The 71,522-nt window shown below is 45.1% G+C and overlaps 1 protein-coding gene and 2 long non-coding RNA genes across 3 annotated transcripts; 1 reads left to right on the forward strand and 2 right to left on the reverse strand.

Annotated features, from left to right (window-relative positions):
* Nucleotides 1-31,405: 31,405 nt before the first annotated feature.
* On the reverse strand, nt 31,406-33,030 carry LOC121141986. Its single transcript, XR_005878989.1, has 2 exons — nt 32,055-33,030; nt 31,406-31,750 (listed from the first exon to the last, which is right to left on the reverse strand). It is a non-coding gene; the product is annotated as an uncharacterized LOC121141986 (long non-coding RNA).
* A 177-nt stretch (nt 33,031-33,207) lies between these two features.
* Nucleotides 33,208-46,901, reverse strand: LOC121141985. The gene is made up of 6 exons (XR_005878988.1): nt 46,813-46,901; nt 41,176-41,289; nt 39,378-39,468; nt 39,132-39,245; nt 34,940-35,339; nt 33,208-33,495 (listed from the first exon to the last, which is right to left on the reverse strand). It is a non-coding gene; the product is annotated as an uncharacterized LOC121141985 (long non-coding RNA).
* On the forward strand, nt 35,033-47,080 carry Bcl6 (BCL6 transcription repressor). The gene is made up of 8 exons (XM_005071603.4): nt 35,033-35,193; nt 37,035-37,256; nt 38,728-39,702; nt 40,255-40,439; nt 41,768-41,935; nt 43,412-43,542; nt 43,646-43,783; nt 45,876-47,080. Exons 1-8 carry the CDS (start codon nt 35,033-35,035, stop codon nt 46,017-46,019), a joined length of 2,124 nt encoding a protein of 707 aa, XP_005071660.1. The 3' UTR covers nt 46,020-47,080.
* The last annotated feature ends 24,442 nt before the right edge of the window (nt 47,081-71,522 follow it).

A 71,522-nucleotide genomic window follows, 5' to 3' on the forward strand; every position in this document is an offset into this window, starting at 1 on the left:
TTTTCCAGAGGGGCCAGAATGTGAAATACCTTGTCCATAGATATTAGTTACAAACACTGAATATAGTATATACTTTTTTAATTTGGAATGTTTTTAATCTACACCAAGAATAAGTCTCTAGATTCTACAGTTGGCCTAAGTACTAAGGGACAGGGTTATTTTTTAAATGTAGATTGAAGATTCATTAGCCTGCTATTACTTTCCTGAGACCCAAAACAAACTCTTGCAAACCCAAACTAGACCTTTTGACATTCCTTGGTTATTATTTGTTGTATCTGAGTGACTAGCTGTTCTAACTTGACTACTAAGAAGGCTTTCTGGGATCCATGTGCAGTCATGATATTTCTGTTGTGGCTCAGGGAGTTACCATAGGCATGTTCATCTCTCTTGCTAGTGACAGTGACAAGAGCTGACGTACACAGTAATCACACTTCCCTGGCACAGATCATCACTTGAAAAACTGTTCAGCATGCTACTGTGGTCACTCCAGGGTAAGCCGAAACAGTTTGGCTTAGTGTGCCTGCCTGTGGGAGAAATTTCCACTTCTTATCAATTAAGGCTGTGATAAAGGCCTGTTTTCCCATCTTTTCCTCCGTTGATCATTATCTGCATCATAAATTAACCATGAGTGGAATCTTAGAAAGACTGATGTATAGTTGGATACACTTAGCTAGGAGTGTGAAGTTCCAGGTTATTTCCAGGGCCCTGTGGTCTTGGACAAATGGCTTAGCTTTGCAGTCCATAGTCCCCAACTATGGAAACTGGACTACACAGTCTGGCACTGGATTGATGCTCTCTGTTTCATCTGCTTCCTCTTCCTCAACTATAACTTTATATTTGTAGCGTGCCAATATATTATCTTGAACTTCATTTGTTAAAATTCATTTTATTTTGAATTATATGTGTATGTGCATCTGTGTATAGAAATTAGCATATGTGACCACAAGTGCCTGTGGGGTGTAAGAAAGGGCATCTGGTCTCCTGACGCTGGGGTCACAGGTGGCTGTGAGCTTTCACGGGTTGGTGCTGGGAACTGAACTCAGGTTCTCTGCAAGAGAGGTGCTCACTCTAAGTGAGCCATCGCTCCTCTCCCATGTTGAACTTTTTCAAGGCAAGAAATCCTAGAAAAACTAAGAAGTTAATGAACAATAGATATGAATAGTTTGTTTTCTAAATAGCTATTCAATGTTTAAAATTAGAAAATAAGTAAGCAGAATTAAAAATTACACTTCTTATTGTCTCATCATTCAAAGAATTCCACTATGAACATTTTAGTGAGTTTATTTTCAGTGTTTTACATATGCATGTACTAAACACATGTACAATATATGCATGTATATTTACGTGCCATATATAATGAATATATGTATTTACTATTTTTTCCACTGGTATTCCAAAGGACATTTCAGGACTTGCTGCTGTGTGTCTGTGACCTTGTATCACTTATAGAAGATCTAATTCCCATAATAACTTCTTAATCCTGTATCATTTATTGTGGCTCCACTTTCCCGCTTGAATTCCAACTGATACAGGGATGAGTTTTAAAGCATTAGGACACTTTATTACAAAATAGCTCGAATTTTTAAAAATAAAGTCCTCCATTTCCCTACTATATTTAACATTTACCGCACATATATTGTGCATTTCAGAGGCCATGCTAAGTGATTTATAGGTATAACCTTACTTAATCCTACTCCCTGGAGGGAAGTATATCGTTGTCCTCATTTACGGATGAGGAAACCGGGGTTTAGGCAAGTTGGTTGAGCCAAAGCCAGTAGCTAATGAGTGTCAAAATCATGATTCAAAGGCAGGCAGTTTGCTTCCAAAGTCCACACCATGGATTCAAAGTTAAACCATGCACTAACACACCGATTTCAAGGGTCCTAAACTACTTGGGCACTGGCAGGGCTTAAAGAGCTTGCTTGTACTGTGGTTGTGCTGATGCTCTCAAACTCAGTCGTTGAGAGCGGCATCAGCTGTGGTAGAAGGAGGTCATGAAGTCAGACAGGCCTGGGGACCCATCATGTTATCCATGTGACCTTGAGTGTCCTAGTCGCTATCCTATTGCTGTGAATAGTCACCGGGATGAAGACAACTTATAAAAGAAGGCATTTCATTAGAGGATTGTTTACAGTTTCAGAGGCTTAGGCTATGATCATTATGGTGAAGAGCATGACAGCAGGCAGGTAGGCATGGCCCTGGAGCAGTAGCTGAGAGTTTATATCCTGCTGATCTGTAGGCAGGAGGATCAGAGAGAAACTGGGCCTGGCATGGGCTTTTAAAACTTCCAAAACCCACACCCAGTGACAACCTCCTCTGGCAGAGCTACACCTCCCAATCCTTCCCAAACAGTCCACCAACTGGAAACTGAATACTCAAACATATGAGCCTATGGGGCCATCCTTATTCAGATCACCACACTATGCATGGCACTTTCTCGTCTAAGCATCAGACCTTACTGATGAGGGTTGTGGTGTCAACTGAAAAGGGAATGTGTGGAAATATTGGGCATGTTTCCTATAGAATAATAAATTCAAGTAGTTTAACTGACTGTCAATTTGATCAGAAAAGTCCCAACGGAACCCTGGTCTTCAGCCTTGGATGGAACACAGTTGTTATGAGATTTTGAACAAGATCATGCAGGACTAGGCCCTCATCTTTTTGGACCATCACCTTGTTGACCTAGAGCAGTGGCTCTCAATCTGTGGGTCAAGACCCTTTTGGGAGGGAGCATCAAATGACCTTTTTACAGGTGTCACATATTAGATATCCCACATATCAGATATTTATATTATGACTCATAACAATAGCATTTATATTTGAGTTAGGTGCTATGTCATGGACAGGATCAGAGTAAGAGAGATTCTGGACAGGGTTGCTCAGGAGAGAGGGACCCAAAACAGAGCCCCAGAGCAGGGGTGAGGGCACTGGGTAAGAAAGACTGGATCCACTGACCTTCCACCTTCAATATTTACCTTCCTAATATTATTTCTCCCAGAATATTGTTGCCTTTCATTTGTAAGTGATGAAACCCCATGGTTGCTGGTATTACAGAAATCTCACAGGGGGACTCAGAGTCAGGGACCTGAATTTAGAACTAGGACCGTGATCTAACGACTAACCTCTCTGACCTTCAGCTGGCACATCTACCAGAGCGGCAGTGGCTTACAACTCTCGAGGGACTGTTGTGAAGTTCAGATGAGGTGAATAACGGAAGGTATTCCACTCTCTAGGAGCTGGGCCGTTGCAGCGATTGGTGGAATGTCTGAGAGTGTAGATTCATAGTTACTCCACTCATCTCATTTGCCTCAGTGGTGAGGGAAGCGGGAGGGGAGACCCAGACCTGTGGCTCGTCAGGGGATCCTTCATCTGGCTTCCAGATGGAAAAGTAATGTAAGGGCCCCGGGCAGGGATAGAAGACACGCCTTCCCAAGGATGTGGCCAGTGTCCTAATAAGGTGCTATTTCTTCCCTACACACCCGGGATCACTTCTCCTTTCATCTTTACAGACACGCTCGTATTAGATATTGGTACCTCCTTCTTTAGAGACCAACAGACTCAAGCTCAGAAAGGTTGTTTAACTTACCCACGGTCACACAGCTAATAGTGTCAGTCTCAGGGGGAAAACAATCTTCATCTCTGTAGCCTGCATCCTTTTCATGAAGCAGACCCTTCAGACACCTTAATGCCAATGACTAAGCACTGATGGTGCTGTGTTAAGCAGCCTAAATGTGGAAAAGCAAAAAAAAAAAAAAAAAAAAAAAAAAAGCACATACATTTAAAGTGGGAGCCAAAGCAGGCAACAGACTGAAGGTGAGAAACAGGGCCGAGGTGCACCCAAACATGCAACCAGGCCCTATCCAGGCCTGGTGCTGTAGATATTTTATCCAGCTGTACATGATGACATTTTTGTTTTTGTTTTAAACCATCAGGTATTTGGCATTTATTTTTAGTGAGAGCAAATAAAAAAATACATAGCTGGGAGTGATGCCCTCTGGTCTTTCTATACACCAGGTTTCCTTTTCAAATCAGTGGAATGAAAATAAGAGCTTTGGGATGATGGCCTGGCGCTCAACAGGACTTAGCAATGGTCACGAAGTATACTCATGGGTCTGTGTGTGCATACAGAGTAGCATGGCACAGTTTGGGTAAATATGCAAGTTCACTTAGATGGGCGATGGATGTACAGATAGATGAACGGAGACGATCTGTACACACACACCTAACCCGTAAATGTCTATGCAATGCTGAGGGATCCCATATTAAAATTAATGTGCAAGAAAATCCGTGGAGCACCTCCTGTGTGCCGTAACAGGAAGTGGGAGGCAGAGTAAATGGCCTCAGAAGACCGTAAGAAACAAACGCACATAGGCAGTTTTAGGCTATCTTTTCTGTCGTTAAGTAACACTTGCACTTGGAGGCAAAGAAGGACAATGGCTTTCCTTCCATGTGACTCACGCACTAGAGAAGGTTAGAGATAAGGAAGACTGGGTCACTGGGTACACTGAACCATTTCAGATTTCACAGTTGAGCCACACAGAGGAAAGTTACACCGTGATGCGTAAACAGACTCAAATAATTAAAACAAACACTCCTTCCTGGGTCACCACTGTTTTCAGGAGGTACTATGGGAAGTGCAAGAAAGAGGCCTTTGCAGGGAAATAGAAACTTTGCTGAGACCCAGGGATGTAGTTCAGTGGTATACACAAATCCCAAGCTTCAATGCCCCCCCCAAAAAAAGGAAGGAAAAGAAAAATCAGAAAGAAAGGAAGCCACCTCCCTTGCCATCTCCCTCTCACCTGCTTATTGTCCCTCTAACGGGAGGGTAATTCCCCGGGCTACTAATTTATAAAATGTAGGTACGTGCTTCCTGTGGCTCTCGTTGGAATAAAATGAGCCACGACATTATGAAGGCCTAGCAAAGGAGTCCCCAGTCCAAGTGTTCTCAGTGTCCCATCTCCCTCTCTAAGGTTCTATGTGCCTTCACACAGGGGCAAGGCACACTCTGTGCTCTCCCTTCTCACCTACCATCCTCATGTGATCTAGAAGGTTCCATTTGATGGTTCTTTCTAGCCCAACCCCCTTTAAACAGAAGGCTGAGATAATGGTAGCATAAGAAAGTCCACTCTGCATTAATGCTTACAAGATAACCACTGTGCCTTGCTACCCTAAGTCCTCAAAACATTACCTACATGGTAGCCGTTTCTTTCCCCTTCTACAAAGGAGCAAACCAAAGCATTAGCCTAAGAAAGAAATAATGCTGTCTAGCATGTAGGGGAGACTCTTAGGGAGACGAGACAACAATTAGGAATGGGGTCTTTCACCAGAAAGATCTATAGTCTTGATAAATCATATGTAAATTGTTCAGATTTTTGCCAAGAGACTTCTTGCACCCAAGAATTTAGCTAAATTTCTTATTGTCTTTTATAAATGTTGCCTTTCTGGGCTGAGATCACAACTCTCCTAAGAGCTGTGATAGAATCTGGAAGACAAAAGAACAAAACACAAAGTCCTCTGAACCAGGATCCCTGACTGGACATGCACAAACAAATCTGATGGTGCTTGGGAGCCCAGCCCTTCCGTGCTGCCAGAAGCTGTCAAGCTGGCTGTGAATTTCGTTCACTGCTTTATCTTTCTTTTAGCACATGACTTGCTCTCCACTGGTTTCATGATACAGCGGGTCCTATTCCCTGGACCCTGATTGTATCACCTCCCTGAAGGGTCTTAAACTGTGCCCTATGATATGGCACTTACTGAACTGTACCTGATGTGATCATCAGTGCTGTACAGGGTTTTGTCATGATTTCAGTAATAGACTGAGCCTGGAGTATTACTGGCTGCCTTGTTCCTAGCCACTTCCACACAGACACAAAGCCTAGTTTCAACTAATTCTACTAATGGAATTAAATTTTTTTGAAAACACTAAAGCCAGGTTTCATATTTAAATATTGACTTTCACCACACAGGAAAGGGCGGCCAAATGTAAGAGGGACCGGAAGATTCTGGCAAAGATATTAATTGGGATTTTCCATTGTCAGAAAAGCTACCTAATGAATTCACAGGTGATGCTCTGGCTTCTTAGGGTTCCATGGTCCTTAGGGACAAAAAATCTGAGCAGAGCCTGAAAGTGAATACTAGCATAGCACAGTGAGAACCACAAGGTTCCTGGAAAGGAATCAGACTTGAACTGTTTCCCTTTGAGAGGCAAGGACTCTCACCACCCAGGGAGACCATAGAGATGCAATTAGTACACGGTCTCTTCACACTCCTCCCCTGGACCTGCATTTTGAATTTCTGCACTTCACTTATAAGGGTCTAGAGTAAGAATGAAGTGCAGGCTGCAGATTTCAGGAATTCAAGTCCCAGCTCCAAGGGACAGAGGCTAAGCCTTTGACCTCTGTATACATGGTCAGTGAACATTAAATAGTTGTTGATAGAAGGTTTGAAACTATATACACATGGATTTGCCTACCCATGTTGGATAGCAGTCAATAGCAATCTTCATAACATAACTATATATTTTTAAATATTTTTTGAGATTATAATAGAATTACATTATTTTCTCCTTCCCTTTTCTACCTCCAAACTTCCCATAGACCTCCCACCTTGTTCTCTTTCAAATTCATGTATCCCTTTTTATTAATTGTTGTATATACATACATGTGTATACATATATATTCCTAAATACAACTTGCTCAGTCTGTATAATTTTGTTTTCATTACTGACGAATTGATATTGGATAACCAACTTATGTGCTCTTTGCTGGAGCAGACTTTTTCTCCTGCATTCCTTAGCTGTCTGGAGTTCTTTGCCAGGCCTCCTGGGCTTTCCTCAATCCACTTTGGAGTGTTTGTCTATTGTTGTTCTTGTTCAGCTCATGTTTAGGCAGTCATGTTGGTGAGACTCTATGGGTGTAACTTCTAACATTCCTAAGAGTCACAATCTTACAGCAAACTCCTGCCCCTTACAATCTTTCTGTCTCCTCTTCTGAAATGTTCCCTGAGCCTTAGGTGTGGGAGTCGTTTTGGAGATGTGTCCATTGAAACAGGGCTCCAAAATTTTGAATTTTCACTGGTTGTGGTTTCTGTAATGTTGTCCATCTGTTGGAAAGAGAAACGTTTCTTTGATGAGAGGTGAGGACTACACTTTTCTGTTGGCCAAAGAACCAATACTTGGAATGACAGGGATTATAGTGGTTTAGTAAAACAGTGATTGTAAGTTCTCTTCCAATCACCATGGCTTCACCAACCCAAAATAGTTGGCTAGGTTTCTACTACCAAGCATGATTTCCCTCTTATTGAGTGGGTCTTAAGCCCAATTAGAAAGCTGTTGGTTACTGCCAAGTTGTCTGTGCCAATACTGTACCTTTAGGGTTGTTGTGACAAGCTAGTTGTTGTGCCATAGCAGAACTATATTTTAAAGACTAAACAACTTCACAACCATGTGTACTCAAACTGAAACATAGTATACTCACAGTAAATGTGTTTACATGAAAAATGGAAAGAGAAATGAAGATGTTACAAAAAATTAATATAAGTTCCTATTCATCAGTTACCTCTCATTCAAAACATGTATTGGATGGGTAAATTGTTTAACCTACATGAAAGGTCTAGATTAAGGCTCTAAAGAGAAGAAAATAAAAAGGTTTTAATCATCACATACTTGGATTCACACTGTAGCTCAGACTGACCTAAAATTCACTATACTCTAGGGCAGCATTAAACTCATGACATCTCTTCCCAGCCTTCTGAAGGCTGGTATTGCAAGAGTGAGCTACTACTTTAGGCTTAGTTCTTTTTTGTTGATTTTGTTTTAAACTTGTCTGGTACAAAAATCAATTCTTTCTCCTACTATTAAGTTGATGAATTCCAAATTTGTGTCTCCAAACTGGCATCATTTTTAAATTCAGGTCTTGAATATTCAATTGCCTCCCTTAAAACATCAACCTTAGAGGTATCTTAAAAATATCACGGTCAAAACTGAGTTTGAATAATTTTTTCCTAATAGATTATTTTTGCCCTGTTTCTGAGTGAATAGAAACAGTCATCCAGCTGCCCAGTCAAACACTTTTGAGATTTATTATTGTTAGCTCTCCTTCTTTCTCCAACTACCCCAGCTCAGTCTGATCTGTTCTTAAATCCTGTTAATTCTCACTTGAAATTGTGCATTCCATATCTTTTTGTGTTTCACCATCTACAAGGCTAATTCCTTAGTCTGTGTTAGTTCATCTCCCACCAGGAATCCTTGTTAAAAATTCTCTTCAGGTCCCTTTCTTCTATTAAACAGTTGGAATGATGAGCTGGTTAGTTTTGTTTCTTTGTCAACTTATCACAAGATGGGATCATTTGGGAAGATGGAACATCAGCTTAAAAAAAAGTCCATAAAATGGGCCTCCAGACAAGCCTGTGTAATTTTATTGATTAATGATTGATGTGTGAGAGCTCATCCCACTGATGTTGGTGACACCTTTGGATGAGTTGTTCTGGGTAGTACAAGAAAGCAGGCTGAGAAAGACAGGATGAGCAAGCCAGTAAAGCAGCATCCCTCCATGGTCTCTGCAGCAGTTCCTGCCTCCAGGTTCCTGCCTTGTCTTCCCCTGATGATGTAAGCTGTAAATCAAATAAAGACCCTCCCAAGTTGCTTTTGATCATGGTGTTTATCACAGTAATAGTAAGCAAATTAATTTTCTTAAAACAAAAGTCCATTTGCTATCATCTTGTTAAAAACCTTACATGATATCTTTATGCATTTGGAATAACCTGTCCTAACCATGGTCTGTGAAGACCATTATGATCTACCTCCTGACTCTCTCCCTAGCTCACTTTCTACCATGCCTTTCAGCTGTTTGAACATACCATGGATTTACTCTCTGTAATGTTCCACTCCTATTTCCTTGGCCCAAACATGTTCTCTCTCACTTACAGCCTGGCTAACACAGCCTCCTCTTTTAAATCTCATATTAAAGTTTACTTAACAGATACCCCTGTATACCTGGGTAAATTGTGGCCTTCCCTAGTTTCATTGTTCTACTTATCTCCTGTATCTCAATTGTCACAATTTTGACAGGGCACTCAATTTGTGGATGCTTATCTCCTCATGCAGAGCATGAGATCCTTCAGGGATGAGTCTGTGGGTTTTGTATTTGTGAACTCTAGCTTAGAATTCGGTGTATACTATGTGCACAGTTCATAATTAACTTTTGTGGTTTTGACTCTTGTGGCTGCGTATTTAGTTAAGTCCTGAAGATATGTCTATGTGGTGAATCCCATGCTGAAAAAGCACAACCAAGTGGGTGATCAACTGAGGAAACATGGTGGAATATAAACAGTGTGCCCACATGTATCTGTTCTAAACTCCACAGATCTTACAGTACTCTGTTCTCTTCTTGGACAAACTCAGTTTCCCAGCTTCCAGTGTTGAGAAGGGCATACCTTGTTATGGTAGTTCCTTGACTTTGCTCCCCCTAGACATAGGTTTATTTGAGGTAGGAAAAGGGATCCAACATGTATGGCTGGGTGAAAGGTGTTGGGAATGGGATGACTGGAAAGAGGAAAAATTGAACCATAGCGGACAATGACTGTCCTTGTCCAATACGGCCATTGTCCAGGATCCTAATTTTTGTCCTGGTGCACCCATTTTCAGTTTTTAGGCCACATAGGCCAACATTCCTGGACCTTTACCTCTAGGAATCAAAAAATAAGTGCTCTACTAATCACGGACTTGGTGCTGTCCAAACTGGCAAGTACAGGCAGGTAGGCAGGTTCCAAATTGTAGGAGTTCTCACCTATGCTATAGCCTGCCACCTTCCCCCTTTGGAAGTACTGTGGATACAGACTTGTGTGGTTCCCTGGATTTTCTGTTCCATTTAAGTACTCACTGTAGACTGTACACAGTGAGGGAAGTGGCATGGTGGCACACACCTTTAATCTCAGAACTTGAGAGGGAGAGGAAGAAGGTTAGGTCTTCAAGATCAGCCTAGGCTACATGGTGAGTTTGGGGTCAGTCTTTTTTTTCTCAAGACAGTGTTTCTCTATAGCTTTGGAGTTTATCTGGAACTCAATTTGAAGACAAGGCCGGCCTCAAACTCACAGAGATCCACCTGTCTCTGCCTCCTGAGTACTAGGATTAAAGGTGTGTGCCACCACCACTGCCCGGCAAGATTAGGGTCAATATTTAAGGAAGAGAAATAGAGAGAGAGAGAGGGAAAAGAAAGGATTTTAAATTTAGTAATTTATTTATTTGGTTTTATTTTGTATGGGTATGGTATATGTATGTATGTTCATGTGAGTATATGCACATGATATGGTTATGTGTGCAGGTGCATCACATACATGTGAAAGGCAGAGATTGATCATTGAGTATCTTCCTTGATCTTCTGTTGACTCTTCTCTAACAGGTCTTTTGAGTCATGGTCTCACCCTGAACCCAGAGTTCATCAATTGGGTTCTAGAGATCTGCCTGTCCTTACTCATCCACCCCCACTGGGGTTACAGATGAACTCCAAAGTGACTGGGTGTTGAGCATCTGAATTCTAGTCTTTACGTTTGTGTCATCAAGTATTTCATTCAGTGAGCCACCTCTCTGACCTCCAAGATGAACTTTTAAAAAGTGTGTGTGTGTGTGTGTGTGTGTGTGTGTGTGTGTGTGTGTGTGTGTTGTGGGGTTATGTGTGCATCTGCATGGGAATATGTGTGCATACACATGATATGGAAACCAGAAGTCAACAACAAGGTGTCTTGTTTGAATATTCTCCATCTTATGTTGTGAGACAGGGTCTGTCATTGAACCCAGTGCTCGACAATCAGCCAGCAGCATCCGAGAATGTGCCTGCCTCTACCTGCCTTCCTTTCTGTCCTCCCATGTACACTAGATTCATACCATTATGCCAGGATTTTCACATGGCTCCTGGGGATCCAAACTCAGATCTTCACACTTAAGCATCAGGCACTTTACTCATCTTTATCCATCTCTCCAGCCTCACAGATAGTTTTTTTAATGTTTTCTTTAATGTAATATACATAGGTGTTTTGCCTGCATGTATGTCTGGGTGAGGATGTTTAGTCCTCTGGAACTGGAGACAGCTGTGAGCTGCCACATGGGTGCTGGAATTGAACCTCCATCCTCTGGTAGAGTAGTCAGTGTTCTTAGCTGCTGAGTCATCGCTCCAGAAGCAATATGGGTTTTCTGAGTAGTTATTCTTTTGACTTTACACTATAGCTGATGTCAAAAATCCATTGTTTTATTTGCTTGATCATCGCCTTCTTCTGTTGGTGGGTTGACTCTCCCTCCAATACCAATGCTGGTATTTTCCTTAACCCCCATGATAATCCTCTTTTATTTACTGTAATGTCCTGGGGATGGCTCTGTATTTGCTGCAGAGATGAAAGGGATAGATTCAGAGATTCTCTCATGGAATAGAGTTAGACCAGAGTTCTTTCCATCATTTAGGGTTTTAAGGTAGATAGATATCCTACTTTGCCATTTTGATAACTCACTCATCACTTCTATTGCTTGAAAATGTTGCAAACAGCTACCTTGTTGACCTTAAAACACAGGCTTAGTCAGCTGGAAATTCACTGTACATTTTTCTAAGGGTAAAGTCAGCTGAAAACAACGGCTGTTTTCCTATTTGGGTATAGAAGAGGCGTGGGGAGGAGTTAAAGTAAAAGGGGGAGGGAGAAAGGGGAAGGAGGTAACAGAAACAAGGATCTAATACTGGATTTCAGTTCCCACTACAGGAAAATGGTTCACTTCCAATTCTGCATTTCAAGAACAAAAAGACTTTCTGAAGATCGTTTTAATTTTTCTTTGGATCAGTGTTTATCTTTAGCAGAAATGTATGTCTTCCAGTATTTAAAGGCTTAAAGCATTTGAGGAAGTGAAATCATCATATTTAAGGGTGGTTACAAAGTCAAGACAGGGCACTTGAAATACAGTTTTTCTAGAAATAATGTGCATCTCAGAGTGTGTTATCAAATAAAGGGATGCCTTCCTAGGACTGGGGCAGGTTATCACCTAGTTAGTCATCCACAAACCACTCTGAACTATCGTCACCTTTTCCTGTGTCACCCTGAATCCTCATGAGGTCTCCCTTCATAGAGAGGACCACTTTAGAGAACAGGAAACTGAGATCCAGAGAACTCAGTTAACTGTGGAGCTTTGAACTATAACCTGGGTCCTCAGGCTTCACACTGAATTCTCATTCTTCCTTCTTCAACTTAGCCAACATTTCTAAGTGAGCCTTGTCTGTCAGACATCTGAGAAAACAAAAATGAGGCACCCCTGACCCTGATTTTATACCTCAAGACTGAGATCAAGGCTATGGGTGCAGAGTGCATGGTTCTGGGGGAATTCCTGGGGACTGGTGTGGAAATTTCTGTGCATGAGATTGGAAAGAAGATAGAGAACCCAAAGGGCTTCGTTGTTTCTTGTATTAAGCATCACTTCCTCGATTCTCAACATACCTTCTTAAATTATGGCCTTTATCGAAACATCATTAGCCATTTTCTGTTAATTATTTTGCTGAAATTTTAGTGTCAGTGTTTATTAATGGCAAGATTAGTCTCAACAATTTGATGTTTAAACACTGACAGCTGCTGGACTTTGGATTAATTATAAAATCTCATCCGGGCATCATGTATGTGTCATTGTATCTTTGCAGTCTGGATTGGGAAGGCCACCCAATGGCCCCATGTGTTAAAGACTGGATTCCATCCCATTAGGAGGTGAAAAACTCTAAGAGGTAGATCTCCTAGGAGGGCTTCAGTTCGTCAGGGGTGTAACCTCTGTATTTCAGCTTGCCAGTCTTGAAGTGAATTCACCATTTTCTTCCATCATGATAAGCTGCCTTGCCACAGAGCCCAAATAACAGACTCAACAAACCAGTCTAAGACTTCTAAAACCTGGACAGAATAAATGTTTTTCTCTCAATGTTATTGCATCAGTATTTGTTATAGGAACAGGACGTTGATTACTATAATATCCTATTTATTTTTGCCTGGCCACAGAAAACAAAAAGTCACAGCTCCTGGATCATGGGTCCAACCTGAGGCAGGCTGGGTCTTGATGACGGCAAAGCTGTGAAAACCCATCTTGTTGCAGGGTTGGCACCTGGAGATCACACCTACAGTTTATGACCCAACGTTCTGGAATGCCTACAGAGTTGAGGTGAACTTGACCTTGGATGAATAGACATTCTGGTGCCCAGATTCAGCTGTAAGCAATGCTGGATTCTAGAATCCTGGATGTGGATGCTACTTGAAGTTCTGTGCAATGGAACAACATGAAGCTGGGAGATCTTCGTTTATGGTAGAACGGAATAGAATCTGAACATGTAGCTCAGAGTAACAGACTTTTGAAGAAGCTAAGACAGGGCTCTACTCTCCTTAGGGTAATGGACACTCTTGGCTGTGCTAGTATGGACTAAAAGCTGAGCAAAAATGGTGATGATGGTGGAGAAAGCTGAGGCTGTGAGCATCTTTAGTGGAGCGTTAGAACTTTCCACAGGGTATGTAGAGGTGACTGGGTTATACTCAGTGAGCCAGTGCCTCACCCCGATATCAGGGGACAGCGTCTGAGAGGTCATACTTGTACTGGGCACCGAATCAGGACATTTGGGGGCAAATCTTAGTACAGTTACCCAAAACACGTCTCAACACCTTTCTGGATCTTTACATCTTCAGTTGATGGTGAACACCTGTGGTCAGAATCCCACACTTTATTCATTCAGCACAGTGTCTACCTCACAAAAGGTTAATAGAATGCGTGAGCTTGAACATGGAAGTACATGTGTGAATTCAATGTGTGAATTGAATGAATGAAAAAGTAAGGAATCACGTCTGTCTTTTAAGAGAGGCGAGTCTTATGAGAACCATGATCCTAGCTCTCACTACCTAGATACTGATGTGTATCCCTGTACCCTTCTTTGAAAACCAGTGACTCTGTAATCCCTAAAGTTCTTAACAGCTCTGTGATTCTCTGGTGATAACATAGTGAAATAGTTTATCTCTATTGTTTTTCAACATTTGCTAGCCAAACATGCTATCAGGAATCAAAATAAACCACCTTTTGACCCAAGAGGGTCTTGGGGATTTAGCTGCCAGGATAACACAGAACCCAGGAAACCCTTTGACATTTCCAAATGCCATGGAGCACTAACAAACAAGATACCCACACCATCGAGGGGGTGGGAAACAGAGCGGAGATCTGCAGATTCATTCTCTCTTTGCAGTCAATGCCCATAGAAAAGATTGTCAGGGAAGCCAGTATCTTCAGAGTCAAGGGCCCTCTCCCCAGTAGTGCACAGACCACTCTCATGTTCATTGTGAGCCTCACAGATGTGAGTGACTGCAACTTGATATCACCTATTCAACCTGGGAATCGAGCAACTCACTGTCTGCTTCACTTGGGGTTTTCCATGTTAGGTGTGAAGGGGAGAGACAGGTGATAGACATACATTTTCAAAGTCAAAGAATAGAGGGGAATAATAGTTTATCCATAATCCCACTGACCTAAAGCAGCTGCTATACATGTTTATATCTAGTCTACTTCCTATAAATATTTATAAATATAGTTGTAAATGTATTACATGGACCTATAACCGGTATATGTGTATGTATCCAGCTTCGTTCTTTTACCATTTGTATTTGTTTGCTTTGGGACAAGTCTCTCCATGTCATTCTGGCTAGCCTGGAGTTCATTGTGTAGATTAGGTTGGCTGGACTCAACAAAGATCCATCTGCCTCTGCCTCTCAAAGAGTGCTGGGATTAAAGGCAGGGCCCACCACACCCAGCCCCATGTATATTTTTCAATCTCAACCTTTCAGCCTAAGGATTTTGTGACTTACTTAACCATTGTGTACCTAATACCCTTCCTACCAATCCAGTCATGAGATTAAGTTTAAAGTTTTTATATTTGATACAGTGCTAACAGATATATATTCATTCAAAGATTTTGCTTTGCTGCATGTTCAACTATACCTAAAGCATGGATTCCTAGAAGTAGAGCACTGGGTCAAAGGGCATGACTGTGTTTATGATTGTTGACACATGGGACCAGATAGGTTTCTGGGAAAGTCATGTTAGTCACAGTAGGGCTCAGTCTCACAACTTTTCTCCAAGAATTATTTGAATGTTCTATATACAATGAATGTAAGAGTTGGTTCAAAAACTCCATAAGTAGTTGACATAGTCGATGTGGAAAAAGCTAAAGGAGAGAAGGAAAAAGACACTCAGCTTGAATAAGCTTTAGAACTAGAAGTCACTGATACTGACAAACAGCTGGAAATTAATGGGACATTTTAAGCCATTATACATACCGATGTTGCAGTAATTGTTGGTTTACTAAAGTAGACACTATGGCTAAATAACTGACTCAGTGTAGATCTTATGGAACATAGCCACATAAACTTGCTAAGTGGTCTTTGTAAACTATGTCCCTTTCTGGATTTCCCTAAACATAGAACTTGTGAGTAAAAAGATGAGACTAGAATGGGGGGAAGGATATGCTCAAAGAATATAGTATAGTTGTATGAAAAACGCCTTATATAGCTCAACTAAATCACAAAGATTAAGCTAGAGGCTTTGCCCGTTTAGACTATGAGGTTGAGTGAGGTTAATGAAGGGAAGCTCGTGGCTGGCGGTTCAGTCCATGACTCATCTATACATTCAGAGTTACAACTCTGATGACCACTAGAGTTACTGAATAACACCAGACACTCTGGAAAGATGTTGAGGGCTCCCACAACTTCAGTAACGAAGCCCTAGGTTCTGTGTGTCCCATATGGGTTGATGACAGGTTTACTGAGAGTTTTGTTTCCATGGAGAGTTTCCATAGAGAAATGCTAAGCATGTGGATTGATGAAAAGGCTCGGGTCATCTGCTCCTATAGCTACATTTGGCCTTGGCTGTCTCCCTAGTGTTCTCATGGCTCTTTATCTGGATGGTGGCACACAAAAGCTGTGTTGTTTTCAGTTTAGAAGCTAGGAGAATAAACAGAAAAAACTGGGTAGATGGTTGATGGCTCAAGTCACCCTGGGAGCTGAGGCAGGAGGATCATGAGGCCAGCCTGGGTTACATGGTGAAATCCTGCCTCAAAGAACCAAATGAATGAATGAATAAATATATATTACAAACAATAAATAAACGCCGTCTTGACTCTACTTTGCATGATAATAAGAACCTATCTGAATCTAATAGAGGTCTAGGTCATTAGTTGGAGGTTTCTAACACTGAAAAAAATCACATATATTATATTTTGAATTATTGGCTTTATTTCTAAGAATAATTTTGCGTTGACAGAAAAGTGAGGACATGTTCCAGAGAGTGAACCTGTACCTAGTTTCCCCTGCTATTGGTAGTTTCTAAACAACACAATCTGTGCTATCATTGATTCAGTCTTGCTTAAGTTTCTCTTACGGGTTTTCCTACCCAGTGATCCCATCCAGGTTGCTCCCCTATGTGGCTGCCATGTTGCTTAGGCTGCTCTTGGCTATGACAAAGAAATCAGTCCCTCTGATTTCCCTTGTTTCAGATGCCCCTGAGGTTTTGAGGTTGCTGGGCAAACGTTTTGTAGGACGCCCCTACTAGTATGTTTGGTGGTTTTCTTATGATTAGCTATAGCCTATGGAAAAAAGATCACAAAACTCCACTTTATCATATCTAGGAAGGGAACATAATACCAATATGATTTATTTTTGTTGGCAGTGCTCTTGCTCACCAGGCTGAGATGGGATTTGCCAGACTTCTTCATTTTAACTCTCCATTACTCAGTTTTATATACTATATCGTTGGGAAAAGGTTCTATGAAATCCATACTTTGAGAGTAGGGGCTTATGGGCCAGCAAGATAACAGGTAGATAAAGGTGTTTGATAACAGGCCCCATGATTTTTTGATCACCAGACCCCAAAGGTAGAAAGAGAAAACTGACACTAGCAAGGTCTCTCTCTCTCTCTCTCTCTCTCTCTCTCTCTCTCACACACACACACACACACACGTATACACATACACACAAAAATGAATGGATGAGTAAGTAAATAAATGTCTATAAAGGGTTAGGATTCATGCTTCCCCTATATAAATTATTTGGATTTTTGAATATTTGTCTTTTCTCTTCCTCTTATTAATTTATAGAAATAGTTTATTTATATCACATGGACTTTGTGGATGCTTATCCCATATTTTGGATAATAATCTGAAATAGTGTTCTATTTCTTTGTCCAGATTTGTCCATCTTTGGTACAGGAGCTCTGCACTGGGGTCCTGTGTATCCTGCTAAGTCTCATGACTGTAGATTTGCTTTCAGAATTATGTACTTCGTGTACTCCATGGTGTTTCATTTTTATTTAGTCAATTTCCTGTCCTGGGTCTAAATGCAGCCCTTTCTCCAAGGAACCTTCTTTCTTGCTTTCTTGTTATTAAGATATATTACGCTGTTGGGCAGTGGTGGTGCACACCTTTAATCCCAACACTCAGGAGGCAGAGGCAGGAGGATCGCTAAGTTTGAGGCCAGCCTGGTCTGCAGAGGACAGCCAGGATGGCCAAGGCTACATAGAGAACCCCTGACTAGAATATTAGACACTAAGGTTTGAGCACTTGGTATGCAGGCTGCTGGCCGTTGCTTCAAGGCCAAATACATTTCAAACCTTTACATTTTAAGTACCCACCTACACAGGGTTAGGATGCCTTTTTGTAAGATGCCACAGACTTTTTTGGAGTAGCAAAATCACAGTTCCCTGTAACTCTGTGGCCCTGACCATAAGACCTGCATCTTATGGCCTTCTCTGTCTTGTGAGCACACCACTAACAGTATGCCACTAATACTGATGTGTAAAATAGCTTTTGCACAGGACCACCCACCCTATTGCTGCTTTCTCTAATGAACAATGCAGTGAACATAGTGAGTTAGGGCCTGGGAATGAGCTTTGCAGTCAACTCTGTGGCAGTGTACATGGTGAATGCATTCTGTCTAAGCCTCAACTTCTAGTTAAAATAAGATCAGTTACGCTGGCCTGAGGAACGGGAAGGAATCTTGCACCTTTAGCACAATTCTCAGTAGTGTTAGGTTGAAGGAATGTAATTGGCTCACACACAGGTCCAGGTTTCATGTAGTCCAAGTGGTGGAAGGTTGGTAGGGCAAGCAGTGCTAACGACTTGAGGGAACTGTATTGTTCTGTGATGATGACAGGACAAGGCCATAGATGATTTGGACGATCAGGTCTAATAGACTTCAGGCCTTTCTTTCCAAAGACCAGGGAATGAAAGCGTGTGTAGGAAATAATAATAGAAAGGAGGTGCCATTCCTTTCCAGCTTGGTCGGGCACGTCCTGGAAGCGGCTTGCCTGCCTGCTGGCTTGCCCATGCCACCTTCCCTGTGTCAGGAAATATTTCCCATATTCACAAGAAGCCCGGTGGCTTAAAGACTACCCGGCTTACAACTGTCCTTCCGTTTCTATCACTGACGGGGACACTTCTCCGGAAGAAAAAATAACTAAATAAGAAAGGGGAAAAAAGAAAAAGAAAGGAAACCCTGCACGGCAGAAAAGCATCTAGTGCCTGCTATTTCTGACCATGAGTGAGGGCGAGCAAGGGCACGGGGCCTCAGAACCTGCGTCGTGAAACCCTTAGCGCTGGAAACCTTCACTTGGCTTTTGGCTTTTGGACTCAGCACAGTCGGAGACTTTGGTCAACAACTGGTTAAAAATTGATAAGGTGACTATTTGAGGACGGCCTTCCTTTACTCGGAAGCTTACATTTTAACCTCTTGCTCCACCTCAGACACAGACACCCAACAGACCTTTCCATCCCCCGATTCTAAATCGGCGTAAAGGGATGTCTAGATACAGAGCCATGGAAATGGAAGCCTGCAGCTCACTGGGCTACTGTCCCTTCACATGGGCGAGGAAACCGAGCCCTCACAGTGGCTCTGCCCCTTGCCTGGTGAAAAGTTCCAGGCAGGACTGTAATTAGAAACCTAGAGTTTGGCGGCCAGCCCAGGCTTTTCTTCTCCCTCAGTCTGTGTACCTCAGAGCCAGGTTTGTGCTCTTTGTGTGTGCACAGACTACACGGACACTGGCATGTAGGGCACATGTACCCAGACTCGGCAGTCTGACCTCAGGGGACACAGTTTAATGACTTGAATTTCAGGCAGCTGAAAAAGTTTCTGCGGGCGGAGGCAGAAATAAACAAGAAAAGCCACTGTGGAGATGTGAATGGAAAAGTACCAGCCCTCCCTCCCTCCGCACATTTCTTCCCCTCTCCAGCTTTCCCTGCCACCAAGCAAGCTTCAGATAGGCTTGTGCGTGGTCAGGTGTACAGAGGGCGGTATGGGAAGGAAGAAAAAAAAAAAAGGCAGGCACAACACGTAAATCAAGTTTTTCCACTCCTAGCCTCTGGTAGTAGTGAGAGCAGCAGCCTGGTAGGCAGGCTAGCCACTCTGGGTTTACAAATACTCCAGGCCCTTCCTCCCCACATCCCTCTCACTTGACAGTCCAGTTTCCGCTTTTCCTCATGCTAAGGTTTCATAGGAAGTGAAAACCTTGCTACTCAAAACCGTGATCGAATGCAAAACACCAAATGATTGCGTGTTCCCATCCCCAGAACTTCTCTATTTTAAAATCCAGATATTCATGGCCGTCTAAATAAGCAAGGAAAACACGGACAATCAGTACTGTGATGGAAAACTTCTTAAGTCAGGCTGGAAAGATTTGCTAAAGAGCTAAAGAGCAGCAGACAATGACGGTGACAAAGAAGAGAAGAAGAAGAAGGAGAAGGAGAAGGAGAAGGAGAAGGAGGAGAAGAAGAAGAAGAAGAAGAAGAAGAAGAAGAAGAAGAAGAAGAAGAAGAAGAAGAAGAAGAAGAAGAAGAAGAAATGAGCGAATGAACCTGCTTTGAGCAGGAGAAGAGAATGAAATTCTGCTGCAGCCTCTCCAGAAGGTGGTAGCTGGGAATCTAGGTCTGTCTGTCTTCTTAATAGCTCTACATTTTTGCTCAATTTCCTCCTCTTCCCTCAATCTCCCTGACCCAACTATTCTTTAAAATACACAAAAGCCTTCTCCTGTGTCTAAGGATAATATACAAAGGTGCTTTCATTAGGTTGGTTTTTAGTTAGTTTGTTTAGTTTGTTTTTCAGGGATGAGTTCTCATATAGCACAGGCTGGCCTCCAATGTGCTATGCAGCCAAGGATGGCCTTGAACAACTAATCCTTTCCCCTCCACCTTCCCAAGTGCCGGAATTACAGGTATTGCCTGGCTTGCTTATAGTAGTTCTAAATGAGGGGTCTGAAATAGAATAAAGAGGCAGACTTTAACAAACATCTCCTTGGACTCTTCAAAAGCAGTGTCAAGTTCTACAGCCCAGGCTGTGCACATAACCAAACCCAAATGACCAAACAAACTCCCATAAGCACGATCTGGAGTTGGTTCTCAGAACCTGCTACAGTTGACAGGGGGCCTAATGAGTCTTACTTTCCTCCATTCTGCAAGAAACAGGATGACAGGGTGTATGTACACCCCCAAGCCCAGACTGTCCGGTCAGTCTGGGCTTCAGCAATGACACGGGGCCATCAAATCACACAGACTTGTTTTCAGTTGAGACTCTAGGTTAGCAATACCCCTTCATTGGGCCAGTCTAGCCTTGGGGAAGAAGGACCAGAGGAGTGATTATCTGCAAGGCTCCTGCTCCTTCTAAAATCTACAATCCTGTGGTAGGACAGATCTATGGAGGTCCCAGAAGCTCCTGACAGGCAGGAAAGTTTTGTGAAGGGAACTGTGTGTGAAATGTGTTCCATCCTTTAAACACATGTAATATTAATACCGGGATATTTTATTTTGTAATAAAGTTTATATTTACCCAGCAGCTGTGCTCAGGGACCCATTCCTATGCCGAGTCCATGGGTCGGCATGGAAGCTGGCCCGGCCCTCTATTCTGCGTATTAGCAACCAGGAAGCATTAAATCATGGCATTAGTTGATACAGAGTTCTCAAGTTTGCAGACATAATTCTTAGAACCCTGGGCATAGAATCACTCATGTGGGCTTCATAAGGATAATTTAAAAGAATCTGAATATATTCGACTTTTTTTTTTTCAAGCCCAATAATAGCACTGTAGAATTCAGGGAACCCACATAGCTGGAAGTGATGGGGAAAGACCAATAATGAGAGAAGGAAGGACATTCAGGAAGAGGATAAATTGGTATAAAACTTGATAAAGTTACTTTCCCAGGAACTGAGGAAACTGAAAGGCAAGCGCACAATTTTCCTCAACATTCAGTAGAGAGAAAAGAAGGTCCGCAAAAAGCAGGCACCTCCTTCCGTTCTGGACAATTTCTTCCAACATCAACTCTTTGATGGGCGGGGGGGGGGGGGGGGGGGGTGAGGAGGATAAAAAAACAACAAAACCCCAGCAGGGTAATTCTGACTCTGGCACTCGGTCCCCGGGTGATGGGCTAATTATCTGTAAGCAGGCCTGGTGGGCTCTTGCTCCGGAAACTCTTGAGAGAATCAAAGCGGACTTGAGGTTTGAGAAGGGTAAATTCCTTCCCAGCCCCCACTCTGGCTGGCTCCACCGCCTGAGGCAGCACATTTCCCTTTGCTCTGCAGCGCCCCCATGGGGCTAAGCGTGGAGTGGCAAAGGGAACCCAAGCTGAACAAGATGTGAGAGTCCTTAAGGCTTAGAGGTAGGAGTCAGGGGATGAGGCACACGGCCACTTTGACGAGAAAAATAATCAAAAAATAAATAAACAAAAGTAATTCTATTTATAGGCACAACGATACAGCAAAACCATACAGTTCCTGTTGCAAAGCTGCAGGAATTGAGAAACCCGGAGTATTTACTGCTCAGAAAAGGTAGACAGCTTGCTACACAAAGAAAATCACTTCAGCAAAATTGGGATGTCATTCTGGTCCAATAGGATTTATTTAGTACTCGAAAATGAGAGGGAATGGGGACTCTAAATACAAAACCCCAAAGCAGCTACCCTGCTACCCTGCTACCCAGCAGCGTGGACCCCTTTGACAAAGTCGTGTGTCTTGGAAGTAAAATGTTCATTTCCACAACAGTGGTAGGATTAGGCCTATGTATATTCCTCAAAAATCCTCCCTAAGACAAGCTTTTCCACCCGGATTGCAGTAATCCATCTGCCAATACGTGTTAAGATAATTCAGATTTCTCAGGGACAGACCACGGATTTTGTAAATTCCAAGCCCTGTGGAAAACAATCGGCTCCCTTGGACTCTCGGTTCTAAAACCTGTGACACGACCTTTTGAGGTGGTGGGATTGCTCTAACAACAGCATAGCTGAAACTTCTTATAGGACCTTTCAGGGGACAGGGATCCCCCAAACCCAAACAATCAGAAGTGTCAGAGCTCTGTTCACAAGCCCTATGATTAAGCCCACGTTTGGGGTTGTGGTGCCCAGATATGGATAAGGCCCACGTTTGGGGCTGTGGTGCCCAGATATTCATTAGAAATTAATATGTGAAGACATTCTGCAGAGCCTTTCAGAACCCATCCGTGATTTAGTGAGCCACTTGAAGCACTTTCACAGCTAAAGCCCAGAACAGCCTGACCTTTGAAAGCCTCTTTTGCTCCAAACACTTTGGGTTAATTCTTAAAGAATCCGAATATTATTTTTCCCTCACACCCTTGGTCCATGAGACAGACATAAAAGAAACAAGAGTCTCCCTCATTCAGCGATGAGTAGGAGGGCAAAAAGCCCCAACCAACATTTAAAGAGGGAAACCGGCAGCTATGAACAAACAAACCAGGGTCCACAGTAAAAAGATTCTGCCCTGCATTCGCCTTCTAAAATAAAGAAAGAAATAAGGGAAAGAAAGACTGCCCCCTCCTCCTCTCAGCTCCAGAGCCTCCAGAGCTGAGAGGACCAGGCTGCGTGCAGAGAGCCTAGTTGTAGCACAGCTTGTTCTCAATACGCTCAGTATCTGTGATCCTGGCAGCCAGGCCTTTAGAATTCCCTCAGGCTGATCCCTTCAACACATACTGAAGAGATTTTTTTCCCCCAACGACCTTGAAAAGAACCGGGGGGATGGGGGTGGGGAGGGGGTAGGAAAAGTATGTTCAACACCTTAAGAAAAAGCAAAACACAAACATGTATTTGGCTTCAGAGAATTTTGTAGCAGACAAGCAAACACATACCCCCACACACATTTCTAAGATCAAGAAATTTCCTAAGAGTCAACAGTAACAGAAAGAGTAAACCCACCACTTGCTGTCCTGGAAAGAAACAAACCAAACCAAATCCTTTTACACGTCTCTTTCAAGTGCAGGAAAGCCTCCCTTCAGTAAAAGTCCGAGAGGAAAAGGAAACTGCACACGGGCAGCGTGTGTGTGTGTGTGTGTGTGTGTGTGTGTGTGTGTGTGTGTGTGTGTGTGTGTGTTGGGGGGAGTGGAGGCTGAGGTTGTCATATGTGGCCAAAAAATTTAAGCTTCTGTCAATGGTATTAAGGGTTGAAATAATGCATATTTTAAATGCCTGAGCGATTCAAAAGGTAAAGAAAAGAACACAGAGACAAGAAAACCAACGGATGACGATTCCTACGATTTACATAACACCACAAACTTGCAAAAGGCAAAAATCAGAAGCAAAAAACCCTCTAAATCATCAAAGTACAACAAAAAAGCAATCCCAAACCACCACCCCAAAAGGAAAATAAAAAACCCACAGCCCCCCACACAACACTTTGTCCCAAATAAAAAGAAAACAAATGAACCCACCGAAGACTGCTTGGCAAATATTTTTCTCGTGGTGCCTACTATTCTAGCTGGAAGAGCTGTGGCATTTATTGTTTTCTCTCTCACTCGCCTCTCTAAACCTGTCTCCTAACACACTTGTTCCAACGGCTCAAATCTCTCGCTCCCTTTTGTGTGTTTAGCTCGAGGAGCCGACTTTATGGGTAGAAGAGGAAGAATTACCCCCCAGACCCCGGGAAAGCGAAGCGCACTCCCCCTCTTATGTCACCGAATAGCAAATTAGTTCTCAGAATTCCAGAGGCCGAGCTTTGCTACAGCGAAGACGGCGACGTCACGGAGGAGGAGCCCACGTGACGGCGGCGGAGCGGGCCGTTCCATCGGCGGCCGGGGGCAGGGAGGGTCGCCCACTAGTCGCGCTCGGCCGTCGCGGGACCCTCGGTGTTCCTGGCGGCAGTGCCGCGGGGAGCTCGACCGAAACCGCATGGTGGTCAGCGGCGTGGCCCCGAGGCCGTGTGCGGGCCAGGAGGGCGCCGCGGCCCTCGCCGCTGTCACAGAGTCCTCCCCTGCTGCGGAGCAGTGGTAAAGCCCGCAGCTCAAATTCCGAGAATTGAGCTCTGTTGATTCTTAGAACTGGGGTTCTTAGAAGTGGTGATGCAAGAAGTTTCTAGGAAAGGCCGGACACCAGGTGATTATTGCTGTTGCTGCCGCCGCCGCTGCCGCTGCCGCCGCCGCCGCTGTTGCCGCTGGTGCCGCTGCCGCCGCCGCTGCTCATGATCATGATTTTACCTTTTAATTCTTTTTTTTTCCGCTTTTGCCAAATGCTTTGGCTCCAAGTTTCCTATGTGTATCTATTGATATAAATGTATCTATTTATTGATTCTAGCTGTCAGGTGTTAAAATAAATGCCGAAGATCAGCCCCACGTCTCTCCCACTGTAGGATCTAGCTTTACGCATACGTATTCTTCTTTTTTTGCTGTCTTGGAGCGCCTCGGCCGCCTCGGGGAGGCTGTGCCGCCCTGCCCGGTGTTGTTTCGGTGTTTGGAGACGCTGGGGCGCGGGGCGGCGGGCGCTGGGCTGCGCGGCCTGGGAGGGCGGACCGCGGCGGCCCCGCCGGCTTCGCGCGGCTTGGCTTGCTTTCTCTGCTCGCTTGCAAACTGCCTTCCCCGCCGCTGCCTCCCTCCCCGCTCAGTTCTCCCGGTGCCCGCGTTGGCGGCCGGCCACCGGCCCCGGCCCCGCACAGTCCCTTGCCTTGCAGCCGAGCCGGGAGTCGGCATGGGGGGAATGCAAGCCAACTCCTCGGCTGGTTGTTTTATTTTCCCTTTTCTTTTTGGTCATAAAGCCAGATGAAGTAGCGTGTCTGCAGTTTCCTTTGAGAGCCGTGATCTTCCCAAGGAGAGACAAGAGTGTTTTGGGGAGGCTTCGCTTGCACGGAGGGGAGGGGGGGCGGGGATGTTGAATACTTTGAAAATTATTCTTTCTTGGTCGTGAGTCGAGGCAGTCGGGAACCCGGGTGCGCTCGGTCTGCCCTGTCCGAGGAAGGAGGCTTGAAGGCGGGACAGGGATTTTGGGGAGGTGGGCGGGAGAGGGGTGCGCGGCTTTTTTTTTTGCACCTGCGGCGCTTTCAGCGTGCGGGACCCGGGGGATCTTGGCCAGCCAGCCCAGAGCTCCGGGGAGGTGGCGGGATTTCTGGCGGCCGCGGTGTTTGTATTTTGGGTGCTGCGTGACTCTGTTGGCTCCAGCGGTAGTTCCTCTCCCTTTCCTAAATTTAATTTCATTTTTCCCCGTTGGTGCAAGCTGTGTAAAAGGCAGTTATGGGCCTGAGTATAGCGGATTCCAGGCTTCAGATTCCCAGGGTCCTTCTTTTGGGCGAAGGAATTAAAAAAGAGTCCCAGCCCGCGTTCCCGATGTGGAAGACTGGGGAGGGAAGAAGGGCACCGTGGGACTCTTGCCAGGGGACCCCGGACGGGAGGAGCGGGTGCGAAAGGGAGATCTTTGTGAGTGATTTTGCAAAATCAGATTGCGAGGTTGGTTGGATTTGCAACCTGTGGCTCTCCTCGAGGGAGTAGGAATGGGGAAAAGCGGCGGCGGCGGCCCGGAGCCGGAGTGGGTTGGGAGTTGGAACCTAGGAATCGGCTGCCTGGGGGGCAGCGGGAGCTAGAGGCCAACCCTGCCGGAAACAGTGAACGTTAAATGTCTTGAGAACTGTGGGTTGCGTTGCCTTTATAATACCGTGTTATTTTAACCCTGGCGAAAATGGAACTAGTGTTGCAAAAATGAGTTTTAAAACTCCTCCATGAAAAAGAAAACACCACCAACCAACATTTTTTTTAAAGAGTAAAATAAATAACCTCTGTGTTGTACTCTTTCCTGTAGAGATTTAGTTTTGGTGCTAGGTATAGTGAGAAATTACCTCAAACCCGGTGCTGGACCTCTGGAGCTGTTACAAGCAGTAGAGACAAGCATCGCACCCCACCCCCTTAAAAAAAGTGATTTTATCTTTGTCTTTTTCCCCCCTCCAGACATTGTATAGTTCCTAGGAGGAAAATGTTGCTATGCCAGTGGATTACTATCCACCAAAAAGAAAGAAAGGAAGAAAGAAAGAAAGGAGAGAGGGGGAGGGGGCAAGAGAGAGGGATCCTCGGAAAGGACTGTTTAGAAATACAGTTTGTGGCTCTGAGCTATGCCGCTGGCTTCCTCTGCAGTTCGCTGGTTTCCCTTTTTCTTTGCGAGGTGTTGTGTGTGGTTTTAATAAATAGCTTGAAAATAGGGGAGGGGGCAGTCTGACCCATCCGGAGACAGGAATCTATTTTGCTCACTGTTTACTATCAAGAGAGAGCCTTTGGCACTTGAGCAGGACCTCGTAAATTTGCAGCCCAAGTTGAAGTTCATCTGGCCCCGGTCCACACGCTGTTCCTGGAGGTAGCAAACATGAGCTCAAAAGAGTGAGGTGAAATCATATTCTTCTTTATTTCCCGATTTTAATAAAAAGGAAAGATATCTGTCCCCAGGGGAAGAGGAAATGGAGAGAAAACACCAGGAGATGGGCATTTCTCTTGCTAAAATGACTGCAGTTGAGTTCTGGGGCCAAAATAGAAACCTGTACATGGACAACTCACCCCCACCCCCCTGTTTATAAATAGAAGTTTCCAGTATCCTATTTGGAAGAACTTCTTTTCTAATACTTTCAGGCGTTGGGTGATTTTAGGGGTCTGTTTGGTACTGACAATAAGGCTGGATGCTGTTCACGACAAGTCAGTGAGTGGAGGGGAGAGACAGCCAGGGAAAGCGGGTATTCTCTAATTACCCTGTTCCTCTCCTCAGTTCTGAAGGGCTTACAGCAGTATTTTCTTGAAAAGACCAATTTATTCTGGGCTTGGTGGTCAGGAATGGCATCCTAGATTTCTAAGTTGTCGTTTAGTGAGCCCCGAGGAGGAGTTCCAGTTATGGGTTGAGTAAATGCCATGACTAGATGTCAAAATCCTTCCTTCCCTCTGTCCCCTGCTGGGGATATCCCACTCTGTTGTGAAAAAAAAAACAAAAAACAAAAAACAAAAACTTAAGTTTCAGGGGAGGCGGTGCGACAGCGCCACCCCTTGGTGGGCGAAACTACTGTTAAAAGCCAACTATTTGAAAAATAATTGTGAAATGACAGTAATTAGGCATGTGGTCCCAACTCCCTCTGAGAGATTTTTCAAAAAATCTGAGAGATGAAACCTTTAAAATAAACAATTAGTTAATCTCTTAACTAGGATAGAAGAAACACGTTGTTTTCCAAACGAGCACAGAGTCATAATAGGCGATGTCCTTCTCATAACTTAAGGGACACCTTGCAGGGGTGGAGGTCGGAGTGTGACTTCTCTAGGCTGATGTAGCTGTTTTCCTCTTGGGACTTGGCTGCTCGGGGTACCTGGGGTCGGCTGAAGGAATGCTGTGGTGTGAGAAACCGTGGGGCGGAAAGTGCTGCAGTGTCCCCGGGGGCTGTGGTGGCGTGTGTCTCGGTGGTGGGAGCTCCGTGGACCGCAGGTAGCAGCGGTAGGCTGGGCTGCAGCCATGTGGGAGGCAAAGCCGTGGGGCGCGTGCCGGTTGCCTCCACTGCGCAACAAGTGGGGCCTCAGCGTCGCGCAAGGGCTCTGCACAGAGGCCCTGCTGGCCGGCTTCCCTTCGCTCCTTCCGACCCTCCCTGCTTCCCATTGCCAGACCAGTAGCATCCCCGAACATACTCGGTTCGGTTCCCCTTCCCTGCTTTGCTCAGTGGGTCAAGGTCTTAACTCCGGTTCCCCCATCCTGCTTATTCCCAACCTTTGCCTCGCGCTCTCTCTGTCTTTCTCGGTCTCTCTCGCTCTCCCTCCCTCTCCCTATCTTCTTTGCAAGAATTTCTCTAATACTTTAAGGTGTCGTTCTTTTTGAAAGCGAGCGTAGCCAATTTTGAGGAGGGGAGGTAGGGAACAAATAACCAAATAATACCCCCGAAAGCAGCTCCCGAAACGGTTCGGTGTTAGCTAAAGGCACGAGCACCGGAAGTACGGAGTTACATCTGCTCAACTAAATGTTTTTCGACTTCAGTTTTGGAAGCACCCACCCCCGCCCCCGCCCCAAGATTCAGACAAGAAAGAAAAAAGCCTCTGGTGAGGGGTACTGTGTGTGGAAGGCTATGCTAGCAGGGTGATTCTTGAACGGACTTAGTCTGCCACCTAGTGGTAGGTTGCGGTCTAGACGCCTGCTCGGAGTGGTGGTCTGACCCTGGTCAGATGCCAGGACTGACGGGGACAGCATTCTCCAATGCGGATGGCATTTGACTTCCAGAGTTTTGACAGGACAGATGAAAGCCATATGCTCACGCCGTCCACATCCACAATCGCTCAGCCTTAAATATCCATCTCAACTCAGGAGCGGTCCTGCGTTTGAGGACCTCTGTGGCCTCTCCACAGAGAAAGTTGGTAGCAGAAAGATGATACCCGAAACTCTTGGGAGCTTTAGGATTTAAACCTCGTCATTGCTGTTGTGGAATTAGGCCGAACAGTAAGTTTCTGAATTCCAAAGAATTCATCAAAGGAATTTATCCCAGTTCATGGGGGACAGTTTAACCTTAGGTCACTTGAGTTGCCAGAGCACATTGGAAACCGTTCCCTGCCGATCTTTAGCGTACGGTTTTTGACAATAGACGTGGAGAGATTACAGAGGTGCGGAGGGGTGGTGGGGCGTCTCTAATCTGTAACGCATGCTTGTACTGAGTTGGGTGGCCGGGGACTACTTAATGTAGTTTGGGGATATGCACCAGCTGTCTGCAAGCTTGACCTCCGGACTCTCTCTTTCCATCCGTTTATCTTTCAATTAGTGGCCTGGGTAGAAAGCAGGTGTGCGTGTGTGTGTGTGTGTGTGTGTGTGTGTGTGTGTGTGTGTGAGAGAGAGAGAGAGAGAGAGAGAGAGACAGAGAGACAGAGACAGAGACAGAGACACATAGACAGAGAGATGGAGTTTGTGAATAAATAGAGCACTATTCTTTGAGAATTTGTGCCTCATCTCTAGAGTAAAGTTTTTTCTCAAAGCTCTTAAGTGAGATGGTGCGCTTGCATTGACGCGCGGGCGCCCTCTAGCGGCGGCCTGCGTCCTCACCGCTGAGACACAGCTGTCTTCCCCCGCCCGGGCCGGGTGGAATCCAGTTCATCCTCTATCACTGCGGGAGTTGTCCCGGGCCGCCGCGCGGAGAAATGCGCCTCTGTTCGGGTTGGAAACGAATCTGGGGACGTGTCTGAAGCGCGGTCAAGTTTGACTCATCGCTTTCCAAGGACAGTTAGTGCCTTCCATCTTCATTAACGTGAATAAAGACCTTGGCTGACTTCTGTCTAGATCGAATTTTAAAAGGCATTGTTTGCTTGGGGAGATCATGCGTCTCTCTCCCGCCCCACAGTCCTCCCCCCCCTCCACCCTACCCCAAGGCCGATCCCAGTCCAGTCAGGATTGGAGAAGAGATCTCTACTGAAGGACATGGTTTGCTGGCATTGTCTGCAGGCTTCTGAAGGCTGTCTCAGCCAGGCTCTCAGGGAGCTCCGTCTCTTCAGATCTTGATAAAACACATCCCTTTATTTTATTATTTCCTCGAAGTTTGCGGTCTTACAAGAGTTCTGTTACAGGACATGTAACAGAAATGAAAAGTCAGGACAGAAAGTCTTCTGGTTAGCTCATGCAGCTGAGGAGGCCGTCGCACGAGCAACATCTCTTCTGATTTTTAGTGTCACCGCCACCCAGAGGCAAGAAGAGCACCAACATTGCGCTTCCCTGACTCCAGAACAGAAGCGACACTTTGAGTCTACCCATTGTCGCCAGAACAGGGTGACTAGACCTGAGCGCCCTGTTAGGAAAGAGCTCTCCTGCTGGAGCCCAGAGGCAGGTTTCAACGCGCCAGCCCCCAACCCCCACCCTGCCTTAGTCAAACTCCTTTAGGATCGTCTTTAGATTCTTCGGCGAGCTATTGGAGTTATTAGATTACCAATAATCTAACAACTGCCCTGGATAGAGAGGAGTGGAAAGGCGTTCTCCAAATCCAGACGCTGGCCAAACTAGGTCAATGCGAAGGAGGGGCGGGGCGAGCAGCCCGCTGTAGTTTCGAGCCTTGATGGACGGCTCTCTCTAGCGTCAGGCCGAGGTAAATGCACCATTGTGATGGCACTCCTCGGATAGTCACTGCTGTCCCAAATAAAATTCCCTTTGTCGCCCTTAGCCGAGGGCGAAGGACGAGGAAAACTCAAAACAGGCCCTTAAGACCAGAGAGAGCCCAACTTGGGGTGCGAGCCTGGCCCCGCCTCCGCCACCGAAAGGCTGTGCGGTGCAGAGGTGCAACCCGCTACTTGAAGGACTGTGACCGAGGTTGTGCAGATTCCGCCCCGAAGAAGCAAGGCGACCTAGAGCACTTAGTGGGTGGCCACGGGGGCGGGGGTGGTCCATTCCTGGGAAGGCGAGGCGACGCTGCCGTGTATCAGAGTTGGCACTACAGTCTCTACGGTTTCAGGAAAATAAAATTCTGAAATCCCAGAGCCTGTCTGGCTTCAGTCTGGTAGTTCTTGCTCTAAAGAGGCTGGGCGGAAACCTCCCCTTTCTTGCCAACGTAGGCGGAAGGGGTTTCAGCTCAGTTTTCTTTCTGGGTTAGTTTTCTCCCCATTCGGCCAGCTCTCGAAGGGTGGGGACCCTTAGTCCCAGGGACTCCATCTTTTTGACCTTGGCTTCTTACCTACACTTTCCCTTCTAAAGCAGGGTAAGAGGTAGCAAACAAGAAGACCAAAAGAAACCCCAAGAAATAACATCAAAACCCTAAGACAAAAAACAACAAAACAAAAGCAAACAAACACCAGCTGAGTCCGTTGCTAGTTGCCAGAATGGGGCAAATTGGAAATCATGAAGCGAGGCTCAGACTGTCTCCAGACTCTTGGGCTCCACACTGCGTCTTTTAGCTTTCTGGGGACAGGGATGGGGACCAGGTGGACTCGGGCCTGGAAGCCGGAACCCGTGTGGACGCGGGATTTAGGGGAAAGGGTGCTCTGTCCCCCGGCCAGCGCTACGCAGCCAGCAAACTCGGACTGGGCTGTCGAGCCGCGGCTTCCTGGAAAGTTACTTCTCCTTGGAGCCGCGCTGGGCAGGAGTGTTCTATGAAATCCTCAGAGCTGAGGTCGACTACGTTCCGGGAATGAGAGGGCTGTGCCATTCCCCTCGTGGCCCCCTGCTTTGACAGAGTAACAGGAAAAAAAAAAAAAAAGAAAGAAAGAAAAAAGACGCGCACAATGCTAGCTACCGACGTGCACGAAAATATTTATTTGAATGTAACCAAATTAAGGGTCGTTACAGTCCTACCACCCGGCCCTGGCCGCACCTTCCCGGGCTTCGAAGTGGATGGGCAGCGGTGCCACCCGATCGCCAGGGGGTGGGCGGTCCCAGGAAGACAGGTACAGCTAGGTGCGGTGAGCGTGTCTGCGCAGGCTTGCCAGGTGGCGGGGCTGGGGTTTGTGTCCTTGCGTGTGAGCAGGCGAGTGAGGCTGCCTAGTGCCACCCCTGCCCAGAAGGGAAGAGAAAGGAGTACTTGGAGCTCTCTCTCTCTCTCTCTCTCTCTCTCTCTCTCTCTCTCTCTCTCTCTCTCTCTCTCTCTCTCTCTCTCTCTCTCTCTCTCTCTCTCTCTCTCTCTCTCTCTCTCTCTCTCCTTTTCTCCCCAGTTCTTTGCCTGCTTTTTTCCTCTCTCCTCTCCCCCCTTTCTCCTCTTCCCCCTTTCTCCTCCCACTGCAAGCTCCTTAGTGAACCACTTTATTGAATGCACACTAGGAAAGTGCCCAGGGAGGGAAAGGATCAAGGTGGGGATTACTTCAGCTGGATCTAGTTGTGACTCGGTTCCCCTTGCTGGCCTGATTCTCCTTGGTGTTGTTTGCATAGAACATTGCTGGACAATGGTTTTGAGTTTGGGGCAGGCACTTGTTCTTCGAGCCTCAGTTTCCTTCCTAGTGAAGGAAAGATAAGGTACAATGGTTTGTGGGAAAGGCCTGAGTGATTTGTAAAACAAACAAGCTGAATGCTGGGCCAGTGTCTGGAGGGTGGCTGGAGGGCGGCGGCGTTCGGCTGCTGCGTTAGCCCCTACCTTGGGGAGTTGTGATGAGACCTGCTGAGAACAGCTGACTTCCAGAGACTTGCATCTGTGTTGAGGAGAGACTCCATGGAGCACGGGCTACTCTTGTGCTTTGTAGAAGGAGACAGGCTGAAAGTAAAAAGCCCAAGGCCAGCCTGACAGCGGACACAGCAGGGCTGCCTTTTTTGTTTGCTTCGGTAGGTCCTCTCATCTGGAGTGAGTCATTGCCACTTGTCATGGTGAAATGGCAAATCTGGGCTTCCTGCGGTTCCAAAAGTCTGTGACTGGAATCCACAAGTGAGCTGGTGGTTGATGCTCAGCCCACGTATTCCAGCAGGGTTTGTGGATCTCTTCCATGGGGGAGCAGGAGAAAGTTAGTAAATAAACTTCACGTGTCCGCAGCATCTATTTCCAAAAGAGGCAGTTCGTTGAACTTGGATGAGGATCAAGTGGAATCTGTGTACTCTTTTGGAGTTAGGATGGGTTCAGGAAGAAATGGGTTCTTTTGCCTTTGTCTCTCTTCCCCCATTGCCTACCCCAGACCCACTCACTCACACGCACATATTAACCTTGAAGCCGATGAGAATGCTGGCAGGCACTTGGTACCACAGAGAAATATGAGTGGCTCCGGGCCCCAGGAAACCTACATTTAGAGCACTCCTTTGGTCAGACTCAGCTCTTCGGAATGGGGCAGAGCATGTGTGGGGAAAGGAGCGTAAAACCGAGAGGTTCACCCACCTCAGTGTGCTGCTGCCCTGCGTGCTCTCTAGCACGTAGGCTGACTTGGAAAGAGGACAGGAATCTGAGCCAGAAGACCTAGGGCCAGGCCATCAACTATCTACGTGGCCCAACATGACCTCGCTGGCCTTAGGCTCCTTCACCCGGAAAGCCGCTCTGGAGGGCCGTGCTATTTGAATGGGAGAACAGAGTTCCAATAGATGATCGCTCTGCTTTGCCCATGTCGGATCAGAAAGGAGAGGCTTGCACCTATGCTCGCCATGATTTTTGTGGGATCGCCATGATTTTTGAGTTAGAGAAACCAATTGAGAGAGAGTACATGCTTCATTAGATCTCTTTAAGGCTCCCTGGCCAGTTCTTGGCTAAACCACACAGTTAAATCTTTCAGCGGTCAGGAGAAGCCCGAACTTGGAAGCTATGGTCAGTCCTCTGTCTAGTTTTAGACCTGGAAGCAGAGGGAGGGGAAACTTTGAAAAAGAGGGCAAAGATACTGAAGGAATGCACAAACACAATGTCTCCGGTTTTATTCTGTAGTCTCGGTATTCGCTCTTAAGTGTTCCAGAGAGTCAGGAGACACTGCCTGGCTGTTTGTGCTCAATAAGTCATTTGAACCCTGGGTCTCAGTTTCATCACCAGTGAAATAAGGATAAAGATATTGGCCCTATCAGCCTTGTGGAATCATTCTAAGACTTGAAAGATAATATTTTTAGCAAGGGTTTGAATAGCATCCAGTGTTTTTAGGTCCCTGAAGAATCATTGTCATTAATAATCATTGAAAGAACTACTTTTTTTTGTTTCCCATTAACTCAAATGGCCTTTTGAGATATATATATATATATATATATACATATATATATATATACTGTGAAAGGAAATGAATGTATAGAGGTATATGTAATTAATGTATGCAGTGGTATTCCCAGCACTAAGGATAAGGCATTGTTACCAAATGGCTTTGAGTGCCTGTTGTTTCTATAAGCACAGAGATGGAATATGTTTGCTAGCTTGTGGGAAAACCGCACCAGCTGGCAGGCTGCAGCTATCAAAGCAAAGCTAACTATGTGTGTCCTAAAATAAGACCGGAGTGGACAATCTTACACTCATTTAGTCAATCTCTGTTTGCTCTCTTCTTTGCAGTTTTAAAGCAAAATTTTGGACTGTGAAGCAAGGCATTGGGTGAGTAAATCGAATTATATGCTATAAGATTTTTAGATGAATTATTTCCCCCGAACGGTTTTTCTAAAGCTTGCCACCTTTCACTCAGTGAGCAAAGGATAATGAATTCTCTCCATACAGATCTCAGTCATCACCCCTCTGCCCCTGTACCAAGAGACTTAATGGCATTATTCATTCATCTCCTCATTCGTTCTCAGTTCAGGCTAACCGGGTCACCTACTCTGCCACTGTGCTAGTGTTAAGTATTCACACTCCTGAACAAAACAACTCACAATCCCAGAGCATGGAGTGGATAATGAAATGATATACCGATAAAAATAGCCGCACCTTTTTTTAAAAAAAAAGAACCTATTATGGTCTAGGCACATATTTCTAATTTTAAATACCACATAGGTATTGCTGTTCCTATTTTGGAGAACCAAAGCCCAGAAACAGTACCGGCACGCTCCAAGTCACAGAGCTGGTGACAGGCAAGGCGAGCTGGGTAACTCTCCAAGAGTGGTTTTCTCCATTGCAACATACTTGCTGCCTCTCAATGCTTGGCAGAGTCTTTAGTATGTGGGAAAAACACTTAACAAACAGTCCTTCCCTTCCCCTTTCCCCTAAAGAGCTTTCTACCCTAGCTTTTCTTGTCCCCAGTTGATAGCTATGAATAGTAATGTCCAGAGATGGGCTATGAATTGTCCATTAGACGACTGAGTTGCATTCTGTACCTTAACACACTAAGCCATCTGTTTGGTACTCTTGGTAAGCAGGGGGTTCTTGGGGACTAATAGGAGTTTAACTTCTGTTCAGACGAAGACAACATGGCCTCGCCGGCTGACAGCTGTATCCAGTTCACCCGCCATGCCAGTGATGTTCTTCTTAATCTTAATCGCCTCCGGAGTCGGGACATCTTGACTGACGTTGTCATTGTGGTTAGCCGTGAGCAGTTCAGAGCCCATAAGACAGTGCTCATGGCCTGCAGGTGAGTGGTCTTCGAGTGAGGGGTGACTGTATGAAGGGGGAGCTAGGGTTGGCAGCCGGTGAGATGAATATGTTGGCTGTTCCCTGTGTCTGAGACGACAGTCCCTTAGTTTACGGATCTCAGCACATGGCCTGGTGCTTTGGAATCTAGGGAAACAATTGAAGGAATATCATTAGAAAATAGTTTCTGTTTTGAAGGCGTAGTGAGTGAAGAAATGTACACTCAAAGACACGATGTGTCTGAGGTCAGCAGGGAGGCACACGCTGGTTAACTAAAAGAAATTCAGTTAACCAGTATGAGGATGAAAAGCAAAGGGACTTTCTAGTTTAACCAAGCTTTTGCCCATTTATGCCATAACTGTACTTTATTTAAAAATTTATTTTTTGAAACACGGTTTAATATGGAGCTAGCTTTGAACACATTACCTAGCTAATTTAATATGGAGCTAGCTTTGAACACATTACCTAGCTAAAGCTGGCCTTGAAATTCTGATTCTCTCACCCCAAGTGCTGGAATTATAGGTATGAACCACTACGCCAAGATTACAGTACTTCATTTATACTGTAACTATACGCCATGGTTTAAGCATAGAGTAAGCCAGCTAATTCTTCATATTTTCCTGAATTTCAAGTTTCCCAGGTGACATCATATTAAGTCGTTTCTAAGCTTTTCTACCAACTGTGTGTCGTGGATGGACTCTGTCTCCATTTTGTAGGTGATGAAAGCAAGGCACAGGTCTATGTAGTGATGCGTGGCTCTGTATTGCAATTAGAGAACATAGCCAGTGTCTAATAATAGCACTTAAATAATAGCCAGTGTCTAATAATAGCACTTAAAAATAATGTGAAGGGCTGGCTGGTGAGACGACTCAGTGGGTAAAGGCACCTGCTGCCAAGCCTGATGACCTGAATTCAACCCCAGGGGGACCAAGTGGTGGAAGGAGACGAGTGACTCTCACACATTGTCCTCAGACCTTCACTCTGTGGCCACGGCGCGCGCACACACACACACACTAAATAAAAATTAAAATACAAAGATCAGAATTTATATAGATATAAAATAATAGCTAGTGTTTAGTACTTACTGTGTGTCAAGCATCAGTGTATACCACTAACATTTTTGATTCTTGCCACAACCCTATCAAGCACACACGATGCTCTCCTTACTTGACAGATTAGCAAACCAAGGTACAGATAAGTTAAAGATATTAGGCAAGGTTGAAGAGTTGCTTATTGGGAAGGGATGTCTGACTCATTTCTGGTAGCCCACCCAGAAAGAGTAGAGTTGAGATGACAATCTAGTCTAGAATCCTAGTTTTAACTATAGACAACATGACCTGAAGGCATGGCTTGGGGTTTGACTGGAATCTCCTAGGAATAACTGACATTCTCATAATCCTTGGGTTTTGAGAAAGCTGGTGGAATATGGATATATCATTATTTGTTACCCATCCCTAACTAGCTCCTTATGCAATAGACTTTTAAAATGAGGGTATTGTGGTAAAGCAAGGAAAATACTTGTATGCAACATACTGTAAGAATAGTGACTGCTGGTGATGGCTAAGTTAGACAAAGGGAAAGCAGTGCTGTAATTCTGAGACTATCTCCCACTCTGCTATCTCGATTTCCCCATTTGTAAAGGTGGAATGGTGGTACGTGTCTTGCAGGATTAGGGAGAACATAGGTTTTGCGTGAGCATGGAAAGTGCTCAAAAAATTCCTGGCATCTGCTAGGCTTTCCACAAGAAGTAAGTGCCATGGAGCTCAGGGACCTGTGCTCTGGGAAGGCAAGACCCACAGATGCTCTGTGACCACTGCACTGGCCCCTCTGCTTGTTTTGCAGTGGCCTGTTCTACAGCATCTTCACTGACCAGCTGAAATGCAACCTTAATGTAATCAACCTGGATCCTGAGATCAACCCTGAGGGGTTTTGCATCCTCTTGGACTTCATGTACACATCTAGGCTCAACCTACGGGAAGGCAACATCATGGCTGTTATGGCTACAGCCATGTACCTGCAGATGGAGCATGTTGTGGACACATGCAGGAAGTTCATCAAGGCCAGGTGAGCTGCCTCCCGGTAAAAGGTGTGGATACAGAAAGGGTAGTTCCAGATCAGCAATCATGCTTGTTATGACAGCCTCTGGGACACATCACACCCACCTTTCTACAATGATCGCGCATGTCTACCTTTTATTCATGTACTCTAGGCAGATGTCATTCCTTGCAGCAGCCCAGATGTGTATGCTGTGGGTACTCCCGCCCCCCACCTCTGCCCCATTTTCTTTTAGTCTCTTTCCTTCCACTCACCCTGTCTTTCCCACGAAGGTTTTTCTGACTTCCTCAGCTTATCTGTGTTTGCCAGTCAGCGTTTTGCTTTTCCTTTTGACCTTCTCTTAACATCTGAATGCATATGCTAGTTCTCCTTTGGATTCCTATTATAACTATTTATACATATACCTTAGTTCCCTACCGGAGCATTGGCCGCTTGAGTTTACCCGGCTGCATTGAGCTCACTTGGTCTCACCCTTACCCAAGGGGTAAGAGACATGAACATCACCAGCGAGCAAGGATCCTGAGAGCCTTGACAAATGGAGGAGCGATTTGAAGCTAAACCGCTCCGGATCACGATTCGGCAGCTTTGGGGAAGCCGCCTTTTCTCTTCACAGAAGGGGTTTCCAGTCTGCTTCTGACCACTTCTAAGCATAAGAGCTCATGTTCTCAGAGCCATACCATCTACCTTGGGTAGTTGGAAAGTCCCTCTTTATGGCCTCTTAAAATCTGGGTCCAGTAGCCCTCAGTTTCTAGCTCTGTTAGTGGAGATTGTGTTGAGCTGCCCTACTTTTTTCACCCACATAAGTGCCTTTAAGTATTTGCAGCCAGTGTTTTTGTCTCCAGTGGGTGATAATGGCGGCGAGTTCATCATTGGCGTCATTTGGGAGTACTTTATTACAGGCCAGGCCTTGCGCTCCGAATGGCTAAGCAACTTGCTCCAGGTCAGAGCTGGGTTTGCAAAGCAGGCTAGGCTGCTCTGGAACCAGGGCTTTTGTACCGGTCACTGCCTCCGTGAACTTCCCAGCAAGTCTGTTGAGCATATGGTCTTTTAGTTGACATGCTCTGAATATATAGCACCATCATTGCAAACATTCTTCCCTCCTTGTTTCCATGTGTATAAAGTGCCTGCTTTTCCTTGCATGATTTTGCTTGACCAACTTATCTCATTGCTTGAAATGAGATAAGGACTTTAAAAGCTTTGTGTCACCCATAACATTCTAAATCATATGTGCCTCTGGTTTACAAGGTCATGCCCAGTCAGACACAGAGTATATGAGTAGCTCATCTTCCTCGGTTTCCCCAACTATAGCCCATATTGCTAGACTTGTGAGTATAAATGCCCTATAATTGTGTTACCCTACCCCAGAGTCACATCTCCCGTGTCTAGCTGACTCAAGCATAGATATGGTTATATAACAGTGTCAATGGAAGGTCACCTGTTTAACAGTTCTAATTTTGGGTCTTTTTTAAAATCCCCACAGTGAAGCAGAAATGGTCTCTGCACTTAAACCACCCCGAGAAGAGTTCCTGAACAGCCGGATGCTGATGCCCCACGACATCATGGCCTATAGAGGTCGTGAGGTTGTAGAGAACAACCTGCCGCTGAGAAATACTCCTGCGTGTGAGAGCAGAGCCTTTGCCCCTAGCCTGTACAGTGGCCTGTCAACACCACCGGCCTCATATCCTATGTACAGCCATCTCCCACTCAGTAGCTTCCTTTTCGCTGATGAGGAGCCGCGAGATGCCCATGCCCGCATGCCTGTGGCCAACCCTTTTCCCAAGGAACGGACCCTCTCCTGTGACAGTGCCAGGCCAGTCCCCAGTGAGTACAGCAGGCCAGCCATGGAGGTGTCCCTCAGCTTGTGCCACAGCAATATCTACTCACCCAAGGAGGCGGTCCCAGAGGAGGCACGGAGTGACATGCACTACAGTGTGGCTGAGGGCCCCAAGCCTGCTGCCCCTTCTGCCCGAAATGCCTCATACTTCCCCTGTGACAAAGCTAGCAAAGAAGAGAGACCGTCTTCAGAGGATGAAATCACCCTGCATTTCGAGCCCCCCAATGCACCCTTGAACCGGAAGGGTCTGGTTAGTCCCCAGAGTCCCCAGAAATCCGACTGCCAGCCCAACTCACCCACAGAGTCCTGCAGTAGCAAGAACGCCTGCATCCTTCAGGCCTCTGGCTCCCCACCAGCCAAGAGCCCCACTGACCCGAAAGCCTGTAACTGGAAGAAGTATAAGTTCATTGTGCTCAACAGCCTCAACCAGAATGCCAAACCAGAGGGCTCGGAGCAGACAGAGCTGGGCCGCCTCTCCCCTCGCGCCTACCCTGTCCAGCCTGCCGGCCAGCCACCTCTAGAGCCTGAGAACCTTGGTCTCCAGATCCCACCCAAGCTCAGTGCCAGTGGGGAGGACTCCACCATCCCCCAAGCCAGCCGGCTCAATAACATCGTTAACAGGTGATTTCAGAGGCCACATGTGTCTAAGGTCAGGGGTTACGTGAGCGCAGTTCTGAGGTTCACAGCCTCTGATGAATGCAGAATGCAGAACTGTTGTGTTTCCTGTCTGAAGTGCTGAGGGGGGTGGGTAAGTACCAGAGTGAGTTAGCCTGAGTCAGGAAGCATATTACATGGGAAGTTGTATTTTTGTTTCATTTTGTTTTGTTTTCCATAGCAAGAGAGAGCATTCCCTTGTGTGGGAGAAAAGCTTCCCACAAATCCCAAAGGCACTTCCTGTGGTCTTGATGGGTCAGGGAACCCCTCTCTTAGACTGAAAGAGGCTATGGGCTGCAGGCCTGAGCAGAGGCGGCTGGGCCTAGAAGTGGGAGTTGGGCACTGGCTGACTCCAGCCAGTAGAAGAGGGCTTGAGGAGGAGGGCTCAGGACCTGAGAACTGCAGAGGGCTCAGGGGGCTCAGCGCTTGTCTGAGCATGAGGAGAGGGGTTAGCTTGGAGACCGTGTGGGCCACCCTTCAAGGCTGGGTGCTGACACCCCCTTTTGTTCCTGCCCACAGGTCCCTGACAGGCTCCCCCCGGAGCAGCAGTGAGAGTCACTCGCCACTTTACATGCACCCCCCAAAGTGCACGTCCTGTGACTCTCAGTCCCCACAGCATACAGAGATGTGCCTCCACACTGCTGGCCCCACGTTCCCCGAGGAGATGGGAGAGACCCAGTCAGAGTACTCGGACTCTAGCTGTGGTGAGTCCCTTTCTTTCCCTTCCTCTAGATGCCTAGGAGAAGGGAGGCCCCTCTGTTCTGGAGGGGCGGGGAGGAGATGTATTTCCATTTTATTTGTGCTGCTGTCTCTGGTACACGGCCTGGATTAGAAGTCCACTGGTACTCACCATCGCCGACACTGGTCACTCTCCCTCCCTCTCCGTCTGCCTGGACTGGCTAATCCAGGCAAGCTATCAGGTGTAGGCGTTGAGCTTGGGTAACTGCAGTGGCGGAGCCACCTTCAGCTTCACGCCAGCACAGGTGGCCTGCAGGGCTGCTGGAACCCTCAGAGTTTTCTCAGTCTGTGTCAAAGCTACTGTACCAACCTGGGTGTGTGGTAGTGTTTCTTGGATGGCTGTGGAGAAACATCTGGCCTTAGTCTTTCATGTTTCTTCCTCAGGGCTTTGTTGGTTCCTAGCTTGAAGGAGGTCTTAGAAAATGTTTGCCGAATTAAGTTAGTTGAACTTAATTATTAAATTAACCTTTCCATATAGTCAGTGTTGGCTCCCTTAGTTTTTAACCTGGTAAAAAGTCTCACTCTTTACCTAGCAACGATCTTTTGTGACCAAGACAATACATAGTCAGGGTGAAATTGCAGTGATATACCATTCTCAAACTGTTGTGACAAAATAAAGAAGTTGCAGACTGTGAGCAGTTTGACACAGGGTAGAATCAGAGGTAGAATAGTGACTGTCCCTCCTGACCTCAGATGACTGACCTGCACTCCAGTTCCTGCCTCTGGACCTCTGTTTCCATTTCCATCCTCTTTAGTGTCCTGTCTTTGGTGCAAAGATGACCACAGAGTCTTCATCATTAATCCCTCCTGTAGGGACTTAAAGAGTAATTGGATCAGATCGGTGTCTCATGTCCCCATAATATGTCATCTTTTCTTTTTCATTGTATAATGTGCTCCTGTGAGTAGACAGGACAGGGCTTATTAGTCTGACTTTGGAGACAGAGACTCAGAGAGGCGTAGAGACCTAACGTGTCTTGCTCCAGGGCTGCTGTGTGTTAGTAGACGTTGAACCTTGAACTGATAAGAAAGCCTCTCAGAGCTCCAGGAGGAAAAAAAATGCTAAGGTGTCCTCAAATCGGTGAGGCCATATGAGATCCTTAGAGTGAGTGTCTGGACTTTGAGATTCAATTAGTCTCCTCTCTCTGTCTTCCCACTGGTCCTATGGGTTTCCAGAGTGTTGGTTAGGGAGCCTGGGGTCCAGTATAGCACTGGCATGGATGGTTCCAGCAGAGGGAGGCCTCTGAGCTTTGCCCTGCCTCCTAATGATGACGTGGTGTCCCTTCACGCTCTGCAGAGAATGGGGCCTTCTTCTGCAACGAATGTGACTGTCGCTTCTCTGAGGAGGCCTCACTCAAGAGGCACACACTGCAGACGCACAGCGACAAACCCTACAAGTGTGACCGCTGCCAGGCCTCCTTCCGCTACAAAGGCAACCTCGCCAGCCACAAGACCGTCCACACAGGTATGGCCTTGTCCCACACCGACTGCTCCAGTTAGAGGCTACAGACGAAACTGGGGACTTTGTTGGAATGAAGCCGGAGGCGGGCCCCACCCTGGCTTCACCTAAGCTGGTAGCTTTCAACCTATGGGTTGTGACCCCCTTGGGAGTTGAATGGCCCTTTTACAGGGTCGAATATTAGATACCCTGCATATCAGATATTCACACTATGATTCATAATGGTAGCAACATTACAGTTATGAAGCAGGAACAAAACTAATTTTAGGGTTGGGGCTCACTATACCATGAGGAATTATATTAAAGGGTCACAGCGTTAGGAAGGTTGAGAATCACTGAACTGGGGACTGAACTCTGTCTTGTCTCTGCCACTCTGCCTATTCTTTGTGTTTCCTTTGAGAGTTTGTCCTACTTCTCTGCCTTTGCTGGGGTTAGAAGTTTTAATCCCCCCCCCCTTGAGTGAGGAGACTAATGCTGATAGAGGCAAAGTGGATTGGGTTTGACTAAAGCCAGCTAAAATCAAAAAATCAAAAGCCACTTGATGCCCCTCAACGACTTACCAACCAACTTACATTCTTTTTCCCGGGACACTTCTCGCAACCTCATGGTTGTGGGCATTAACTAGTTCTCAGACCTTTCAGTGGCCCCATTATCCACGAAACTTTCCATGGTGGAAGGTTCAGCCATAGATTGGTTTCCTCTGCCCAGCTTCTGCTCAGCCCCACACCCCGCCTTGCTTGCAAATGGAATACAGCTGTAGTTGCAACAAGCGGAAAAGTATGTTCTGAGGGAGAAACTAGAGCAGCCTGATTGTATCTCCCTGGTGAGTGAGTGGATTATCGCATCGGTCCGTCCAAGGGAAGAGCCTGAAGTCTTCCCAGGTTGTCTACATCAGCCCTTCCCATTCAGAGAGGGAAACTGAGGCCCAGAGTAGGACAGTGTGTTGCTCAAGGCCTACAGTCAGTCTGCCTGAAGGACAGCACTGGTTCTGCAGGTTGGGTTGCTTCAAACCTCCCCCACTGTGTCCTATGTATAGCATCGTTTCCACACCACTGTGTCACTGCCTGTTTCTTAGTCTTGTCCCCTGCTGTGTGGGGGGGATGGGTGAGCAAAGATGGCAGGCCCCTAGATCAGTGGTTCTTAACTGGCAAGTCTTGACCCCTTTGTGGGGTGGAACGACACTGTCACAGGGATCACCTAAGTCTATTGGAAAGCACAGACATCTGCATTACGATTCCTAATGCAGTTATGAAATAGCAACAAAAATATATGATGGGGGGGCCATTACAACATGAAGAACTGTGTTAAAGGGTCACAGCATTAGGAAGGTTGAGAACCACTGCCCTAGATTCTCTCTCTGACCTCCCTGTAGAGAAGGGAAGGCATAAGTGGCCTTGGACAGGAGTAGATGCCTTGAAATCAAGGGTCAGGGTTGACCTCCATTAAAATGATTCCTTTTTTTTCCATCTGTCTTGGCAATAGGTGAGAAGCCCTATCGCTGCAACATCTGTGGAGCGCAGTTCAATCGGCCAGCCAACCTGAAGACCCACACTCGAATTCACTCTGGAGAAAAGCCCTACAAATGTGAAACCTGTGGGGCCAGATTTGTGCAGGTGAGCAGGGCAGCATGGAGAAGGGACGCTGTGGGGGTGAAGGCCTGGGCACAGGTTGGCAGTACTCCCTGGCAGCACCCCTCACGCCGTGCTCCTCCTCTAGGTGGCCCACCTCCGCGCCCATGTGCTCATCCACACTGGAGAGAAGCCATATCCCTGTGAAATCTGTGGCACCCGCTTCAGGCACCTTCAGACTCTAAAGAGCCACCTGCGCATCCACACAGGAGAGAAACCTTACCATGTATGTAAATCCTGCGGCTGCTGCCTGGCCTGGGAGGGAGGGAGGCAGGGAGGGAAGGAGGTAGCAAGGGAAGGAGGGAGGGAGGTGGAGCAGGTGAGCAGTGGAGCTATTTGCTCGCACACTAGCACACAGTGGACTAATAACGTTCAGGAGATCTAGATCTGAACCTGATGGTCAAAGTCATTCCGGGTCTCAGTGTGTTCATCTTTAAATGGTCTGGGTGACCTGGGCCTTAGGAAAGGAGACATAGAATCGGGCCATTCATTCATTCCACAAGTACCTGCGGAGAGTCTCCATTACACGCATGCCTAGAGTGTCTAAGATGTCAGAGAAGAGAAACATGGCAAAGATAAACAGCAAAACCAGAACCAAAAATAAACCTAGGAAACATCGTTTCAAGAAATAGCAGGCTGGCACTAGAGGGTGGTTCAGCAGTTAAGAGCTCTCGCTGCTGTTGTAGAAGATATGGGTTCAGTTCCCAGCACTCAAATTGGATGGGTCACAACCACCTATAATTCCAGTTCTGGGGGTTCATCGTCCTCTTCCAGTCTCCTTGGGTAACTGAATGAATTTGGTGCAGATCTATACACACACACACACACACACACACACACACACACACACACACATACACACACACAAAGAAATGAAATTCAAAAGAAAGAGCAGGTGCCTTCATGCTTAGTGCCACGTTAAGAACAGGATGTTGAATGGTTGTGTCCCAGGGCAAAGTCTCAGCAAACTACAGTCTGCTGGCTAAGTTTTGAATGTTGTGGAAGGTAAAACTTTGACATAGTGAGTTGTGTGAAATTTAGCTTTCATAGGACATCAATAACATATCATTGGAATGCAGCCACACTTACTTATTTACATGATGTATGGGCTTTGCAGGATCAGTGGCTTCCTTCAGGTGCTGCTGGGCTAATCAGTGAATGATTCACACACACTCGCATGGTGATTGGCAAAGTGTGGCCATGTTTGTTCACTCGCCTCTAAGGCTTTGAATGAGTATCTTTGTACTTGCTATTTGTCTCTTGGCAAATTAGTTATTTTCATCCTTAGTGCCTCAGTTTCCTCATCTTTACACTGATCCAAAAAATAGTGCCTACTTCATGAACTGGCTATATTTAGGTACCTAATTCATTCAGTGCTTGGAGTTGTTCAAGCTCACAGCTATGGTGTGATCTGCTAGGATTTCAGTCACAGATGCAATAAGAATTGAAAGTGTAGCCGGGTGGTGGTGGTGTCGGCAGCGCACGCCTTGGATACCAGCACTCAGGAGGCAGAGGCAGGCGGATCTCTGTGAGTTTGAGGTCAACAAAGCTACACAGAGAAACCCTGTCTCGAAAAATCAAAAAGAAAGAAAGAAAAAAGGAAAAGAAAATTGAAAGTGACATTTGGCATTGATTGATCCAAATCCCTTACAGAAGGGAAAGCCAAGATCTTTATAGACTATATGGTATGGTCAGGGTCCACAGAAGTGGGTGGCATAGTTGCAGTGGACCTATATCATTTGAAAAAGGGAAAAACAAACAAACAAAAAACAAAACAAAATCTCCCAGACTCAAGAATCTCCAAGAATTTAGGCCACCCAACTGTGCTGTTGCATTCAGACTGATGTCACAGTTTTCTGAGGGTGCATTCTGCTAGAATGTAGAAGATTACAAAGTTCGGATGAGAAGTAGTCACTTCAAAGTACTAGCCACCTGTTGAGGACATTAATACACCAGGATGATGGTGGGGCAAGGCTATAAATCTGAGATCTAAAAAGAGACAGATTATTTTTGTCTTAGATTCAGAAATCTAAATAGGGGGTTTGCATCAGAATGTGTCTTTTGGCTAAGACTTGCATTCATGCAGTTAAGTCAGGGAAGGGCATTGTAAGCCCGGGGAACATGAGTGGCACAGTTGGGAGGGAAGGCAGGGACAATAGTACAATGTATACTTCACCTCCAGTGGAAGCCAGGATTCAAATGGGAGGAGCTGCCTCCACCCCGCCCCCACAGAGACACCTCTGCTCTTGAGTCTTTGAAAAATGACCTGTTTCTTGAGTCGATAATGGCTAACACTTTGCTTCTTGGTGTCTCTCCAGTGTGAGAAGTGTAACCTACATTTTCGTCACAAAAGCCAACTGCGACTTCACTTGCGCCAGAAGCACGGCGCCATCACCAACACCAAGGTACAATACCGTGTGTCGGCCGCTGACCTGCCTCCGGAGCTTCCCAAAGCCTGCTGAAGCATGGAGTGTTGACTCTTTTCTCCCTAGCCCTTCCTCAGACCCTCCCCGAAGGATGCTGTAACACTTTACAAAGGTCATCCCATGACGTAGTGCCTCTCTCATCCACTAGTGCAAATCATAGTTGGGGTGGGGGTGGGGGGCGGGGTTTGCGGGACCGGGAGCCAAGCCAGCTCCCCTTCCCACACTGCCATAAGACATTAAGAAAATACTATTGCTTCTTCTCCTATGTGCAAGGCAAACCATGTCAGCAAAAAGCAAAATCATTTTCTATATCGTAGGGGAGAATGCAAAAGTTCTGATGTGACAGGTTGCAACATGAGGAATGTAAACCTTCTGTGGGAACAGAAATCTCTTTTGTATGTAAATGTGTATTGTTTTAAAAGACAAGACTTCAGGATGTTGTCAAAGAGAGGGCTTTAATTTTTTAACCAAAGGTGAAGGAATATATGGCAGAGTTGTAAATATATAAATATATATATAATATAAATATATAAACCTAAAAAGATATATTGAAAATATAAAACTGCGTTAAAGGCTCGATTTTGTATCTGCAGGCAGACACGGATCTGAGAATCTATTGAGAAAGAGCACTTAAGAGACTATTTTAAGTATTGCGTCTGTATAAGTAAGAAAATATTTTGTCTAAAATGCCTCAGTGTATTTGTATTTTTTTGCAAGTGAAGGTTTACAATTTACAAAGTGTGTATTAAAAACAAACAAACAAAAAGAACAAAAAAAGTTGCAGAAGGAGAAATGTATACTTTTGTTCCAGTTTTCAGTTTGTATATACCTGTAACGTGTCCTCACGGTGCCTTTTTTCACGGAAGTTTTCAATGATGGACGAGCGTGCGCCATCCCCTTTTGAAGTGTAGACAGACACAGGGACTTGAAGTTGTCACTAACTAAACTCTCTTTGGGAACGTTTGACTCCTCCCACATTCTGCGTCATGCTTGTTGTTATAATTACTCCGGAGACAGGGTTTGGCTGTGTCTAAACTGCATTATTGCGTTGTAAAATATAGCTGTACAAACATAAGAATAAAACGTTGAAAAGTCAAGAGAGATTCCTCTGTGGATTTATCTCTGCACGGAGATCCACGTGGGTTCAGTGTCCTGTGTTCATGTTCCAGTGGGAAATGCACTAGGGGAGGAGGGGCTGCTGGTCAGTGAGATGTTTGAAGAGGGGCGTTACTTGAGGTTAGACTGGGGTGTGTCCTGTTTCTGTCTATTTCTGTTCCGAGCACACGATCAGCTGCAGACCCCAGTCACTGGGCCTGAAGGTCAAAGTGGAGGATTTGAACGGACCCTTGCCCAGCTCCGGGCTGCGTTCTGCATTCCAGCCCTTGCTCCTTTAGACACAAACGTTTCGTAGTCCCTTCCACCGCTGAACTGAGCCTCAGTTGATTATTCTGTTCTAAAGTGAGAGGTCCTATCTTGGCTCTGGCTTCATAAACAAGTTCTCTTCACTTGGCTACCCCGGGGCAGGCCAAAGGCATCTGGCTGCAACCACACATTTCCCAGCCTTGGTGCTTTTGGTGTCTCCTGGGTGACCGACAGACCTGTGCCGACTTAGAAGCTTTTTGATTGGCCAAAGGCCAAGAAAGCCTCCGCCCCTGTGCTGGAGCTCCGCCCATCTTATGTGCATTGGGTCAGCATTTTTGCAGTAGGTCTCTGTCCCAGCTTATCTAAGAGGAGACCATTTCTGAATCCATGATTCAGATGTAGGTTAAAACACTGACCTGCGCTGGCCTCCACTTTTATTTTACCTCAGAAAACCCCAAGGACCAAGTTTGATTGACAGGATCTATGAACTGGGAAGACAAATGTGGTTCTGGTCATGGGCCCAGAAGAGAATGCCGGCATCCCCTTCCTGTTCCTGGGTGGCAGTGGAGAGGGGCCATGTGCCCACTGACCAGTTCTTGGCAGAGACTTTGCAGCAGGCACTGAGCACGTGTTGGGAAGGCGGAGGAGCTGACCACCCAAAGCCCCAGAGAGAGCTTCAGAAAGTCACGCCACCCTCTGCCAACCACGGCCTTGCGGCTCAGGTTTCCTTTGAAAATGACTTTAAAGGACTTGCCAGCTCCGGGCCTCAACTCACCCTGTTCTTTGAAAGGAGAGAAAATGATCCCTCCGCTCCCATAGAAACCTGGCAGAAGAACTTACAGAATAGACAGCCTCAGGAATGACAGTTCACAGGCCTGAGGGAGACTGGCCCTAGGCTCCTTCTGCTCCTGAGAGTCTGTTTTTGTATTATTACTATTTATGAGGGAGACTGAGGAGCAGACAGGGAGGGTGGTGTTCCGACAAAAGGGAGATCAAAGACAGAGCTACTACAGCCAGCTGATGATTAATAATAAGTAAAAAGAAAACATCTCTGAGCAGAGTAATTAAGGGTACAGCCCAGAGCAAGGGAAGCGAGAATTTTATTACAAAAGCATGGGGTGAATGCACTTTCACATTAAAAAACCAAAACGTTGTCTCAAAAACCAGGCTATGCTTGATAGTCTCCACATCATGGAAATTATTTGGGGCTAAGGTTTGTTAGGACTTCAAGTTGAGGCATGTGTTGAGGTAGGTGTATTAGCTTTTGCTCTAGTTTGCTTTCTGTTGCTATAGTAAAACACTGACCAAAAGCAATTTGGGGGAGGAAAGGGTTTATTGGGCTTACACATTCTGATCACACTCCACCACTGAAGGAAGTCAGGGCTGGAATGCAAGGCAGGAACCTAGAGGCAAAGCTGAAGCAGACCCTGGAGGAACACTGCTTACTGGCTTGTTCCCTAAGGCTTTCTCAGTTTGCTCTCTGATGCAACCCTGGCCCATCTCCCCCTCCCACATCAATCATAAATCACAAAATACTCCCAGAGACTGGTCTACAGGCCACTCTGAGGGCAGCATTTTCTCCATTGAGGTTCCTACTTCCCATATGATCCTAGCGAGAGTGGAGTTGACAACTGAGCAACACGGATTTCTGTCAGCTCTGGCAGAACCCTCAGTGCAGCGCAGAGGGGTTGACGTCTTTTAAACTCACAGCTTCAGATGTTTCTGTCCATTGTTCTTGGTTCTGCTAACTCTGGACCTGTGGTAAGACAGGATATCATGGTGGACAGGAAGCCAAGAGAGAGAAGGACAAGACTCTCCCAAGGGCGTGTTCCAAAGTGACCCATTTCCTCCAGCTAGGACTCAACTTCTAAAGTTTCTAGAACTTTCTAAAACAATGCCACCAGTTGAGGACAAGTCTTCTAAAACAATAGTTTTCGGAGGCATTGGGGACTTGACTGTATATCTAAATCACAGTAGTAGACTTATGGATGTGACTGAGTAGCCACAAACAGAGCTGTTCAGGGGCTGGAAGACACAGAGAGAACTTCTAGTTAAAGTATCTCTTCTGTCCCATGAGGTGTGTGAGGAATTCACATCTGCTGCTATCCAGTGACTGGGCAAGTGTGGGGACCAGGATCCTCCTTACCCCAGCCCCAGGATTTAGTTATGACAAAATGGCAGGTCCAAGGTCACACGACTAAGTGTCCAGCTTGCCTGACTTCCCACACCCAGCTATTTGTAGAACGTCAAGCTCAGTCAATGGTTAGAACGTAGGCATCTCGTTTTCATTTCTTTGTATCTCTCACAGCAGTAATTAATAAGAAATTGTCTCATATTTTCCCAGAGCTATGCTCAGGTAAACGTGAGGAGAAGTGCGGAGGAAAACCAGAAGGAGCTGACTCCTGGGCACTCGTCAGGCCACATCAATCGCAGAGCCCCAGAGCCAGGTACGCAGAAGAAGACAATCTTCCAGCACTGAGTTCTGCGGAGCATGCTATCATCTAGAGGTTCCATGGGACTCAATATCTCTTACAACTATCTATAATAGGGTAGCCATGTCCAGCACCTTCTCTTTACATGGGCCACTCTGTGTGCGTTCCTATTTCCTGGAATCAGAGCACAGTTTATGCCGGAGCCAGACTTCATATATATTTTATATTTAAAATATGTAAAAAGAGTCATTTACTAATCCTTGAAGTGGCAATAGGAAAAATATCTACAGTCAAACTATTAAATGAGATGACTGAAAATTGTTAAGTAGTAACACTGCTCCCCCTTTTGGCTGAAATCAAGTGTGAAGCTGTTAAGTAATGACACTTTTTCAGCGTTCCTTCAGAGGGAGCAAGTAAAAATACATTTATTCATAGGAACTTGACCATTTTGAATTACTGACTGAAAGGGACAATAACGGGGAGGGGTGTGCTGAGAGATGGCTCAGCAGAGAATGCTTTTGGCTCTTCCAGAAGACCTGAGTTCAATCCCCAGCATTCACATCAGGCAGCTCACAACTGTAGCTCCTGATCCAGGAGTAAAAAAAAAAAAAAAAAAAAAAAGAAAGAAAAAAGACAGAGAGAAAGAAAAAGAAAAAAATCAAAGATAATGTCAGACTTTGGAGAATCTTTTATAACACCAGAGTTACCAGTTTCACATTTAATTATGGTTCCACAATAAAAGGGTTGCTCAGTGCATACATTGTTTTTCACAGCAGGTCAGTAGAGTTGATAACTTGGTGACTTTTTATAAAGAATAAACACACTTTTTACCATAGCTTTCCCTCAGCTCATGTCCTTTGGAGCAAAATTCATTCCAGTATTAAACCAAATTTGTAACTGGTTATAATTTACAAAATAGTTACTGCTCTCTCTCTGTCTCTCTCTCTCTGTCTCTCTCTCTGTGTCTCTCTGTGTCTCTCTCTGTCTCTCTCTGTCTCTCTGTCTCTCTGTCTCTCTCTCTCTCTCTCTCTCTCTCCCCCCCCGCATGTGTATACATGTGTATACGCTCACAAGTGTGTGTAAACAACTTCCTTTATACCACACCAACGTAAAACAGCTCTGCACAGGAAGTAGGCAGTCAGCATACCAAGGAAACAACCTATAGAATGAGACAAATTATTTCCAAACACTACGGCCTGCACACATACACACACTACTAGTTAATACTTATAATAATTTTAAAATGGTATAGACATACACAGACATTTATCAGGGCATTTCTGTGGTCAAGAGAAACATGAAAAAAGTGTGTGGAGAAAGGGGAACTCTACACACTATTCTTGGCAATGTAAATTAGTATAGCCATTATGGAAAGCAGTGTGGAAGTTCCTCAAAAATTAGAAATACAACTATCAGATGATCCAGCAATCTGACTGCTGGGTATACACATCCAAAGGACACAGAATCATAGACTAGCACCCCATATTCACTGCAGTGTGAGCCACAGTAACCAAAAAGTGGGGATGACCTAGTATCATAAACATATGAATGGATAAAAACGTAGAGCATAAATGAAGGGATCTGTTATTTGCAGTGGAATGATTTCACTGTGAGAAGTGATACATAGTTGAGGGATATGCAGATCTGATTATTAGAATTCTATAGGGACCAAAGCACACATATACCCAATAACTGTAGAATTTTTGTATGCCAATTACACACAAAAGAAAATTACAATGCTGAAGAAAAGCCACAATAAAAAGGCAAAGACAGCCACATCGGGTTAATGCCTATGAATCTTAATGACCGTGTACTGATTAATATTGATTGTCAACTAGACAGGATTTAGACTCATCCAGGAGGCAAGCCTCAGGTATGTTTGTGAGAAAGTCCCTAGGTTTGGTTAATGGAGCTGGGAAGACCTACCCTAAATGTGATGGCACCATTCAATGAACTGTGGTCTGAGACTGAAAAAAAAATAACTGGAATGTAGCTCAGAGACAGAGCACTTACTTAGTATGAGTGAGGCCTGGGTTTGGTCCCTAGCAACAGCAACAATAACAGCAGCAGCAGCAACAACACACACACACACACACACACACACACACACACACACACACACACACACTGGAAAAAGGGAAAGGGCATCACCTTTCGTATATCCTGGTACGCTAACTGAGGTTACAACATGATTAGATACCCCATCCTCCCGCCACCATGCCATCCCCACCATTCTAGATTGCATTCCCTTGAACTGTAATCTGATATAAACTTTTGTTGGGCATTTGGTCACAGCAAAGAAAATAGTAACTGCTATAGAATATTGGTGTCCAGAAGTGGTCCTTCGATTGCTGTGACTGTATTTTGGCCCCGAGAATGTGAATGAGGCTGAACTAAGAAGTAATGAGCTCATCTTTTTGATGAAGAAAAATCTGGAGGTAGGATAGTTCACTGCTCTGATCCAGGTCTACAGTGAGTGAGAGCCATAATAGAGCCAATAAATATGAAAATGGATTTCTTGATAGGGAAAGAAAAGAATTTCAAAGTAAGATGGGTGCTGAGAAAACAGCTGTAATTGTTTAAGAGATCAGTAACACCAAAGAGAAGCCTCATTTGACTATCAGTAAAAAATAATATTCAAGGGTGAGACCCCACCCATCACAGACTCCTTCCTGTGAAAGTACAAACGTTCTTTGGAGATGAGAATGCTACATAAGAAGTTTCTTGTCCCCAGATGACCACCTAAGAAGCCCTCTTCACAGATCCAGCCATCCAGGCACACAGAGGCCACTACTGCTTTTTTTCAAGGGGACAAAACTCCATCTTTCTTGCAGTAGAACTTGGCAACATACTCTGTAGGACTCTGATTTTGAAGATGTGAAAGATGAATAAGGAAAAGAGCAGTGCAGGCTTGCACCAAGGTCTCTAAAAGCCAGTCAGGCCAGGCAGTGTGTGGCCAGGAGACCTGAGAGACCATTCCATGACACTGGGAAGAAGACTCAGTCAGTGTTGCAGTGAAGAACCCAGACTGATGGAGATGCCGGTACCACAGGCCTCCTGCTATGGGAAGCTGCTGACATCGAGTAGATTCCAGAGTCTGTGTGTGTTATAGGCGGCAAGGCTGTAGATGCAGGGCTGGTCAGTGCTTTTGCTGGACAGATGATATCACAAGCTCTGGATACTGAACAAGAGCTTCATGTCTGCCCTGAAAGTTTTGGTCTTTGTCTGATCAGATCGCTCTTTGTCAGGTGCCCCGTCTCTCCATTTTGAAATGGGAATGCTTACATGGTACCATTATGTATTAAAACTATATAAGTAGTTGCTTCTTCTTTTTATTTTCTTAATTTTAGAGACATTTGCGGGCTGAACAGATAGATGGTCCAGCCATTAAAGGCCAGGTTCACAACCAAAATTACAGGAGTTTACAGCTAAGGGATTGCCTTGAGTCTCAGAAGAAACTTGGTCTTTGGACTTTTAAACAGTGTTGGAACTGCTAAAGGCTATTTTAAAGTTGGACTGAATGCATTCTGCGCTATGAAATGGCCTTGAGCCTCTGGGGACAAGGGCTGGGAGGCTATGGCTTAAACATGATGTGCTTGGGCGTCAAGTTGACGAGGGGGGAAATAGCTAATATCGATTATCAAGTTGACGAGGGGAGAATAGCTAATATCGATTATCAAGTTGACGAGGGTGGGAATAGCTAATATCGATTATCAAGTTGACGAGGGTGGGAATAGCTAATATCGATTATCAAGTTGACGAGGGTGGGAATAGCTAATATCGATTATCAAGTTGACGAGGGGGGAAATAGCTAATATCGATTATCAAGTTGACGAGGGTGGAAATAGCTAATATCGATTATCAAGTTGACGAGGGGGGAAATAGCTAATATCGATTATCAAGTTGACGAGGGGGGAAATAGCTAATATCGATTATCAAGTTGACGAGGGTGGAAATAGCTAATATCGATTATCAAGTTGACGAGGGGAAATAGCTAATATCGATTATCAAGTTGACGAGGGGGAAATAGCTAATATCGATTATCAAGTTGACGAGGGGGAAATAGCTAATATCGATTATCAAGTTGACGAGGGGAAATAGCTAATATCGATTATCAAGTTGACGAGGGGGAAATAGCTAATATCGATTATCAAGTTGACGAGGGGGGAAATAGCTAATATCGATTATCAAGTTGACGAGGGTGGGAATAGCTAATATCGATTATCAAGTTGACGAGGGTGGAAATAGCTAATATCGATTATCAAGTTGACGAGGGTGGAAATAGCTAATATTGATTATCAAGTTGACGAGGGTGGGAATAGCTAATATCGATTATCAAGTTGACTGGATTTGGAGTCACTCGGGACAAATTTCTAGGCATGGCTTTGAGGAATTAGCTAAAATTATGTTAATAGAGATGGGAAGGGTCACCCTAAATACGAGTGGCTGGGGATCTAGACTTAATAAAGGAACCCTTCTTCCCCTAGGTAACTCGTTAGGTATGTTTGTCAGAGCAATAAGAAAAGTAAGTGTGACACTAATAAACAAACAAACACAGCCTACTGAATCCATTCAGTGTTACCAGAGTTTGTGTTTGGGGGGGCTGGTCACCTGGCATGGGATACATACCTATTGGGGGCGTATCCTAAGCTCATTTTCCCTCTCTCAGCAACTCTTTTGGCTTCCCATTTAGACTTTTTTTACTTGTGCAGCCTAAAAATAGCCACGAGGTGGCAGTGTAGGACAATTAGTGGCTATTTAGCCAACCCTCCCTGCAAAGTCTTAAAGTCCCCGGAAAGTGTAAATTGGGTCAGGCTGTCCTTTGGAGCTCCTGTAAGGGCCTTTTCCCTTCCTTAAATTCTTGTCACCCAAGTGGTTAGTGGTATATTGGATGTGATTTGAGGTCCTACTTGAAAGCGTAAATTTCCACTCTGGCATTCCTTTGAATTGTAGGTTTCCATTTTTCCTTGAAAACGAAGAAATCGGAAGTCTTGTCCCAATTTTCAGTCATACGAGGCCAATCTCTCCTAGAGCCCTCCAAAAGCCTTCAAATAATAATAATACTGCTAGTGAGCATAGTGCAGTTTCTGGGTCAGAAAAGCACTTTCTGGTCCAAGAGCTTCGGTCCTCCCCACAATTTCTCTGGCTAAAGAAAAGCAAAACAAGATGCTTGACAAGCAAATGGCCAGAGCTAAGAACGCTGGCCTGGGAAGTGGTCAGGCTAGGGTGGCAGAGTCACTCCTTGGAACTTCCGACCCCCATCTCTGCGCAGTCCTGTTTTGGAAGACAATTAGGCTTTCGGAATTGGCAGGTTTGGGTTGGGGGTGATACGGGCGTGGGGGGCACTTAGAACTCACTCGCTTTATTGTTACTGAGGCTGTGGAATGGGCACACCCCTACTCTCACTGTTACCCTTCAGTGACGGTGCAAGTGTCCCTAAGCATTGTTCAGGTCCTGCCCTGAGACTGTGGGTGGGTGTGGAGGGTTTTCGAATCTCTACAGAGCAGGGCCCCACTGCAATGAGACCAGGCAAACAGCCCTGGCTCATGATCCAGTTCCATTGTTGACCAGCCTTAGGCTTTGGTGGGAAAGCTTATTGTCCCCAGGCTCGGGTTCCAGCAGCTGAAAAAAACCACAGCAGTGATTTCTGGGACAAGCCCCTACCCCCAAATACATGCTGTCTTACCTTCTCTTTCCTGTTGCTGTAATGAAATAGTCTGCAGAAGAAACTTCAGGGACAAGGAGTTTATTCTGTCTCACACTTCCAGGGGACAGTCCATTGTGGCAAGAGCTTGAAGTAACTGGTAATACCACATCCATAATTAGGAGGAAAAGAAGGATCCATGAATGTATGCTACTAGGGAATGGTGCCACCTACAGTGTGTGTGTGTGTGTGTGTGTGTGTGTGTGTGTGTGTATGTGATGCACGTGTAGTAGTGTATGATGTGTGTGTTGTGTGTGTGGTGTTTATGTGTATGTGTGTTCAGTGTGTATATGTGTGTGGTGTGTATGTGTGCAGTATGTATGATGTGTGTATGTGATGTATATGTGGTATGTGTATGATATGTATGTTGTGTGTGCTGTGTATGCAGTGCATATGTGTGTGTGTGGTATGTACGTGTGTGGTGTGCATGTGTGTGTATGGTGTGTGTATGATGTGTGTGTGGTGTGTATGGTGTGTATGGTGTGTGCATGTAATGTGTATGTGGTATTGTATGATGTGTGTGTTGTATGTACTGTGTGTGTGGTGTTTATGTGTATGTGTGTGTGTGGCGTGTATAGTGTGTGTGGTGTGTGTGTCTCCCCAAAGGCATGCCCAGAGGTCTATGTCCCAGGTGACTCTAGAGTCTATAAACTGACAACACTACCACAGTGACTCTGACTTCTCCAGTCTGAGTAAATGGGGCTGAGACAGGAGGCTCCGTGCTCACTGGAATGTCTGGGAATTTCAGCCACTCACTGAGCCCGCGGACTCTAACTACTAGGAGCCAGCCCCTTCACCTTCCCAGGGAGCTGCCCAGGATTTGAGACTTCCCTGGTCATGACTCGTAATGCCACTTAAACTCTAAAGGAACTTGCAAGGGACACTAGCTATCCACACTAAGTTATTTTACTACTCAAAACTCACAGTCCTGGATAGGTAACAGTTTGTAACCCTATTGAGATAGTTTTTTTTTCCAAAAAGAAACATATAAATATTTCTTTAATTTTTTTTGAGTAAAGGTTTCTGGCTGCCCTGGAACTTGCTTTGTAGACCAGACTGGCCTTGAATTCACAGAGATACACCTGCCTCACTATTGCTGGAATTAAAGATGTGCACCACCACTGCCCGGCATCCTTAACATTTAAATTAATATATATTGAATGTTGAAAAACATAGACAAATTTTATTTGTTTTTTAATTCAAAAATTTTAATTTACAACCAAGTTGTGGTAGCAGAGGCAGGCAGATTTCTGTGAATTCAAGGCCAGTCTGGTCTATAGGGCGTTCCAGGACAGGCAGGGCTACACAAAGAAACCCTGTTTCAAAAGAGGAAAAACAAAACAAAAGAAAACAACAATAAAAAAGAACCAAAAATCAAAAGGCAAAGAAAACACAATAACAAAAAAAGCCAAAAAAATAACCTATAAAAAATTCATAGGTCAGAAGTAGGCAGGGCATTTACCTTCAATCAGACAGCTTTAGGCTCCCTTACAGTATGGCCCACTGGGCATCACACATTTCTAACTGTAGTGATGGATGTGCCACCATCTCTGTTCAAATCCGAATCTCTGAGAGTAGGCACCATGTCCCAGGTGCCCCACATCCTCAAAGCTGCATCCCACACAGACTGGTAGACTCAGCAGAGACTGTTGGATTTTAGTCCTGGTGAAAGTTAAACTGGACCCCAGGGCACATGCCTACCTCTTTGGATCATTTGCTTCAGAGACAAAGTGGAAGGTGCTTGTAGGCCCTGGAAACAAGGCCACCCCAAACTAGGCAGAGAGGCATAGGGACACTAAGTGAGTGATACCTGGGTTATGATCAGTAATACGAACTTTATTGGTCCACATGACCAGTGAGTGGGGCCTTGGATCTTAGCACCTTTAAACTTGAGACAGTCATCCACAAATTTACATGAGACCTGAAATCCAACAATGTAGAACCTTGACATCACATAAGAATTTTGCCTAGAGAGGAATCCTTCATGTAAGACATAGAAATATTTGCAAAACTGTTTTCGTTTGTTTGTTTTTTGTTTATCACCAAAGCCACATTTAGAGAGAATAATGTGAGTTAGGGCCTTCCAGAGAAATGGAACCACTAGGATCTGTCTGTCTGTCTGTCTGTCTGGTGGGAGTGACAACTTGTACAGTCACTTTGGAAGTCAGTATGGAGATTCCGCAGGAAAATGGGAATCAGTCTACCACAAGACCCAGCAATTTCACTCTTAGGCATATGCCCAAAAAATGCACATTCATACAACAAGGATGTTTGTCCCACTTTGTTCATAGCAGCATTATTTGTAATAGCCAGAACCTAGAAGCAACCTAGATGCCCCTCAACTGAAGAGGGGATAGAGAAAATGTGGTACATTTATACAATGGAGTACTATTCAGCAGAAAAAACCAATGGAATCTTGAAATTTGCAGACAAATGGATGGCACTAGAAGAAACCATCCTGAGTGAGGTGACCCAGTCACAAAAGGAGAAACATGGTATGTACTCACTCATTTAAGGATTTTAGACATGAATCAGGGGAGTGCCAGCATACATTCCCAGTGCCAGAGAGTCTGGGAAACAGAACCTTCATCTAGTGACTGATGAAATCAGAGGCAGATACCCACAGACAAACACTGAACTGAACGCCTGGAATTCAGTGTCAGAAAGAGAGAACTATGGCAAAGGAGTTAAGAATGGGCTTGTTTAACCCACAGAAACAGTTGACCTGAACAAGGGGAAGCTCTTGGACCCCAGATTGATGGCTGTGTAGAAAGCATGGGACTGACCCAGACCCCCTGAAGGTGGGTGTCAGTGAGGAGGCCTAGGTAATCTATGAGGCTTTGGGTAGTATTTATCCCTGGCATACAAATAGACTTTGAGTGCCCATGCCACAATATGGGATGCTCTCTCAGGCCCTGCCCTGGATGAAATGACAGACTCTGGAGATCCACCATGGAGGGCCTCACCCTCCCTGGGGATCAGAATGGAGATTGGGTGGGGGACTGGGGGACCTGGTGGGGAAGGCAGGGGAAGAGGGGAGGGAGAGGGAGCTGGGATTGACATGTGAAACAAGCTTGTTTCTAACTTAAACTTAAAAAAAGCCAGAGAAAAAAGAATCAGAATGTTGCAAACCCAAAGCCAAACTACCTTGAACTATCTTAAGCTCCATCAATAGCCATTCACTGCCTGCTTATCTTGTCTAGCACTCATATGACTACCACAAGAAACCTGTTGGAATGTACTAATTTAGACCGATAGCATCCACCAACCTGCAAAACAACAGCATCTTCATACAAGAATCTGAATCCTACAGTGGAGATTTCCCTGTTTTGCTCTAACCTTTTACCTGAGGTTCCTACCAGCATTTTTGAAAAGCACTGTGATTTATGGCATTTTAGCTTCTTTAACTATTAGAATGAACAACATGGGACTATAGACTTGAAATAACACCTAAATCTGTGTTTCTGAGTTGTGAGTACTCATATCCAACTCTAGGATAAACTGACTTTATTCCCTTTGAGGTGAGAGCTGTATCTTTGTACTGACGACTGTAATATATGACAAATACATCCTCTGTTGAAAGGATAGATGTGATGATCTACACACACACACACACACACACACACACACGTGCACACACATGCCATATAGTTCCTATATATATCCCATGGTTCCCTGGAGAAACAAAACCAACTGGAGGGGGGAGAATTGGTTCATTTGATTATGGAGGTGGTGTCCTAGGTAGTGTTTTATCAACTGGACAGAAGCCAGAGTTGCCTTGAGACCTCAGCTGAGAAAACACCTCCATCAGATAGGCCTATAGACATTCTTTGGTTTGATGATTGATGTGGGAATGCCCAGCCCTCTGTGGGCAGATCTAAACCAATGGTCAGTAGTTGTGGAGATAATAAAGAAATCAAGCTGAACTGTGCTCGATTTAATCTCAGCACTTGGGAGCAGAGGCAGGCAGATCTCTGTGAGTTCGAGGCCAGTCTGGTGTACACAGTGAGTTTAGGACAGCAAGTGCTGCATAGAGGAGCCCTTTCTGAGAAAACCACGACACAAAACAAAACAAAACAAAGAAGAAAGCTCCGAATGATACCAAAGAGCAAGTCAATAAGCAGCATCCTCCATGGGCTCCGCATCAGCTCCTGCCTCCAGGTTCCTGCCCTGCTTGAGTCCCAGCCTTGGCTCCCTTCGATGATGGAATTGTGAAAAGGATGTGGAAGCTGGGTAAACCCTCTCTTTCTCAAGTTGCTTTTGATCACGGTCTTTATCACAGTAGCCGAGTGCCGAACAAGTGGAAAGTCTCAAAACTTCAGCAAGCTGGAGAGCTTGGGAGCTGGACGGTGGTATGTAGGCTGGTTCACAAGGGGCAAAGTCAGGAGAGAGCTAATGCCCCAGCCAAGCAGTTAGGCAGAGTGAGTTTCACTCTCCTGCAGTCCCTTTTTGTTCTACTCAGGACGAGTAGATTGGTCGCCCACCTACACTGGGGAGGGTTACTCAGGCCACCTGTTCAATGCTAACCTCTTCCAGGAATACCCTGTCATCCAACGCCCTGTGTTCTCCAGATGGAGATAACATCAGTTATCACATATGGATGCCAAGGCATGTCCTCAGTTATCACATATGGATGCCAAGGCACGTCCTCATCTTACAGGTTGGCTATCATAATGAAATTGTAGTGGAGTTCCTCATAGACTTTGATAATCATTTTCTACACAGAAGCAATATTCAATAATGTCGCAGGGTGTAACATGAGTTAACAGAGACAGATACTGGGGTTCAAGCTTCAAGCTGAAATTCAGAAAAGCAAAACAGCTGGCCACTAGCTTCTTACCTCTACCTCAGGCTGAATGGGCTGATCTTGTCTCCATGAGCTCTCATCAAGCCTCAGACTGTAACCTCTCCTCAACGTGGCTGGAGAATGAGTGTCTTCCTATTCTTGATACTAAACCTTCCTGTCTTCAGTGTGGCTGGAGAATGAATGCCCCCTATTGAATACTGAAGACCCTGCTTCTATCTTTTATACCCCTCTAGTGCTGGGATTAAGGGCATGTGATCTGTTACTCTTTTAGACTGATTCAATGTCATGTATCCCTGGGTGGCCCTGAACTCAGAAAGCTCTGTCTACCCCTTAATTCTGAGTCCTAGGAGTAAAGGTGTGTATCACCATCTCCTAGCTGCTGGCTGCTGGGATTAAAGATATGTGCCTGACTTCTATGGCTTGCATGGCTTTGCTTTCTGAATCCTCAGATAAGCTTTAACAAATCATAAGTAATATATCACCTAACAATGTAGGCTCTGTGCTGGAGAATATGCAAGCCATCATACAGTGTTGAAACTGAGTCTCTGATGGCAGCTTCCAGTAGAGGGTGTCTGATGTCACTCATCTCATTGTTGTGGCAAAGCATCTGAGGAGAAGCAAGCCTAAGGGACAACCACAACCAGTTCATGTTGTCTCAGAACTTAAAGGTACAGCCCATCGTGATGGAGGAGTCATGGCGGCAGGAGCTGGAGGCAGCTGGCCACATATGCCCACATGTGCCAGGCAGCAAAACATGGTAGGTGCAGGTGCTGGGTGTACCTAGTCCAGGACACCTCCTCACAGAATGCTGGTACTCATGTGCATGGAGGGTCCTTCCTACCTCAGGTATCTCAGTCTAGGCAGTTTCTCAAAGACACGTGTAGAGGCATGTCTGTCTCCTACGTGATTCTAGGTCCTGTCAAGCTGCCATTATTAATCATCACATTAATCACTATTAGCCATCACATCATCTGTTAGTGGACACAGACTCACAAGGTTCAAGTCTGGGTCTTCTAGGCCATTCTGTGAACTGGGAATGTATCAATGCTAAAATATTTCTAAATACTATGCACTATGAAATGTTATGTGTAATGAGATTCTTCCCACCAGCCTGGTCCCAGAGCATTGTCAACACCAAATAACACACAGAGACTCCACTAGTTACAATGCTGTCTGCCAATGTCCAGGGATTCTCATTGGCTAGTTCTGTCTTAGGGATTACCCATAACTATTAATATATATATATATATATATGTACATATATATATATATTTCTATAAGGTCTTATTTTACCTAGGATGCCAGCCTCATGTGTCCTCTCTTCCCAGGATCACAAAGCAACTCCACTCCTTGACTATATTTCCCAGAATCCTCCTTGACTCCTAGTCCCATCTATTTTGTTTCCCTATTGGCCAACAGTGCTTTATTTATCAACCAATAAGACAAACATATACACAGAAGGGCTTCCCCCATCAGATTTTAAAAATAAAAATGAGTTCTATCAGTAAATAAAATTTTAACTTTAATATATTTTTGAATTGTTTGAAATTTTATAATGATCAAGGAAGTTCCATGTTGAAATGCTCCCAGATGGTGGGTGTTTGTATGGAAGTTCTGTCTCAGCTCCCCCTCCTCCCTCTCCAAACCACACCCCTCAGAAAGCCTACCAAGGGGTGGCTCCTCCCTCTGAGATGTTCAAGACCACACCTACAGGGTATTTAAAACTCGATCTGTAGACATGCCATGTGGTTTCTCTTTCCCCTGGAGGCCACTCAGGAGGTCATTTAATTTGGCCTGATCTGATTTATTGCATCAGTGGAGAGACTTATCAGGGTATGGAACACCTGTCAGTGAGCATATGACATGACTCCAAATCCGAGAATGAACAGCCCCTCTGTGACCTCTAGTATATTATCTAACCTTTGTGAGTTTCAGTTTCCTCACATGTAAAGTGGAGAACATCATTACAACACATACTATCTCAAAGGGTTCATGTGTTTTGGATGAAATGATGCCTGTTCACTTAGAAAAGCTCATGGTACATGGGCAACATGGCATCATTATTAACATGTATCCTTGCTGCCTAGAAAGATACACCCCTATACATGTTGGTATTAGAATGAGGAAAAACTCTATTGTTTACTTGTCTGGTTCCTCGTGCCTCAGGTTGTAGTTTCTTCTATTTCTTCATACAAAGTATTTTGGAAGAATGATCTTGATTCCCTGGTTGAGAATTGAAGCTACCCAGGATTTCCCTGACCAGTTTCCATCAACAGGTCCCATTGGACATTGAAGCCACTTGACCATTTCTTACTTGCTTTTCAGGGCACCTCACAGACAGATTAAATTCTATTTTATGAACACCACATTGGCTTTGTCTTCTAACTTAGTTTCAAGACTCTAATTTCGCTTATACTAAAGGAGGATAAATCTGCTTCAATACTTGTCATGGAAAGACTATTGGCTGAATGGGATCCCACAGCAGATATTGGCCTGGTCAATGATGGAAAGATGGTTCAGTGGTTAGGAGTACTTATTGCTTTTTCAGGGGACCCAGGTTTGATTTCCAGGACCCATAAGGTGATTCACAATGATTCATAACTGCAATTCCGGAGGATTCAATGATGTCTTCTGACCTCTGTAAGCACCAGGTGCACATGTGGGGTACTTAAATACATGTAGGTAAACACACACACACACACACAGCACATGAAATAAAAATAAATACAAACTTAAAATATTGTCCTGCTCATTGTCTGTATCATCCTTTCCTAAAACTAGTTAAGGCAATACTTTGATGGATGCACCCTGTAGGCTTCTGTTTTAGTCTGATGCTGTAATGGAGTGCCAGAGACTGGGTAACTTATAGACAATGTAAATTATTTTGTCTCATAGTTCTAGGAGACAGGAAGTCCCAGCCATGGCACTGTATCTGGAAGGGGCCTTTGTTCTACCTCATCCCAAGGTGAAAGACAGAAGGGCAGGAGACTATGAGAGCTGAAGAGCAAGAGGGAGCTGAAGTTGATGTCTTGCTTTGTTTGAAGTAAGATCTCACTGTGTAGACCAGGCTGGCCTTGAACTCGGTGATCCTGCAGCCTTTCTGAGTGCCACCATGACCAGACGAATTGTGTCTTTTGTGTGTGTGAGGAGATGAGTGTGTGCCTGTGTGTACAGTGACCATAGAGGCCAGAAAAAGGTACAGCTTCTCCTGGCTCTGTCCTTCTAGGCTGTGGTGATTGCCTGATGTGGGTGCTGGGAGTTGAATTCTCATCCTCTGCTAGGGCAGTGCGTTCTCTTAACCACTGAGCCATCTCTCCAGGGGCTGAAGTGCTTATGGAAAGGTTGCTCTTGTGATAAAGAATGTAGTCATCTACTCCCATGAGATTAGTTCCATCAAGAAAGCAAAGATTAGATGGTCATCTAAGCATCTCTGATTAGGCTCCACCTCCTAACATTTTCCACTGCAGATTAACTTTCCAAGATATGGATTTTGAGGGACAGGTTCAAATCACAGCACAGTCTTTTTCCATTTTATAAATGTGATGAACTAGCACAGACTTACAAGCAGACTAGATCTGTTTCTAGTCAAGCTCCATTGGGAAGGCAACAAAAATTGTGCAGTCTCATTAAGAAATTTAATATTCTGACTTTGGCAAGTAATGTTAATTACTTTCCAATGTAAACATTGTCAACTATTTCTCCATTTCTTCGTAACACTTAATGTCACAAGTTTTAACTAGGAGTGAACAATGAACATTCCATGGAATTTTATTGGACAATGCAGTGAGGTGTATGATAAATCCATTTCCTTCAGGGGAGCCTGGAGATGGAAGGAATTAGAGCAGAAATCAGAGCAAATGTGTCAAGGGAACATGATAAGCACCAGCCAAGACAGAGGGAGCAATGTACTGTGTAGTCTGTTAGTGACAGGCGGATGTGACCGTGTAATTGAAGTTTAAATCAATCCAGAGACTCCACGTTATGTTTAAGACATCTTAACTCTTGCTTGCTGTAAAAAGGAATGGTGTACCACCTATCTCTGAGGTCTCGATTTTGATTGCTTTTCTGTTCTAACCCAGCATACCAAATAATACGGAATTTTACAAATGGTTCTAGATTGTTTCACATGCAGCTCTCTGCTCAGGATGAATGGATTACTGCCGGGGTCTAGCCTCAGCTCAGGTTCAGGTCTCGAGACAGGGAAGGGGAGTTGGTGCAAGGAGCAATTCTGATTACCAGATGGATTGTACTCAAGTGGCTCCAAATAGCTTGAGCCGGCCTTTATTTATATTTAAATAGAGTTTTTCTTACCAGGGTTACATGAAAAATCTTTATTATTGGCTCCTATTTTGACTTTTAAGAAATACATCGTATTTTAAGAAATGTATCATAATCATTATGAAAGCCCTCATTGTTCCCCTTTATGCTTCCCAAAATAGGCTTTCCCACCCCCTCCATAACCTTATTTCTAGACATAGAGTTCAGCAATTTTTCAGGCTTAACTAAACATTGAGCCAGACACATCCTGTTCTCCGAAGCACTTATGTCAGCTGGCAGCTACTTGCTGTGACAAAAGTAATAGACATGGGCACAATGCTTTAAGGATAACAATATTCAAATTCAGACAATTCTCCATGTCTGCAAGATATATTTTTTATACAGTTCCCTTTTCTACAAGAGGGTCCCATGTATCAGTCTCCCTGTAAGCCACAGATTTTATAAAACACTCTCCCCATCTCGCTATACCATACTTCTTCCACAAATACAAGCTCCTGGTATGGTAAAGATGGATTCCTCCTTTCCATATTCCACATTGTGTTTTCCCTGTTGGAATATACTAGATATTATCATTGACTCTATATTCTTGGTGTCCAGGAAACTTACTCTCAACAGTTGACACTATGTGTATTCCTAAGGCCTTTTCCCTATCCTGTGTGTGCATGCCTTAGTCTCCTTTCCAAAACTGTGACATATGATTAATGTTCCAAGTGTTGTCTTCTCACATGTACCTAACTGTCTCTATTGAGTCAGAAAAGTTCCTGGGCTTAGGCATTGCAGTTAGTAATTCCAGGTATGAGGTTTGAGAAGCATTAGCCCCTGCTGAATCTTAGGGGAACATATTCAAGGGAAAAAAAACCCAGGGAAAATTGCAGTTGTTGCATGTGTGACTGACAAAATAAACCTAAAAAACCACCCAAAGAATCAACAGTGTAATGAAAGAGAAAAGAGCCTGCAAGCTGCATGAATTTTGCAAATTCCTACAATGTCCCATTGATTACTGGTCCCTACCCAGTGAGAATCTACTTCTACTGATGCCTTACCCCGAGGAAACCCATGGGACAGGTAGTCATATGCTTATCCCAGACTAGGCTGCACAGTTCCAGATAGATTACTCTGCTTGTTTGCCTGCTAGCTTCTCATTCTCTAGGAATATCCATCTCAGTCTTCTAGAATCATCAGCTTCCCCACCAGTCATGACAAAATAAACTACCTCAAAATAATCACAGCACTGTTTCCTGACATATATTTTCTTCCTTCAGCGCAACTCTGCCTTTCTACATATGTTAATATGGGACTTTGCATTCCTTTGCCTTGAATCTGGACAACAGTGGATGTGGCCCCTGAGACTAGGTCATAAAAGGAGACATTGCTTCTGTGGGAGGGATGCATTCTCTTGGAACACTAGCAGTTAGAACCAGGTCACACAGAGAAGCTGTGTGCAGGTGATATAGTCCATTGTCCTGGTGGGGTGCTAGTTAGCAGGCATCACTGACAAACAACACTGTCAATGAGGGATCCTCCATCTGAGTTTCCCAACAGTTCCTAGTTCCTTAACTGGATAACTTGTGTAATAAGTAGACTCATTGCTACTGGAGTCATACTGAAATGGAAACTCACTATGCTTGTAGTGAAACAGGCCCTGCGTTGGTCGTTCATGTCACCCTCGCCCCACTATATACCCACGTTTATGAATAACTGTCTGGTGTTCAGGCTCAAACTGTAGCTGTTTCCTGTTTAATCAACTTTGGGTGCATCTTTCTTGCCTTTTGTTTCTGGGAGTTTCTTATATATTTCTTTCTGTCCAAACTTCTTTAAAACACACACACATACACACACACACACACACACACACACACACACACACACACACACACACTTTGTTATTGAGTCTTTGGAAATTTCACATCACGAGACTTAATCTCACGTATTTCCCAGTCCCTCCACATCCATCCTTCGCCCCCAGAGTGTCTCCCCCAAAAGAAAAACTTAAAAAATATTAATTTAAAGCAAAACGAGCAAACGAACAACAAACCCCCACCGTCCCACCTCACTCTTCTCAGTGGCACTGGGAGCTGCAATTGTCACACAGTAAACCCCTTTTGTCCACTCAGCTCTACTTGCAAATGCTCATTGCAGTGAGTTGTTGGCCTAGTTCCAGGTCTCTGGCTTCTGGTACACCATCAACACTGAACCCTCACTGAGACTTCTCTCAAATATCCTGCTGCTCTCCGGAATCATGGAGACCCTGTGGTTATGGTTCCACAGGACCAGTCGCTTCACACGCTCCAGCAGATCACAGTTGGGTTCACACACTCTGGCAGGTCATAAGTGGAGTGGATACTGGGATGGACCAACTCAAAGCCCTGAATGTGGTTTGGGGTGGTAGGTGATTTGGTTAGTCTGGGCAGCTAGGACTGCCCCCCTAGACACAGACACAGACAGACAGATAGACAGACACAGATAGAAAGCTATGAGAGAGATTCACAATATGGCCTACTACCAGGCATAGATTCAAGACTCATGCAACAGATAGATGGAGGATAGAATACAGGGTTGGGGGTGACAATTCAGATCTGGGAGGTCTTGGTTAAATGACCCCAAAGGAAATGCTCTGATCTTTTTCCTTAATGTGACACTGGCACATTACAGGTGACTGGAGTTTGTCATTAATGTGTTCAAACCAACCACAAATTTCCTTTTATCTGGACTGACAACAAAATGTGGCATCTAGATGTAGGGTGGGTCTTCCCACTTCAAAGTTCCTTACAGAGGTGCCCAACAGCTTGTATTTTAGTTGATTCCAGATCTAGTCGGGTTGACACCAATATGAACCGTCACAAGCCCACCCCTTATCAAATTGATACCCAATCACATCTCCTTATGTCATGTTTACTTTCCAAAGAAAATAAAAACAAGACCATAATTCTAGTAAGCATCATATCACTATTCCAATTATAACCACAGGCACAATATGTATTGTAGAAAAAAATGGTCAAGTTCCTTGAGGAATGTTTAATCTTTTAGTGTCACATAACTTGAATATAATAATACAGACTTGCAACGCTCAACTACTGATTTGTCTTTAATTGGTGTTACATTCAGCAATATAAAAATATAGAAAAGAAACTACAACTCTCAGAAACACAAACTAGGACAGAAACACTCGTGAATTACCGTCTCCATTTTTGCATCTGGTTATATGACTTAAGCTAATATTCACATAACTGGCTTCCTCTGCTCTGCATTCTGTATTTCCTCCACCCTCAGCAAGCACCTCAGCAGGTCTTGACTTTTCCTGGTGGAGTGACCCATACTTTCATCCCTGAAAGGTCTGAGCACTTTGTCATCCTGTCTGGATTATGTTGATGTAATTGACCAACAACTTTAATCAGAGGACACTATGATACCAAGAAATGCCTTAAAGGATGTCCTGTACTCCAGACATAGTCTTCCTTATCTCCAGTTTCCCCACTGGATTTAACAGTAAATTAAAAATTATTTGAGCTTATTATATGACATTTAGATCCATGCATACACTGTGCAATGTTAAAACTAAGACAAACATATCTATTTCCTCAAGAATTTATTGCTTATTTATGGTGAGAACATTCAAAGTAATTTTTCCTAACTTTTGGAAATATCCAGTATAGCTTCATTATCCTTTGTCACCCTTGTGTGTAAGTGCACACCATAGCTCTTTATTCTTGTCTAATCATAGCTTGTTGTGAGCCTATGGGGGCTGGAAGAAGGCAGGAAAAGCTGAAGTCCTGGAATATTGGTGGTGATAGAATTTGGCTGGCTCCTGTTTGCCCTGGCTGCTGCTCACCAATGAAAGTCCAATGTGGGCAACATGCCTTCCTCAGTAGGCATCGCTGCTGGATGCCTGCGAACTCTTGTGACTGGGTGAACTACCCTAACACTCAAAGGTCACTTCCACCTAGAGTGGATTGTGGGTCTCAGTGAACTGAGTGCTGTGGTCTATAGATGGAGAAGCCTTCCAAAATAACTCCAAAGGGGTCCATCAAGGACCTTCGAAGGTTCTTTGAACTTAGAGACAGGAAGGTATAGTACAGCTTTTGTTTCCCTGGATTTGTTTAGAAATATCATAAGCCTTTATTTTGTGGGATTTTAATCCATATAGTCAATGACTTTTGGGGCAGCAAGCCCCAGGGTGTGGTCTTGTCTGCCTATGAGGCAACTTAAAAGCTGAGGGGGATGATCTCTTTCTGTCTCTGTCTGTCTGTCTGTCTGTCTGTCTGTCTGTCTGTCTGTCTGTCTGTCTGTCCCTTGGGTGGTTGGAATGAAGCAGGCAGCTTGCTGTTTGCTGGTGCTCTTCACCCCTGGGCAGAAGCACTGGATGAAGACAGCTGAATAATCCGTGGCGTTCAATTGTTTCTGTACCAGTGAGTGTTTGTCCCTATCCAGTACCTAAATAAATTCTTGAGACCCTTTAACACACTCTCGTGACTTCTCACTACACTGTAAAGTTATTTTACTTGAACTTTTGGTATCCTATGGGTTAGCACATGTCCATCAGTAACAATGACCAGCTGTGGCAGAATAATTCAGCCCAGCACGGAGTTGGTGGAGGGTGACCGTGTTCCCTGAAGAGCATGTGCTGAACTCTCCAGGAGGCGGTTCCCAGATGATTTTGATTTATATACTTCCCCAGCTCTTCATTGCTTTGTCATGTTAGGTTCTACTCTGATGTGTCATATGGTATTCTTACAAGTAAAGTCTGAATAATGGACATTTTGCAAAAGTGCTTATTAGTTGACAGTCCATATAAAAGTACAAGAGTGGCCTATTTTGCTTGTGGGATAGGGGTGGACAGTGCTATTTTACTAAGACTAAAATTAGTTCATTTTTAAAGAATATCACCCAGAGTATGATAAGGTTACTTGGAACTGTGAGTTGCCAGCGAGCAATGCACTCACATGGAGGGCTTTTTAATGGTGCAGCCAGCACCTCACTGAGAAGACTGAGGTAGCAGCTGCTACCTCATTGTATAGCAATTTCTACACTCATTGATGATAACCCAAGAAAGACTTTCCAGGGCAAAGAGCATTTTGTATAGAAAAGTGAATGGAGTTGGCCTCTGCTTGGAGGATTTCATTCTAATTTAAGTGTGATCCTGTGCCTAAGGGGATTGCATCATCGGAGAGAAAAACAAAACAAAGCAAAACAGATGAACCCTGGAAATTCTCATTGTCCCTTTGTTTTTCCTTCACTGCCATTTGGTTGGCAATTCTCATTGTCCCTTTGTTTTTCCTTCATTGCCATTTGGTTGGCAATTCTCATTGTCCCTTTGTTTTTCCTTCACTGCCATTTGGTCTAGGAACAATGGCACAGTATGTCTCAGAGCCAGACCATGGCATATAGCCCTAGGCCAGGCCAAATCTCTCGGCTTCCTTCAGTTGCTGGGCATTTAAGGGTCCTGCAGGTCACCTACTTTGTAGCTGATTACTGGACAGTCCCAGTGAGCCACCCAGCCCAGGGTTCCTTTTGGCAGAAGTTACCCATTTCTAGGCCTCAGCAGTTCTGATTCACTATGAAGAGATTTGGGTTGGGTGTGGTGGCGCACGTCTTTACTCCCAGAATTTGGAAGGCAGAAGCAGGTGGATCTCTGTGAGTTCCAGGTCAGTGTGGATTACATAGTGAGTCCTAGGTCAGCCAAGCTTCATAGTGAGACATTTTCAAAAAGGAAATAAATAAAAAGGAAAGGAAAAAGAAAAGGAAAAGGAAAAGAGGGATGGGGTATTGGGATTTGAGTTGAGGCCAATGGAGAAACTAGAAACCAGTTCTTCATGGCTTTACAACACAGCTTCATCTTTTCTGAGGCTGTTAACACAAAGCTACTGGAAGACCACTTCTCCTCTCTGAAGGACACCCAGTGGCACTGCTCCTATACTTACCACATGGAAACCAGATGGAGACATGTGACAAATCTGGAATCCTGCATCACTGATAACTCCCAGTCCCTTGCAACCCTTCCTAGTCTGCCCACTTTTACCTTCTCCATGGGGGGGGGGCTTTGGGTTAAAGAACTTACAACTGGACTACAAGCATTACAGAAACCTCACAGCGCTCTGGGTAGAGCTCAGGTATAACCCCACACCTTCTGGTGTTCTCCCTGCCTAAGACTGCCTCCCCTTTGTGGGTAGGGGTCACCTTCCCATGGATTATGCAAACACGAAGTTAAGCCCCTCCGATCTCTAAAGAATTTAACTTGGGCATCAGGGAGCTGAGGTGCTCTGTTGCTTGCTCTGCAGTAGCTGAGGTAGCTGTAGCCTGAATCTCAGAAGGAACTAATTCCCATCCCAACAGCCTTGGTGAGCCTTGGGAGCAGGGAGTGGATGTTGCAACCTTGTAGTCTGAATTGCCATCATTGTGCTTTTCATGGTGTATTACATTGCCTCTATCTCAGCACCTGGATTGAGAATTCTCCATCGAACAGCTGCATGCCACTACTCTCTTAATCACTGTTAGGAGTTTAATACTCTTGCAATAATTAAAGGGTTAGGTATCGTTTAGGAAGGCCTGAATCTGAATGGTGGGTGAGCTCTTGGAGGTTATATAAGCCTGTTTCCTGGTCTGCCTTGGCTAATGCATGGGTCAAGTAGCTTGTGCCTGGCACACAATGAGCAGTGGTCACAGGGCAACAGGAGTGTGGGAGCATCAGGTCCCTGGTCTCCATCCTGTTTCTCCTAGGCTCCCCAGGGAATTATGGTTACCATAGCACACAGAAGCAGAAAGTGGGGAAGAGGAGTGGTGTGACCAGGGACACTGCATAGCCTTTGTCTTCTGGGACCTCTGTCAGTCCTGGGCACTTTGGACTGAGACTCATCTCCTACTGTCTTTTTCCACTTGGTCAGTACTGCTACTCAGTGCACCTCTATGGTCTAATTCAGGACCCTGGAGCTCCCACTTGGGACTTTCCTCCTCCCTAGCTC

Source organism: Mesocricetus auratus, unplaced genomic scaffold (genome assembly GCF_017639785.1).
Source record: "Mesocricetus auratus isolate SY011 unplaced genomic scaffold, BCM_Maur_2.0 Super-Scaffold_100008, whole genome shotgun sequence".
NCBI classification, from domain to species: Eukaryota; Metazoa; Chordata; class Mammalia; order Rodentia; family Cricetidae; genus Mesocricetus; species Mesocricetus auratus.

Coding starts and splice junctions, on each gene's coding strand:
- Bcl6 (XM_005071603.4), top strand. CDS start 35,033: ATGGCCTCGCCGGCTGACAGCTGTATCCAGTTCACCCGCCATGCCAGT. Junction 37,257..38,727: donor AGGAAGTTCATCAAGGCCAG/GTGAGCTGCCTC, acceptor AAATCCCCACAG/TGAAGCAGAAATGGTCTCTG. Junction 40,440..41,767: donor GTACTCGGACTCTAGCTGTG/GTGAGTCCCTTT, acceptor CACGCTCTGCAG/AGAATGGGGCCTTCTTCTGC.